Source organism: Myotis myotis, unplaced genomic scaffold (genome assembly GCF_014108235.1).
Source record: "Myotis myotis isolate mMyoMyo1 unplaced genomic scaffold, mMyoMyo1.p scaffold_m19_p_23, whole genome shotgun sequence".
NCBI classification, from domain to species: Eukaryota; Metazoa; Chordata; class Mammalia; order Chiroptera; family Vespertilionidae; genus Myotis; species Myotis myotis.
The window spans coordinates 7,500-77,658 of NW_023416328.1; the positions used below are offsets into that span (position 1 = coordinate 7,500).

At 45.5% G+C, this 70,159-nt stretch overlaps 3 protein-coding genes across 6 annotated transcripts in view; all 3 read left to right on the forward strand.

Annotated features, from left to right (window-relative positions):
- The first annotated feature begins 12,487 nt into the window (after window positions 1–12,487).
- Window positions 12,488–42,384, forward strand: SEC11A (SEC11 homolog A, signal peptidase complex subunit). 3 transcript variants are annotated; one of them, XR_004975180.1, is made up of 7 exons: window positions 12,500–12,855; window positions 23,640–23,749; window positions 28,852–29,001; window positions 34,273–34,392; window positions 35,417–35,454; window positions 41,328–41,385; window positions 41,864–42,384. XR_004975180.1 is itself a non-coding variant. In XM_036355704.1 (6 exons), the coding sequence occupies exons 1-6, from the start codon at window positions 12,805–12,807 to the stop codon at window positions 41,912–41,914; spliced, it is 540 nt and encodes a 179-aa protein (XP_036211597.1). In that variant the 5' UTR covers window positions 12,500–12,804; the 3' UTR covers window positions 41,915–42,384. The 3 variants fall into 3 exon arrangements, 2 of the variants coding, with proteins under 2 accessions (XP_036211598.1, XP_036211597.1); XM_036355704.1 differs by lacking the exon at window positions 35,417–35,454; XM_036355705.1 differs by lacking the exons at window positions 34,273–34,392; window positions 35,417–35,454 and having other exon boundaries at window positions 12,488–12,855.
- Window positions 42,385–56,238: 13,854 nt separating this feature from the next.
- NMB (neuromedin B) lies at window positions 56,239–59,880 on the forward strand. Of its 2 annotated transcripts, none has more exons than XM_036355865.1 (3): window positions 56,239–56,528; window positions 57,144–57,316; window positions 59,622–59,880. In XM_036355865.1, exons 1-3 carry the CDS (start codon window positions 56,372–56,374, stop codon window positions 59,781–59,783), a joined length of 492 nt encoding a protein of 163 aa, XP_036211758.1. In that variant the 5' UTR covers window positions 56,239–56,371; the 3' UTR covers window positions 59,784–59,880. The 2 variants fall into 2 exon arrangements, with proteins under 2 accessions (XP_036211758.1, XP_036211759.1); XM_036355866.1 differs by having other exon boundaries at window positions 56,240–56,528; window positions 59,617–59,800.
- An 849-nt stretch (window positions 59,881–60,729) lies between these two features.
- The window catches only part of WDR73 (WD repeat domain 73), a 16,886-nt gene continuing 7,456 nt past the window's right edge, over window positions 60,730–70,159 (forward strand). Inside the window, exons 1-5 of the mRNA XM_036355827.1 lie at window positions 60,730–60,843; window positions 61,846–61,913; window positions 62,155–62,243; window positions 64,848–64,936; window positions 65,552–65,616. Of these exons, the coding sequence (XP_036211720.1) occupies window positions 60,803–60,843; window positions 61,846–61,913; window positions 62,155–62,243; window positions 64,848–64,936; window positions 65,552–65,616 (352 nt within the window). The 5' untranslated portion in view covers window positions 60,730–60,802. The remainder of the gene's footprint in view (window positions 60,844–61,845; window positions 61,914–62,154; window positions 62,244–64,847; window positions 64,937–65,551; window positions 65,617–70,159) is intronic.

Sequence of the window (70,159 nt, forward strand, 5' to 3'; positions counted from 1 at the left end):
TGGCCTGTGCATGCCATGCCGGGAGCTCTCTGCAGGGCCCGAAGGCAGAAACCCGAGTGGAAAACAAAAGGAGGGAGCCGAGAGCTCATGATTTGGGGAACTGTCGCTGAAATGGAAGAGGAGAGCGAAGGCGGGGACGAGGGGAAGCGAGGGCAAGGAAGATGGTTTATTTGCTTTTTAAGATGGAAGGGATCCTAAATGCTGACAGGGAGGACGGGGTGGAGTGGGAGAGGCTGAAGACACATCGCTGATGGTCTGTCTTTTTTCCCTAAGGGTGCCCCGATGGCAGGAGGGAGGGTTATAGGGCACAGGTGGAGGGCCTGGCTTTAGCCAGGAAGCCACTTCCGCTTGAGAGCTGGAGGGGAGGAGGGGAACATGGTGTGGCTGCAGGTGCTGGCTTCTGAAGTAACCACAGGCAAAGGAGAAAGAATGTCACCCGACGGGGAGGGGCGGGGAGGAGAGAGACGTTGTGACATACCATTTTTAAAAATATATTTTTATTGATTTCCATCAGTCAATCAGGGAGAGGGAGAGAGAGCTAGAAACGTCAATGCGAGAGAGTCACTGATCAACTGCCTCCTGCACGGCCCACCCTGGGGATCCAGCCCACAACCCAGGCGTGTGGCCTGACCGGGAAGCGAACCATGACCTCCAGGTTCATAGGCTGATGCTCAACCACTGAGCCACACCAGCTGAGCAATGAGATACCATGTTAGAGAGGGGGCAGCCAGTGTCTGGAGGGAGGAGATGGGATTGCCAGGGATTCTCCAGCGCCAGTGCATTTATAGGAACGCTGATGTGTCTGCCTGGCTGCATAATTTCTGGTGGGATGGGAGCTACAGGAGGAGAGAAGCATGAAAGGGGCGGTGAGTGCTGAACGTTATGGGGGTGAAGTCAGGAAGAATGGAGACACAAAGGGGACTGTTAGGTTTGCCATCGGAGCTGGTCATTGCTGAAGTAGTGTCTCAAGGGTCACAGCAGTGTCAGAGCAGATGACACAGGGCAGAGAAGAAGAGAGAGAGAACGGTGAGGCTGTAAAGCACGTGCAATCCGAGAGCACTGCCTTCGAGAAGAAAAAGGAAAACACTAACCACAGAGAGCGACTGAGTCAAGTGAGGGTTTTGTTTGTACATTTGTTTCTAAAAGTCAGGAGATCTAGATCTGGAGGTGTTTCTAACCCACAGGCAGACAGAGAAGCCGGCACGATTGAGGAGGAGGAAGAAATACTTCTGTAGGCACCGAGTGAAGGAAGAAAGAATTGGAAGAGACATTTGTGCTTATGATCTGCATTTGCTTAGCCCTAGCCGGTTTGGCTCAGTGGATAGAGCGCTGGCCTGCTGACTGAAGGGTCCTGGGTTCGATTACGGTCAAGTGCACGTTCCTCAATTGCAGGCTGCTCCCCGGCCCTGGCCCTGGTCGGGCTCATGCCAGAGACAACCAATCAATGTGTCTCTCTCACATCCGTGTTTCTCTCTGTCTCTCCCTCCCTCTTCCACTCTCTCTAAAAATCAATGGGAAAATATCCTTGGGTGAGGATTAAATTTTTTAAAAATATGTGTTTGTTTAGAATTATTCTCCTTCTCCCCCCACACACCGCCCCCCTTATATTAGCATGTGAACTTTCAAAGTGGCATGATTGCCTTAGGCTTTTTGGCTCAGTAGATAGAGTGTCAGCCTGCGGACTGAAGGGTCCTGAGTTCCATTCTGATCAAGGGCATGTGCCCGGGTTATAGGCTCGATCCCCAGTAGGGGGTGTGCAGGAGGCAGCTGATCAATGATTCTTTCTCATCATTGATTTTTTTGTTTTTGTTTTTAAATATATTTTTTATTGATTTTTTTACAGAGAGGAAGGGAGAGGGATAGAGAGTTAGAAACATCAATGAGAGAGAAACATTGATTCGCTGCCTCCTGCACACCCCCGACTGAGGATGTGCCCGCAGCCAAGGTACATGCCCTTGACCGGAATCGAACCTGGGACCCTTCAATCCACAGGCCAATGCTCTATCTACTGAGTCAAAGTGGTTAGGGCAGTGGTTCTCAACCTTCCTAATGCCTCGACCCTTTAATACGGTTCCTCATGTGGTGGTGACCCCCAACCATAAAATTATTTTCGTTGCTACTTCATCACTGTCATGTTGCTACTGTTATGAATCGTCATGTAAATATCTGATATGCAGGATGTATTTTCATTGTTACAAATTGAACATAATGAAAGCATAGTGATTCATCACAAAAACAATATGTAATTATATATGTGTTTTCCGATGGTCTTAGGTGACCCCTGTGAAAGGGTCGTTCAACCCCCAAAGGGGTCGCGACCCACAGGTTGAGAACCGCTGGGTTAGGGCATTATTGATGTTTCTATCTCTCTCTCCCTCTCCCTTCCTCTCTGAAATAAAAAATATATTTTAAAAAAATATATTTAAAAAAATAAATAAAATAAAGTTGGCATGATTGGGAAAATGTCACTTTGCATAGAAGAGAACGCCAGCCACAGCACTGAGCTGGCCTTTCTGTGGTGAGAGAGTTGACTGGAGATGGTCAAGAAAGTTACAGCTGAAGATTCAGGACAGTTGTGTGGCCAACGGATTCACCCAACCCTCCACCCCAACAGTTGCTTCAGGGGAGAATCAGTCTTCCCCTAATTCAGGGGGATGGAGAAGACAGTTGGCACATATTGACAAGTTGTTTATTACAATTATCAACTGGAGGCATTTTGTGATGCATTCCTCGTCCATCAATATTTTCCCATAGGTGACTTCAAAATCTCTGTATAAAGAACAGACCTCAGCTCTTCTTGCCAAACTCCCATCTGCCGTGAACACAGAGAAAACCAAAACCAAGCCATAAGGCCAAAGGGAACTGGCAGTGTTATGGTCAGGTCCCGGGCTAGCGCCAGAGGCAGAAACCGAGAGCTGTGGAGAGTAACTGGGCAAACGGGACCCAAGATCAGGACACAGGGGTCAGACCCTATTGCCACACCAAAGTCCTGCCCCCAGAGATCACACCAAAGGCAGTGCAGAAAATGCCAGGGTTCAAGGGCACCTAGTTGACCAGGAAGAGACTGAACAAGCAGATCTGAGCAGAAAGGAGGCAGCCACCTGACCCAGCTCAGCTTGCACATTAACCTCCACACGCTCACAGAAAAACATTTTAAATGATCTAGTAGCCATAGTGAAAACAGAGAAAAGAGACAGGTGGAAGTAAATTTAATATATTTTGTTTCCTTTAACTCAGTGTATCAAAGTAGTATTTCAATATATAATCAACCAGTGACCCAGTGCACAAATTCGTGCACATTGAAAGGAAATTAATTAGAAGAAATATTTTAATATTGCTATTCGCCCTTTCTCTATAATAGAAGTGTCAACCAAATTCACGATCAACAATGACAGATAGAAGCACACGCGTGCGATTGGCACCAGTGAGAGCTTTATATGTACACATGCATGAGTCAACTTAGCCTTTTATAGATATAGAATAAACTTGCTTAATTAGACCTGCTTTCTGATTTAAACTTTTTCCAGTCCAGTGCAGCACCATAACTTCTCTTTCAGGTAATTGTCAGCAACACAGCAGTAAATACCAACACGAAGCAGATTATTGTTGTAGATCACGCATGAAGAACAAAGGGTAAAATATTTAGCTGCAGCAGTGTTTGACTATATTCTTTGCAGTGAGAAAACCTGAAGTCATTTTTCAAGGTCCACCATTTCTTACTTCTTTTCAGTTGGGTCAAGTTTCTCAGCTTTCTAAATCTCCATTTTCCAGCTAATGAAAAGAAAATTGGATTCTACTGAGTCTCCTATCTACCTACTCCCGGACTTCTGTGAGGATCAAATGAGATGAGGCACGGGAAAATGCTTCACAAATACTTGGTTAAATTGTGAAATGTTTCCACCTGGCTATAAAGCAAGTCATGTTCCGGGACTGAAAAAACTCCAAGGAGGCTAGTCGCTAGGGAAAGAAAGCCGGGCGTTGCTACATGACGTCATTACCTGGACTGTCAGACACTTAGCACATTAGCCTTTTATATATAGATAGGTAGGTAGGTAGATCAATAGGTAGGTAGGTAGGACCAATAGCTGTTTACATTCCCTTTTTCATACTAAATCTTCAAGATCTAGGGTGTATTTAAAAATATATATTTTTGTTGATTTCAGAGAGGAAGGGAAAGGGAGAGACTGAAACATCAATGATGAGAAAGAATCAGTGATCAGCTGCCTCCTGCGCGCCCCCTACTGGGGATCGAGCCCACAACTCAGGCCTGTGCCCTTGATGGGAATCACGCCTGGGACCCTTCAGTCCACAGGCTGATGCTCTATCCACTGAGCCAAACCCGCTGGGCCCTGTATTGCATAGCACATCTCAATTCAGACCAGCCCCATTGCATGAGCTCAGTGGCTTTTGTGTTGGACCACACAGGCTTAGAACGTAGTTGCTATTTTGACACTGAAGTGTTTTGTCTGTATTTTTTCTTTACTTTTCTCTTTCTTTCCAGACATGTTGAATTGGGTAAGGCTGGATTTTGAAGGGAACAGGAAAAACGCTCCCATTCTGAGAGTCCCTAGTTTGAAATTTTAAATATTTCAGGGCCATCTCTCCCAGGCAATTTTCTTTCTCTGGCCGAGAGGTGGCTTTTTTCTCCCCATGGCGAACCCCTTGAGAAGATAAAAAAGCAGGGGAATATAATGCAGGTGCTTGCTCCTAATCATGCTTCTATTTATTCATTTCATTGTTTCTTTTTCTTTTCTTTTTTTTAAATCCTCACCTGAGGATATTTTTCCATTGATTTTTAGAGAGAGTGGAAGAGAGAGAGAGGGAAAGACAGAAATAGCAATGTGAGAGAAACACATGGATGGGTTGCCTCCTGCACGCACGCGCCCTGACCAGGGCCCAGGCCGGGGAGGAGCCTGCAACCGAGGTATGTACCCTTGACCGAAATCAAACCCGGGATCCTTTGGTCCACAGGTCTGCAGGCCGACACTCTAGCCACTGAGCCAAACCGGCTAGGGCTCATTGCTTCTCTTAACAACAGTTATTAAACATCAACTAAGGGTCAGGGACTGTGCCTAGGGCTAGTTTTACAGGCATATTCCCTGGCTTGTGAACCCTACAATTTAGCAGAAAAGGAGACATATAATTACAATGAAATATAGTAAGTGTGATTGGGGCAGAAATGAGGGGCTAAGTGGCTACCTAGGAGAATAATACCACCATTTTGGGAGATGAGAAAAGGCTTGGGGGGGGTGGGAGGAGAAGAGAATGAAGATTGAATTAAAAATAGCTAAGAGCCAGAACTGGTTTGGCTCAGTGGATAGAGCGTCGGCCTGCGGACTCAAGGGTCCCGGGTTCGACTCCAGTCAAGGGCATGTACCTTGGTTGCGGGCACATCCCCAGTAGGGGGCATGCAGGAGGCAGCTGATCGATGTTTCTCTCTCATCGATGTTTCTGGCTCTCTATCCCTCTCCCTTCCTCTCTGTAAAAAAATCAATAAAATATATTTTTTTTTAAATGGCTAAGAAAGGAGGAATCATCATAGTGGAGTGAACAGTGTTGGCCACACTGATGGAAATGCAGATATGACTGCCAATTAAATCTGGAATTGTGGAGATCCCAGCACAGGAACCATGACCCCTGTGAGCACCACTGTCTGGGAGAAAGCAGGAACCCTGATCCCAAACAGTGCAGTTCCTCCCTGTATGTCCCTGGATTCTCCCAAAGCTGCTGCTGGGCACTGGAGTTCCGAGGAAGTAGTCCTGTATTTCTGAAATGGACCCCCAGCTGCTCTTCCTGTCTTCATGCTGGCCTCCCCAATCTGTTCCTGTTGTAGCCAGAGCGGTCTTCTAAAATGCAAATCCAGTTGCCAGACTGCTCCTCCTCAATCCTCCAGTGGCTTCTCTTTGTCCCCAGGATCATTTCAAAACTCATTGATGGCACCGAGGCCGGTTTGGCTCAGTGGATAGAGCGTTGGCCTGCAGACTGGGGGGGGGGGGGGGGGGGGGGGGGGGGTGAGGGGGGGTGTCCGGGTCCCAGGTTCGATTCCGGTGCAGGCACATCCCCAGTAGGGGGTGTGCAGGGGGCAGCTGATCGATGTTTCTAGCTCTCTGTCTCTCTCCCTTCCTCTCTGTAAAAAATCAATAAAATATATATATTTTTAAAAAAACTCATTGATGGCGGTGATGGTGGGTGGGTGGACACGGAAGAGGGCATCGAGAGGATAAATGGTGATGGGAATAAAATCCTATATAATAATAATTTTTTAAAAAATGGCTAAGAAAGGGAGAAGGGAGGACTGGAACAATGCTCTAGAGGCAGAAAGAGCAGCTTAGGGGAGGCCCAGACGCCTTTGGGGCCTCCAGGGTGAGAGGTAAGGCTGACCTGCGTTATTCTCTGGCAGCCTACTTAACAGGGGGAGCTGGAAGGCAGGATGTTGACAAATCTGGAATAGGCAGGCGCAGCACAGGAAGTACTCCACCCCCAAAAATAGTCCCTCGCCTGTTCAGTGCAAGTTTACCAGGTGACTAGTTACAGGCTCAAACCGGTTAGCGAGCTGCTCTTCATCCAAGCGAGCATCTCGCAGAGTGAGAATTCTCTTTTCGGATCATGTCAAGCCTTGATGTCTTAGTATTGGATTCCGAAAACGGGGCGTGATTGAAGTCCCATGTAATAAAGGACTTACAGGAGCAGAACAAATGGAAGGAGGATAACTCTGCCCAGGGGAGGTCTGGGTGGGCGTCACACAGAAGACGGCACCTAAGCAGGGTCTGAAAGAAGAAGTTAGAGTTGCCAAGGCCTCCAGGCGGAAGCGTTAGCCAGCGATGTGGGCTCTCCGATCTGGACTTCAGGCAGAAAAGATTTCAGAACACGAGTCCAGGTGACTTTGAGAGTACGTCTGTTAACGCTGGAGACACTGGGGACAGGGAGACCAAGGAAGGACTTCAGATAGAAGAGGCAAGATCACAGCCACAGGAGTGAGCCTAGGCATGGATGGCTGCCTTGGCCCTTTAGAAAGGAAGTCACAGAGGCAGAAGAAGTGAGCCATCTGGGCTGCGTGGGCTCAGGACGCAAGTTACAGAGGCAAAAGAAAGGCCCTTGGAGAAAGGAAGCAAAGATATGCAACTAAGGAAAGACGGAGGGGAAAGGGGCTGGCCTGCCCTAGAGCAGTGATGGCGAACCTATGACACGTGTGTCAGAGGTGACACGCGCACTCATTTTTTGGGTTGATTTTTCTTTGCTAAATGGCATTTAAATATATAAAATAAACATCAAAAATATAAGTCTTTGTTTTATTGTGGTTGCAGACGTCAAAAAATGTCTATATGTGACACGGCACCAGAGTTAAGTTAGGGTTTTTCAAAATGCTGACAGGCGGAGCTCAAAAGGTTCGCCATCACTGGGCTAGAGAGAGCACAGGGTGAGCGCACTGGGTCCTTCGCCTTAAGGATTTTTTATCTGTTTTCTAAAGGCAGGAATTTTAGGGGAGGTCTCAGAGGAGGTTCTCAATAGAATACTCGTCAGCTTTCCTGGTGTGTCCTTTCAGGGTTGTGGTCTCTACCGATTGTTCACGCTAGGGGAGGGAGTCATTGGTCGTTGCATCTGGTCCTGCTGTCAGCCCGCAGTGCACTCGCTTCATCTGGTTTTGTTGCTTTTCTGGGCCTGGAGCTGAAACACAACTGAGGCCTAGATTTTATCTCTAGTGTGACCAAAACTGTGTCTGTGTGGTCAATATACCCAAGGCTTTGCTCCTAAGATTATTTGATCCTGATCAAAACCTCATTGTCCCGTGGGCTTAGTGCTTAAGGGAGTGATTGTGCAAGGGAGGAGGAGGAGGAAGGTGAGTCAGGATGCTGGATGGGGCCAGTTTGAATCACTCTCTGTCTCAATTTCACCATTCCCTTGATTCAGAAGGACATCCTGATAATAATAACCATTATTTAGTACTAGAGGCTGATGCACAAAATTCGTGCAAGGTGGCTCAGCCCTTGTGGCCCCGGCTGCCTCCCGGGCCCACCCCCTGCCCACTTGTCATTCTGGAAGGTCCTTCCACCATCCAGTCTAATTAGCATATTAGCTCTTTATTTATATAGGAAGTGTCAGGCTTTATTCTATTGGTTTACAGTCTTACCTCAGTTGATCTCCATAAAAACCCCAAGATACCACAATCCCTGTGTTTACAGATAAAGAAACTGAGGTACAGAAAGGAGATGTAACTTGTCTAGTGTCACAGTCTGTAAGGGGTAGAGCATTTTGGCTTCAGAGCTCACTTCATTAACCCCTCTGTCTTATCTTGGGACTGTGTTTGCCCAGGATTGGAGGGTGAGGGGTTGGCTAAGAATTTCAGGGTCGCCCTAGCCGGCTTGGCTCAGTGGATAGAGCGTCAGCCTGTGGACTGAAGGGTCCCAGGTTCAATTCCGGCCAAGGGCACATGCCTGGGTTGCAGGCTCGATCCCCAGTTGGGGGTGTGCAGGAGGCAGCCGATCAACGATTCTCTCTCATCATTGATGTTTCTATCTCTCTCTCCTTCTCCCTTCCTCTCTGAAATCAATAAAGAAATATAAAGAAGAAAAACAAAAGAATTTCAGGATCAAACTCAGTGGCCAAATCATGCATGTCAACACAAGCGCCAGCATCCTGTAGGTAAATGTTTTTTATTCCTTGACTGCATATATAAATGATTGCTAATGATATCTTTGAATGTGGTTTCGTTAAGAGAACATTATATTCAAATCCAGATTTATACAAGCCACATTTCCTGCAGGGATTCACTTCCTCAACAAATTCCCATAGGATCCCTTAAGCCAGCAGTTCTCAACCTGTGGGCCGCGACCCCTTTGGCGGTCGACCGACCCTTTCACAGGGTTCGCCTAAGACCATCCTGCATATCAGATATTTACATGACGATTCATCACAGTAGCAACATTACAGTTATGAAGTAGCAACGAAAATAATTTTATGGTTGGGTCACAACATGAGCAACTGTATTTAAAGGGCCAGAAGGTTGAGAACCACTGCCTTAAGCTATCAAGAAGAGCCAATCCCCTGTCATTAAACTCTAAGATGCAAAATCCCAAAAGGCAAGTAACCAGTGACAGGAGGTGGAAGCCCAGGTTACAGGGAGAGGCTAAGTTGCCTCCACTCTTGGCCCTTCACCCACAGGACCCCCAGATTCACAGCGCAGCCCTCTCCTCTGTAAGAGCTTATACAACAAACAGCAAGGCCCCTGTTAGCCAAGTCAGAATGGCCAAGCAGGAAACTGGCAGCTCCGACCCCCCACCACAGTATACACACATACCAACCCAGAAGGCTGGTGCTTCCTTCCCCAGCTGTCTCTGCAGCTGTCCAGGCCTTTTTAAAGAGAGCGCTCCAAAAATCTTCCAGAGAGGCTTGAGTGACTCTAATAATCTCTGTGCACAGAAGGCACTTTTGATTTGGGGAATGAGATTTTTTTTCCTGACACCTCATGTTATACAGAGCTGCTGCATAAAAAAACTAAAAAACAAACAAACAAAAAGGTCTCTGATGGGTTGGCAGGCAGACAGAAAGCCCCATTTCTTTAGTCCCTGGCCTGTCGATGGGGAGGCTGGGTAGATGGGTCCTCCCTTTGGGGAGATGGTGCCAGGAGGAGCTAAGTTCCCGATGTGGCTTGCCCTAATATACCCGGGCCACTTCCTTTCCCAGAAGGGTCATAGCGGACCTTCTCCTTCCATCCACTACTTCCTTCATGCAGAAGGACAAGGAGAAACTGGTGAGGTCATGGTTATTTTGAGTAACCTTTTAAAAAAATAGAGTCTAGCCCTGACCGGTTTGGCTCAGTGGATAGAGGGTCAGCCTGCGGACTGAAGGGTCCCGGGTTCGATTCCAGTCAAGGGCATGTACCTTGGTTGCGGGCACATCCCCAGTAGGGAGTGTGCAGGAGGCAGCTAATTGATGTTTCTCTCATCAATATTTCTAAGTCTCTATCTCTCTCCCTTCCTCTCTGTAAAAAAATCAATAAAATATATTTTTAAAATAAATAAAAATAAAAAATAAAAAATGGAGTCTACTTTGCTTCTGCTGGTAGACACCCTTAATTCGTACAGAAATGATTAGCCCGGGCTCAACTCTAATGACAGACTTTCTTAGCCCTGAGCATTTGGACATCAGGTGGAAGCCACTTCTTGTTTTAATAATAACTACTAACATTTATCGTACACTCACCATTTGTCATCCATTGTGTCAACAGCTGTATTCATGTGTACTATCTTGTTTAATCTTCAAACGATATAAATGATTTTTTTATTCCCACTTTACACACCAGAAAAGTGAGGATAAAAAAAGAGTTAACTGATAGGCCCAAGATCACACAGCTAGTGAGTGGTTGATCTGTGATTCAAAGTCGAGTGCGTCTGACTTAATCTCTATAATAAGGTGCCTCCTTTAGGCAGACCAGCAGTCTATATATGAAGGAAAATACCAGACATGCCATTGTGATTGATGGACTTATGTGTTGGGAAAATTGGCAGCACAGTGGGCAGAGAAAATAGCATGTCAGAGTCCCACATTTGGAAAATTTAATTCCTTTGGCTTATGACTTTATCTAGTCTGGGATCACCTGTCCTAAATATCTGAATTATTTTCATAAGAGACAGTGTTTCCTCCCCAGCACTACAGGGAAACCTCATTAAGCCTCACCAGATCTACCCAGTTTATATTAATCCAGCCCAGTCCTATTCCTTCCTAATGCATTCTTTTTAAAAAAAAAAAAAATATATATATATATATATATATATATATATTATTGATTTTTTACAGAGAGGAAGGGAGAGGGACAGCGTTAGAAACATCGATGAGAGAGAAGCATGGATCAGCTGCCTCCTGCATACCACCCACTGGGGATGTGCCTGCAACCAAGGTACATGCCCTTGACCGGAATCGAACCTGGGACCCTTCAGTCCGCAGGCCGACGCTCTATCCACTGAGCCAAACCGGCTAGGGCCCTAATGCACTCTTTTCACTCCAATTATTTCTCACTCAGTCTGTCCTTGAGACTATAAGCGCCCAGAAAGGAAGCCTGAGTGTTAGCCACCTCCCCACACCTAACCCCACTTCTAATCTGTGCTTGACACTATGCTTCCTCTTTTATAATGCAAAGCTGGCCCAACTGTGGCCCAGCTTCCCTCAGAAGTCTGCTTTGACCAAGGCCATGCCTGGAATATTCCTTTTCTTCTCTGTGTTTCTAGAGAATGTAGAGGCTAGCAGTTATACCTTAACTTGTTTCTTTTCATGACACTTTTTTTTTCCCTTGCTGCAAATGATACTGAAAACTCTCTGGGGACTAGGGCTATGACTTCCGATTTTTAATTTGATAAATCCTCTTTTAGCCCAGAGCAAGCACTGCCAGGCCACCCTCCTCATTGAGTTGAGTGAGGATAATCCCATCCTTAGAGTCTTGCTGGATGCATCTGTCGGGGAGGGTTGGGCCTGCTGGGTTTTAAGGCCTCCCGTTCATTCATTTGAAAATACAATTTTTTGAGTGTTTATTTCATGTAAGATGCTGGGGGGGAAAAGGTAAGAAGGGCCGTGTCCCCCAAGGTGAGACAAACAGTATCTTCTTTCTTTTTTCTTTCCTTTTCTTTTCTTTTTTCTATAAACAGTATTTCAAAAAGATAGAAATAATAGCAAGAGACCAGCTCTGGTCCTTCTTGCCCTAGATCAGCGGTTCTCAACCTGTGGATCCCGACCCCTTTGGGGGTTGAACGACCCTTTCACAGGGGGTCACCTAAGACCATCGGAAAACACATATATAATTACATATTGTTTTTGTGATGAATCACAATGCTTTAATTATGTTCAATTTGTAACAATGAAATTGGGGGTCACCACAGCATGAGGAACTGTATTAAAGGGTCGCGGCATTAGGAAGGTTGAGAACCACTGCCCTAGATGCATATTAGGAGCTTCAGCTACTCAAAGCAAAGGCTGTTTATAGTGCAGCGTGACAGAAGGCAGCGAGGGAAGGGTTACATCAAGGTGCAGGAGGTAGAGGTCAAGGAGGTAGTCAGATTCCATTATCGAAGTCAAGTTCAGGGAGAAAGAGGCTCCCTGATTACCCGCACCCCTCGTTTTCTCATCACGCTCTTACACGGTTTGGTTACTTTCTAATCGACAGGGTTGTTTTCTCGCCAACGAAGGGTTTCTTAAATTTGAGAGATCCAGGTGTGCTTTCAAAGTCTCTCGCATCCTCCACCTTTACGGGAAAAGCACTTATTGAAACCATCTCTGCTGTCAGTTCCCCGGAGCACCTCCCCCCTCGCCCCGCCCCTACTTGAGACCGCTCGGCGGGGCCACACGTCTAGTGCCACACCCGGACCCGGGGCGGGCTTAACCGCGCCAGCCACTCAGGGGCCGCTTCTGGCCTCAGACGCCGGAGACGCGGCTTCCCATTGGCCAGACATGCACGAGCGCCCGCCCCCCGGAAGTTGCAAGGCGGCTTCCCTTCAACCCCGGGTGGGGGGGGTCCTCCGCGACGGGCCGCGGGGCCGAGCGCGGAAGTGGGCCCCGGTCGGTTCTCAGCCGGCGACGTCCGGAGGGGGAGAGCCCTCCTACAGCGAGGCCAGGCCGGAAGGCCGGATCAGGCAGGTCGCGAGCCCCTTTGCCCACTCCGGGCAGCGAAGGGGCGGGCCGCGCCGGTTGCCGCCCCGGAAGCGGAAGTGAGGGCGCCGCGGGTCCTGTCCAGTGCGAGCTCAGCCCGGCGTCGGTCGTTCCGCCCGCCGGTCAGATCGCGCCCTCTCTTCTGCCGGTGTCCTCCTCACCGGCCCCACCATGCTGTCTCTAGATTTTTTGGACGATGTGCGGCGGATGAACAAGCGGCAGGTGAGGTTGGCCGCCCGCTGTTTCCCCGGGCTCCTCTTGTCCCTTGGGCGCTGCCACTGCGGGTCCTGCGGGTCCTGCGGGCCTCTGGGCCCCTGAGCCCCTGAACCCCTGAGCCGGGCTGACGCCTAGACCATCTCTTTGTGGAGTCTGAGGCCAGAGGTCGCTAGGTCCGCCCCCCTACTATTATTATTAATTATTATTATTATTAGCCCCTAGTTAATCTGGGGCCTGCTGGGGGTGGCGCGGGAAGCCGGTCTTCACCTTCCCTTCCTCCCAATGAGGCTGAGGCGCGCATGGAAACCCGAGGACGCTTTGTGAGTGGGAGTTGGGGTTGCTCATTGTGTTAGACTTCGCCAGGCGGCAAACTCGGGGTTCCTCCCATCGCAGCGACTCCCATGCAACCCGGAGGCTAGATTGAGCAGCTCCCTGCACCCGGGGTGCTCGGGGAGGCGGTGGTAGGCCCCACAAACGCCGCTTTGCTGCTTTCAGCAGGTCACCAGCCCTCCTCGGACTGTTGGCCCCAGTGGCCTGCACTGCCTTTTCCTTGGACCACGTCTGACTTGGAGTCGGAACAGTTACTATACTTGCCCTCGAGAGTCCGTTTAGCATGAAGGTGGCAGCCCTCCGAATCCTCGGGTATACCATAACGCCCAGTGTTAGTGGCACAGGGATCTTGGATATTTAGATCTCATTTTATCCTTAAATCTTACTCCGTCTTGAGCGTCTAGAATTTATCTAGATCGGATGTCAAATGGTATTGGGAATGCTGTTGGGATTGTGCAGTCGTTAGGAAAAGTTGCTCCTTTTCATCTTCTGCATCGAGTGCCTGTCTCTAGAGCCTCGTTTGCTTGCCTTTTTTGCAGTATTTGACTATTAAGACTTATCCTGGTGTCACTATTAAAGATTTTTCCTCGTGGACTTGCATTTTGCAGTGTTTACAAATACCGGTTAGGGAAGTAGATGTGCAGCCTCCCCTTAGTCCCCTTCAGATTTTAGCGACCTCAGTGTCACCTCCTCTTAGAGATGCTTCTTAATTCCTTCAGTCATCACTGATCATTCTTTTCAAATTGCACAGAACATTTATGTCTTGAAGGTAACCCTTCAGATTCTCCCTGATGTTGCGTGGTGGTGTCTTTTCCATCCATATCTGAATTTCTGGGTACTACAGACATTTCTCTGAAGAAGTACTTATTTGGGGGGCTACTGTTTATTGTACCTTCTGCTAAATACAGTGAGAGAAATGCAGAGATACATAAGACAGACTCTGCTTTCCATGAGCATAAATGTGTAGAAAATAGTTAAGGCTAATTTGCTATGTGTCAAGTGTTATATGTGCATTTGAGGTAGGTAACGTTCTTCCCATTACTGAGATGAAGAAAATGAACACCCTCCCAGTGGTGGTGAGGAGGAAATGGGAGGAGTTGGATAGTGTGGGAATGGGGTGAGGGAAAATAAAGAAATGAGGTTTGGCCTGTACATAACTTCTGGGGGAAGGAATTGATAGTGTTTATAGATACTGAGCTCATCACATGAAAAGAGGAAACTATGAGTTTGGTTTTTGCTTCTCTAAAATTGCTGTCATTGCATAACTTCTTCATTCACACCTAAATACATATCAAATGTCTGGTTAATATATTTAAGCTGTAACTGTGTTTTTCCCCTTAGGTTCATAGAGGAATGCTCGAGTACAATGAACCCCATCCATTTAAGTGTTTTATTTGATCAGTTCCTACAGCTACATACACCCATCACAATCAAGATAAGAGAGCATTTCTATCACATACAAGACCCCTGTGCCCCTTTGTAGTTCGTCTCTCCCCTAGCACTTGGCAACCACGGATTTGCTTTTGGTCGGTATAGATGGGTTTGCATTTTATATAAATGGAATCACAGACTATGTATTCTTTGGAGCTTTGAGTTATAATGGATTTTTAATGCCTTACTCAAGACTTGTTTATTATATGTAATATAATTTTTTAGGGTCTGCTTCACAGTTTTCAAAAATAAAGTGTTTCATTACCTTCCCTGCATCCTGTACACCAGGGGTCCTCAAACTACGGCCCACGGGCCACTTGCAAATACAAATGTTGTATTTGTTCCCGTTTTGTTTTTTTACTTCAAAATAAGATATGTGCAGTGTGCATAGGAATTTGTTCATAGTTTTTTTTTTAAACTATAGTCCGGCCCTCCAACGGTCTGAGGGACAGTGAACTGGCCCCCTGTTTAAAAAGTTTGAGGACCCCTGCTATACACTATTGCCTCACACCTTCAGTATCTCCCCATTGTCTTAGAAAGGCCTTTGCTGTAAGTCCCAGTCATTTTACAGCCTGCCGTTTCTCACTGTTTCAGTCTTGTTCCAGTCTACCTTTCCTACCTGTTTCGTATCAATGTCTCTATGAACATTGTTCTATTCAAACCTTGTGTATTTAACTATCTTTAGAACCCCCCTGGCATTCTTTCTGATCACCATTTTCCTGAAACGTTCCTTAATCTATGAAATCCAGATTTGTAGAGTTTGCCTATTTCTGTGGTGTAAATACTGTTAATGGCTAATTTCAAGCTACTAACGTGACATCATTGAATGTAGAATTAGGAAGAAATGTGGTAGCATGCACCTATGGATACAATAGAGAAAAAAATATGACCTCAAGAACATAGGTTAATAATAAAATGCAGTGAAATAATTAGGAACTTGTGACTTTAGAGTATTTATTACCTTTATTTTTAATGTAATTTAATATATATATGTGTGTGTGTATATATATCTATATATCTATATATCTATCTATATATCTATCTATCTATCTATATATATCTATCTATATATATATATATATATAAATTTTGAGTTTAGAGAGGGAGGAAGAGAGAGAACCATTGATCAGTTGCCTCCTGTGTATGCCTGACCGAGAATTGAACCTGCCACCTTTGTGGTGTATGGAACAGCACTCCAACCAACTGAGCTACCCGGCCAGGGCCAACATGTCATTTTTTAGTTAGTATTTTTTTTTCGTCATCATATCCTCTCCATGGTCATAGAGACAAGCATGATCACTCATTTCCATGGCTAGATGGCACAGACCTACAACAACAAAAATGAGCTGCTCATAAGCAGAAATTGTGATTATAACTTCTCTCCCAAAAGTTCTCTTTTCTGACTTGAAGGAAGGAGGTGAGCTATAGTATCCAAACAGAAGATGTCCACAGGGGCAGAAAGTGTTGTCTGGAAAACATGGTTTATTGGTCAGGGTTTAGTCTGGGAAACAGAACCACTATAAATATTATTGGGGAATTAAGGGATTTATTATAGGACTAAGATCTTAACACAATTGTGGGAGAAGCTGGATGAGTAAGAGTCTAAAACTGAGAGGTGGAGAATCAGAAAAATATCACCAGCTACCTCTTCCGAAGCACTGTTAGGGGTAGACATATCCATGCTTGCCGTGGAGTTGGTCAGAATTTCAAATCTTCCTGATGGAGTGGGACCACACCAAAGGGGAGTAGATGAAGCATAAGGCTGTTGTCTCTACACTGGTCTCTATTAGTCGGATGCTCTGGACATGGGGCAGGGGAGAGAGAGGACAAGCCAGGCCCTTAATGATGTCTCTTACCATCTCTAACCACAGTTAACTTCAACAAAATAGCAATTGGTTCCCTTTTCACTTTCCAGATCTTTGGCAGAGTTCTCCTTTTGGCCAAGCAACGCAGACCAGGGAAGGGGTTAGGGGAAACCTAGTTCAAGCTTTGTTAGCCAAGTTGGCAAAGTACAAAACCACTATAGTCAATCCTTTATCTACTCAACATCTATGCACCTCTTTTTTTAAAAAATATAATTTTATTGATTCCAGAGAGGAAGGGAGAGGGAGAGAAAGATAAAATTATCAGTGATAGAGAGTCATTGATCAGCTGCCTCCTGCAGGCCCCACACTGGGGGTCAAGCCCACAACCTGGGCATGTGCCCTGACCGGGAATCGAACCATGACCTCCTGGTTCATCGGGCGATGCTCAACCACTGAGCCACGCCGGCCAGGCTATGCACACCTCTTAATCATGTTTCACTTTTTAAATAAAGAGAAAAGCAAAATTATGCTTCTGTCTAATATGCAGCCATTCCTTGTTTTTATATTTGGCCACATGGTCATAGCTGTATTTTTTTTCTTCCGTTAATCATTCCATATTCCTTAGCCCTCAGCAAGAACCTAAGTTGGTCATAATATCTTGCCCAGTGGAGTGACCCCAACCCCTATGACCCCATTACTAAAGGGTTAATGTCATACGTAGTCCTGCTTGAATGGGATTGTTGTTTTCTCAGGATTCTCTGTATTCCAGTTATACGTCCCTCATTACTTGTCTGATGGTCAGGACCAATTACCTGGCCAGTAAATAACCCCCTGGCCTCTGCATTTTGGTGCACTGGCATGAGGAGCCCAATGTGGTCAGGTGGCAATCTCAACATCCAGTCTAATGGAATCAGCGTGTCCCCTGGCGGAAGGGCATCTCCTTTGGGAATGAAAACCTGTAAACCCATACAACCCAGAGTTGTAAAGATGGGTGACAGCAGCCACTCTTATTCTCACCCTTTAATTCCAGACGAGTGAGTCCTGCTGTAGAAGAAATGACCCATAGATTGGTTGCTGATTCGGAGCATTTACCACATACTGGAGGGCGTTAGACAGCCCAGCCCCACCAAGTGCTGTTGGTGCCTCGCTGGTGCCATACTGTCCTCAAAAGACCACTTGTGTCACTCAGAAGAAAGAAAGCATAGAATGAATTGGGAAGTATTTCTTCTGCATTTTTCTGGAAGAGTTGGTGTAGAATTGTTAGGATTTTTTTTTTCTTTTTTCATTAAATGCTTGATAGAATACACCAGTGAATGCCATCTGAGCCTGGTGTTTTTCCTTGTGGGGAGGCTTTTAAACTATAGATCCCATTTCTTTAATAGATATAGGTCTATTCAGTTTATCTATTTTTTCTTCAGTGAGCTGTGTTAGCTTGTCTCAAGGAATTGGTAATATATCGGTATAATATTCATAATACTTATCCTTTTAATAATTGTATTTCAATACAAATTAATATGTAGTTACTCTAGTGATGTCACCACTCTCATTCCTTCCTGAGATTAGTACTTTCTTTAAACAGTTACATTCTTTTTTTAAATTTATTTTAGAGAGGAAGAGAGAGAAACGTTGATTTGTTCCACTTATTTATGCACTCATTGGTTGGTTCTTGTATGTGCCCTGACAAGGAGTGGAACCTGCAACCTTGGTGTATTGGAATGACGCTCTAAACAACTGAGCTAGCTGACCAGGGCCTGATATTAGTAATTTATATCTTCTCTCTTTTTTTCCTGATTAGCCTGGCTAATTGAACTCAGAGTGCTCATTTTTTATTCGATTGTTTTTCTTTTTGTTTTCTGTCTTTTTAAAATATATTTTATTGATTTTTTACAGAGAGGAAGGGAGAGGGATAGAAAGTTAGAAACATCGATGAGAGAGAAACATCGATCAGCTGCCTCCTGCACACCCCCCATCTGGGATGTGCCGGCAACCAAGGCACATGCCCTTGACCGGAATCGAACCTGGGACCCCTCAGTCCGCAGGCTGGTGCTCCATCCACTGAGCCAAACCGGTTATGGCTGTTTTCTGTCTTTTGATTCATTATTTTTCCTCGTTTTTCCCCCTCACTCAAGGATATTTTTTCCATTGATTTTTAGAGAGAATGGAAGGAAGAGGGAAAGACAGAGAAGCACCGATGTGAGAGAGAGAGATCGATTGGTTGCCTCCCACACGCCCTTGGTCAGGGCTGGGTGCCTGTAACCGAGGTGTGTGCCCTTGACTGGAATCGAACCCAGGACCCTTTGGTCCACAGGCCTATGCTCTATCCACTGAGCCAAACTGGGTAGGGCTCTCCTCTTTCTTTAATAGTATTTCCTTTCTGTGAGTTACTTTGGGTTTCATTTGCTTTTCCTAGTGTTTTAAGGTAGAAGTTTACTTTGGGAAAGCTACAAATATTTGTAAATTAAACAGTGTATTTCTAAATAACCCATAGGTCAAAGGAGAATCACAAGAGAAATTACAAAATATTTGAACTGAGTGTAAACAAAAGCACAATGTATGATTTGAGGCCTTTATTGCTATAAAATTCCCTCTGTGTACTACTTTAGGTATCTCCCACACTTTTTTTTTTTACCCCCACAAATTTTAAATAAGAAAAAAATATGTTTACCATCATATACTATATCTAGTGTGCTTCATTTCTGTGTGTAAATCCAGATTTCATTTGGTATGTTCTTTTTGCTTAGAGGACTTTTAAAAACTTCTTTTTCGTAATGTAGGTCTGCTTGTGGTGAATTATATTTGAGTTTTTGTGCCTTTGAAAAGGTTTAATTTTGTCTCCATTCTTTTTTTTAAGAAATATACTTTTATTGATTTCAGAGAGGGAGAGAGAGTAACATCAATGATGAGAGAGAATCATTGATTGGCTGCCTCCTGCACACCCCCCACTGGAGATCGACCCCACAACTCAGTCATGTGCCCTGACCTGGAATCAAACCGTGACCTCCTGGTTCATAGGTCAATGCTCAACCACTGAGCCATGCTGGCTAGGCATGTCTCCATTCTTTAAAAAGGTATTTTTTATTGATTTTTAGAGAGAGAGGAAGGGGGGGAGAGGGAAGGAGGGAAGGAGAGAGAGAGAGAAAGAGAGAGAAACATTGATGTGAGAGGGAACCGTCGATCCGCTGCCTCCTCCATGCCTTGTACCTGCGATCAAGCCTGAAACCTGGGTTTGTGCCCTGACTGGGAATCGAACCCACGACCTTTCCATGCATAGGACAACGCCCAACTAACTGAGCCATACAGGCGAGGGCTTGCCTTCGTGTGTTTTTTTTTAACCTTTATTGTTGAAAATATTACAGATGCCTTCCCCTCCCATTGACCCCTTCTCTCCCACACTCGTCCCCCCCTTGCCTTTCTTTTTGTTTGTTAATCCTCACCTGAGGATATTTTTCCATTGATTTTTAGAGAGAGTGGAAGGATCGGGGGAGAGAGAAACATCGATCTGAGAGAGAGAGAGACAGCGGTTGGTTGCCTTCCACATGCACCTGAGCAGGGCTGGGAATTGATCAAGCCTGCCACCAAGGTACGTGCCCTTGACCAGAATTGAACCTGGAACCCTTCAGTCCACAGGCCAGTGCTCTATCCACTGAGAAAACTGGCCAGGGCATTGCCTTCATTTTTGGAAGAAATTTCTCCAGGTATGGAATTTTAGGTTGATAGGTTTTTGTTTGTTTGTTTTGGGTTTTTTGGGGGGTTTTTGTATTTTTTTATATAGCTTACTGATTTTTTACAGGGAGGAAGGGAGAGGGATAGAGAGTTAGAAACATCAGTGAGAGAACCATCGATCAGCTACCTCTTGCACACCCCCCACTGGGGATGTGCCCGCAATCAAGGAACATGCCCCTGACCGGATTCGAACCTGGGACCCTTCAGTCCGCAGGCCGACACTCTATCCACTGAGCCAAACCGGTTAGGGCAGGTTGATAGTTTTTTTCTGAGTACTTTCAGGAAGTCTGCTGTTATTTCAAGAGTTCAAGCTATTCCTGCCCCATTTAGATGGTTCTTTTGCATCCTTGTTAATTCCTTCAGAGGCATTTGCTGATCATCGCTGGTGGTCTTTCTGCTGAGGACTTGAGCAGAGACCCTCTGCAGACCTTTGTGTCGCTCTCATTTCCATCCTGCCCCGGGTCTCTAGCTACCTTTGCCTCCTCAAGCTCCCGGTTCTTTCTCCTCAAGTCAAGGAGCCTTCCAGGCTCTGTCTGCATTCCCCTTCGCCCTTGTTCTAGAAACTCCAGTCTGTCCGTTGGGGCAAGTTTCTCCTTTCTAAGCAATCACAGTCCTGTGCTACGTGGATGCAGTCACGTGTTCAATGTCTGAAACCCGTTGTTTCATATGTTTTGTCCAGCGTTACTTAGTTATTTCAGGCAGGGAGGTAACTTGTCCCTGTTACTCCAACTTGGCTTAAACGTATTTTTGAGATTCTGTGTTGTATCAGTAGTTCATTCTTTTTTTTATTTTTTAAATATATTTTATTGATTTTTTATAGAGAGGAAGGGAGAGAGATAGAGAGTTAGAAACATCGATCAGGTGCCTCCTGCATATCTCCTACTGGGGATGTGCCCACAACCCAGGTACATGCCCTTGACCGGAATCGAACCTGGGACCTTTCAGTCCGCAGGCCGACGCTCTATCCACGGAGCCAAACCGGTTTCGGCAGTAGTTCATTCTTTCTCTTTCTGAACAGTATCCTAGTGTGTGGAAATATTGCAGTGTATTCATCTATTGATGGACTTTTTTTTTACCAATTTGAGGCCATTATGAATGAAGCTACTGTACCTGTGTATTGAATAGATATGTTTTCATTTGTCAGATTGTAAAACAGTAACAAATTTTTTAAAATGAGACTTGTGTTACTGTTATTGATATTATGCCTGTTTTGACTATTCAGGATTTTTGTTGTCATTATCATTAAAGATTCTCGCTGGGACAAGCAGTGACTTTACTGGGCCATGGTAACCGTGTCTGATCTGAACATGCTTCAGTTTTGCCAGTGCCATCGGTTTTACATTTTGCTGCTGTCAGTGTGCCTGCCTCCAATACCCTAGCTTCTGATCACTTCTGTGAGTTAGAAAGCAGGGAAATTGTGGTTATGGGTTATGAGTCTGTTAGTTTGAGGTCCTAAGATAAGACTTCAGGCCAACTGCTATTTTATTTTTTTTATCCTCACCGTAGGAGTGAGGATATTTTTTTCCAATGGTTTTTAGATTGGAAGGGAGGTGGGGAGCCAGGGAGGGGAGAGAAACATATATCTATGTGACAGAGACACTTCAATTGATTTGCCTCCCGCACGCACCCCAGCACGGGCCAGGGTTCAGACCTGCAACTCAGGTAGTACATGCCCTTGAGTGCCCTTGAGTGGAATTGAACCCACAGCCCTTGGGTGCACAGGCCGGTGCTCTAACCACTGAGCAATGCCACCCAGGGCAGGTCAGCTATTTTGTAGCTCTGACACATTTTGCTCCCATGGTCACTTCTGTCTTTGCTTAAAACTGCAGGAAGTCTGACTCCTATGAAAATACCCTATATGTTGAACTTCAGATATCTCTTACAAGAATAGAAATATAATTGGTATGTTTGATAACTATAATAGATAAATGAACAGTACATAACTATCAGGTTATGGCCTGTTAAATGATAGTATTTAAAGTTACCATCACTTTTATTTTGCTGAGTTTTCTGTCCTCGGTTATATCTCTTTAGTTATTTTAAATCTAGAACAGTCTCCCATGTTTATTTCCACGGTACTGAATTTTCGGACTAGAACAGTTGTCTTATGGATTGTTCACATGCCATATATATTTTTAAAATAACAAAAGCAAGCTTACATTGTGCATATTTTTGAAATTTTTGTTTTTTTTCACTTTAAAGCATCTTATGAATGTCTTTTCAGGTTCACATTTTCAGTGGTACATTCAAGGTTGTGTATAATCTGAGCTTAATAATATGCTTTTTCACATTCTCCCAGGACTCTTCAACACCATCTTTTCTTTCTTTTTTAAAAATATTTTCTTGATTTTTGCAGAGAGGAAGGGAGAGGAATAGAGAGTTAGAAACATCGATGAGAGAGAAACATCGATCAGCTGCTTCCTGCACACCTCCTACTGGGGATGTGCCCGCAACCGGTACATGCCCTTGACTGGAATCGAACCTGGGACCCTTGAGTTCTCAAGCCGACACTCTATCCACTGAGCCAAACCGGTTAGGGCAACACCATCTTTTCATTTCTTGAACCATCTACCATGGTGTCCAGTCATCCTCTCTACTTTTACCCGTTATGCAGCCTTACACCCACACAATTAGCGCCGATTATTTCCCTCATTTACACTGCCTCTCTAGTATTGCGTTTGCTTATTCAAGTCATAGAATTTTACAATTTGTCAAGTAATTATGCAGATGTGTTAAGAAAGAAAGAAGGCTGGCCTTCAAGTCCAAACTATATGACTGACAAGTTGTCTGATTTTGGCGAAGTCACTTCCTCTCTCTCAGACTAAATTTCCTCAGCTGTAAGATGAGGGGTGGGATTAAATGTCATGGAACAGCCATGATTATCAAGGGGTAAATATTGTAGACAAGTGAGTACGAGAGGAATTCAAAAGCACAGGTTTGGCCGAAACCGGTTTGGCTCAGTGGATAGAGCGTCGGCCTGTGGACTGAGGGGTCCTGGGTTCGATTCCGGTCGGGGGCATGTACCTGGGTTGCGGGCACATCCCCAATAGGAGATGTGCAGGAGGCAGCTGATCGATGTTTCTCTCTCATCGATGTTTCTGGCTCTCTGTCTCTCTCCCTTCCTCTCTGTAGAAAATCAATAAAATATATATTAAAAAATAAAAATAAAAAAGCACAGGTTTGTCACTGTTGGCTGGTATGTATCATGATCGTGATTGGATTGAAGCTGAATGGTTGTGAACGTACAAATGAAATAACAAGTGAAAGGTTCTGAAAATAATAAGTTATATAAATGTAACGTATTTTAGTAAACAAAATGGAGCAGGGCACCTGGGGCGAGAGAGAGAAGGCTGATTGTGTCATTATTAGAGTTTTAAAGACTGTTTTCGAACTTCAGCTGCTGTACTAGTGCTACTTGACACCTTTAAATTGATTCTACCCTCAGTTCTTGCCTGGGTGGGGATAATCGTAGGTCTAATCTCTTCTCCTTTGTTCTTACAGCTGTATTATCAAGTCCTAAATTTTGGAATGATTGTCTCCTCAGCACTAATGATCTGGAAGGGGCTAATGGTCGTAACTGGAAGTGAAAGTCCAATTGTAGTGGTGCTCAGGTAATTTTTTTTTCAAGGCATGGCGTTGCATGGCATTGCTTGGGAGAAGCGCTGAGACATTGAATCACTGTTGTATCATTCCTCTAGAAACCCCTCTCCTTCCCAGAAGAGGGCCTGGAAGAAAATGAGTTACTGTTTCTCAATTGTGAGAAATTCTCAACATGTTAGACTCTGCACATTCAGACCCCAAAGGGCTTCTGACCTCTCTCCAAAACATTTACTACGTGAGCTTTGTTTTCAGCACATCCCTTAAGAAGGTGTTTCAATGTACTTCATTTTCCTGAAGTTCTTCTCTGTCTTCTTGCTCTTCCCTTTGATACATTACGCTGGTATTTAGTTGTTTGTTTGCTAGATTATATCATCTGCAAAGAAATTGTTTTTCTGCAGCATGTTCTCAGTGCTGGTGCAGGCATCACTAATTATTTCCCTATTTCCTGCTGACCTTTAAATATCACTTCTAAATAGACTTCAGGAATCTTGAATATACTAATGCCATCTCTTTTTTTAAAAAAAGTATATTTTAATTGATTTCAGAGAGGAAGGGAGAGGGAGAGAGAGAGAGAAACAGCAATGATGAGAGAGAATCATTGATCGGCTGCCTCCTGCATGCCCCACACTGGGGATTGAGCCCGCAGCCTAGGCATGTGCCCTGACCGGGAATCAAACCCTCCTGATTCATAGGTCAGTGTTCAACCACTGAGCCACGCTGGCCAGGCTACTAATGCCTCTCTTAAAGTGACAAGTAGTACTGAATTTTTTTCTCCACTGTACTTCTTCCCCCTCCTTATATTCCTAATGTTAGTGCTTTAAAAACTTAATTTACTCATTTTTGGGAAATTACCACTTGGTTACTTAATTGAGTCATTATGGTTCTGTCCTATTTTGGGCTTAATTATAAAAGCTCTCCCAAGTCTTTTCTGGAGATAATGGAGTATAAACATAAAATAAACTGAATCATTAACATTATCTAGAGTCTAATTAATAGTACATTACTCTCAACAAGATGAATTTGACTCCTTCATTATTGTATAGGACAGTGGTCGCCAACCTTTCTGACCTCACGGACCACCATTGGTCCGAGGACCATCAGTTGGCGACCACTGGTATAGGATATACTTCCAGCAACAAGTGGTTGGACGCACTGGGTCTCCAGTGTCTTACTTTACCTTAATTCTGTTTTTATTAATAATCAAATGCAACTATAACTTTAGAGATCCCCAGAAATGTATGGGTTTTATTAGCTGGGAAAGTATAGAGAATTGGATCTCTGTTGCTTTCATTGTCTGACTACACCATTGGGCAAGTCACTTATTCACTGAACCAAAGTTTCATCAATGAACTGAAGGCCGGATCTAGATGATGTCAGAAGACCTTTCCAATTCTAAAATCATGTGGCCTGAAGTTCCCAGACAGTCCTGGATTCAGGGAGAGCTTCGGTTGGTGAAGTGTCCAAACACCGACAGAAGGGGAAGCCACACGAATTGGCTCTGTGGGGAACAGGTGTGGAGAGAGGGTCCAGGGAGGCACGTGTGGGTACTCTTCTGGGATAACTTCAGATTGAGTTTCCTTCAGTGGAGATGTTTAAAGACAATCAAATGACTCAGAACTTGCTCATTGATGGTTCTGAAAATAGCCCAGTTTTGTTATAGCTGGAAAATTTGTAATTAGTAGGGACTTGTGGTTAGATAAGTTATTTGGTAGCTAGGTTATGTATATACTAAACTTTTCTGATTGCTAATGTAGAATTAAGAAATTAGCCTGGCCAGTGTGGCTCACAGGTTGAGTGTCGACCCATGAACCTAGAGGTTACGGTTTGATTCCCGGTCGGCACATGCCCAGGTTGCAGGCTCAATACCCAGTAGGCGCACCCAGGAGGCAGCTGATCACTGATTCTCTTTCACTGATGTTTCTATCTCTCTCCCTCTCCCTTTCTCTCTCTCTCAAATAAAAAAAAACCCATATTTTAAAGAAAGAAATTAGCCCTAACCGGTTTGGCTCAGTGGATAGAGCGTTGGCCTGTGGACTCAAGGGTCCCAGGTTCGATTCCGGTCAAGGGCATGTACCTTGGTTGCGGGCACATCCCCAGTGGGAGGTGTGCAGGAGGCAGCTGATCAATGTTTCTCTCTCATCGATGTTTCTAACTCTCTATCCCTCTCCCTTCCTCTCTGTAAAAAAATCAATAAAATACATTTTTTTTAAAAAGGAAAGAAAAAAGAGACCAAGTCATTTTAGAAGAGACTCTAGTCAGGGCTGGAAGGAGCAGTCATTAGAGAAAGACAATCCATGTGATTGGGTGGCCTGGCCAGGGTTTCATGTTACTGTAAGGAATATAATTTTTATCTGAATCAAATATGCCTCAGAAGGCTCAGGCCAACTGAGAATCCACTTTTAGGACCTTTGTGAAGCCATTAGAGATAAAGACAAATACTTCTTATTTATTTTATTAACTAAAGTTTCAGGGAACATTGAAAACTTTTCACAGAGCTGAAGCCAATTTTAAAATATTTCAATAATTTATACATAACATCTTATAAAATTGTTCATGATTGATGTTTAAATTTAAAAGTATAGTTTAATCAAAAAATATAAGAAGGTTACTAATAATTTATTTAATGTTTAAAAAGTTTTCCCTGGTCCTGGCCGGGTAGCTCAGTTGGTTAGAGCATCATCCCAATATGTCAGGGTTGTGAGTTCTATTCCTGATCAGGGCACATATGAGAATCATCCAATGGATAAATGAATAAATGGAACTACAAATCAATTTTCCTTTCTCTCTCTCTCTCTCTCTGTCTCTCTCTCCCCTCTCTATCTCTAAAATTAATAAAAAATAATAAAAATAAATAACTTTCTCCTGGTTTCTTTCTTTTTTAAATCCTCACCTGAGAATATATTTTTACTGATTTTAGACACAAGGAAGAGAGAGAGAGAATCATTGATGTGAGAAACATTGATCAGTTGCCTCTGACACACACACACACCCCCGAATGGGGATCAGACCAGCAACCTAGACATGTACCCTGACTGGGAACTGAACGCACACCTTACGGTGTACAGGTTGATGCTCCAACCAACTGAGCCACCCAGCCAGGGCTCCCCTGATTTATTCATTTAATGGTCCTCTCACTGCACACTTTTATCTGTGTTGTGTTTTTTTTTAATATATTGATTTCAGAGAGGAAGGAAGAGAGAGATAGAAACATCAAGATGAGAGAATCATTGACTGGCTGCCTCCTGCACGCCCCCTACTGGGGATCGAGCCCACAAACCAGGTATGTGCCCTTGACCAGAATCGGCGGACTGACGCTCTATCCACTGAGCCAAAACCAGCTAGGGCTTATCTGTTTAATTGTCATCTATAGCTGAACTTTTAAATCTGTTCATCTCTCATCTACCTTTCTTCCCTGGTATCTAAACTGTTTTCACCCCACACTGGACACTTGCACCTGCACGTCAACCAGGCACCTGGAACCCCATGTAATGAAAAGTGAAGTTCATCTTTTCTCACAGCCCTGTTCTTTTTCCTCATTTTTCTGTGGCTATCACTGTCATCTACTCAGTTGCCAGTGTTAAAACGTAGGAGTCGTTCTGTCATATCTAGTTGGCCATCAGGTTTGTTCTTTTCCTGATCTCTGTTCTACCCTTTATAAGTCGTCCCCCTGCTGTTGTTCTATTTCAGGCCCTCATCATTTCCTCCTCAGCAGCCTGGGCTGTTGCAGTGACCTTTAAAAAACTGCTTTTACAATCAGGAAAAAAGTTAGTATGTTTTCATTATATGAAATGTTGAAAAAACACACACAATAATCTAGATGAAACTAAGTCACCCATAGCTCTGGGATATAATTGTTAACACTCTGGTCTCTTTTTTCACATAGTATTTCTTATATAATTGAGGTAATTCTGTATATACATCCTTTTCTCTGTATTTTTGCCCTTATTCTCCTGTGTCTATTTTTTAAATAAAACTTTTAATATTTGCAAAATGTGAATTCTAAGTAATAGCCTGCACAACTGGTCTCCAAATCTACCTTCTCATCCATTCTACTTATTAATTCAATAAATATTTGAATGACTTCTGTATATCTAAAGCTTCTGAAGTGATGGTTCTTAAATGCAAATATTATTGTAATACTTTGTACTTAAATTTCTAGAGTGACTCGAAGGCAGTTTGGCACAGTGAGAGTGGATTTCACTGGACTCCCTTGGTTCAGATCTCTCCTTTATCATTGCCTGGATGTTTAACTTCAGGCCTCCCTAAGCCTCAGCCAGTCTCCTTATGTAGAGAGTCCAGAGTCTTCAAACAGAGAACACTGTCTTGATTTTTATCCCTTGTCTATCCATTTTCTTCTTACTAAATCTATTATTATTGCAAACTGGAGCTTGAGTTTCTGAAAATATTACTGATTGCCTTCTTCCTCATGGAAAGAAAAGGTTCCTTATGAATGCACATATCTTAGGACCTTTGAAGCACTTGGTGAGAGATGAGTTTTTCCTCTATGGAAATTAATGCTTTGCTTATTTCTGAAATTCTGAGGCAAAAATCTCTTCTCTCGTCCTTGGTTTTCTCTCTTGTTTTTCTTTTTAAAATAAATAAATTGATAACACAAGCATTATCTCTGGAGCTGACTGTTCTTTGACTTGAGCTCTTACTTCTTCGTGGTTTGAAATCATAAGGTCATCTTGGTCTGTAACTTTATAAATGGCAGGAGACGTTCTCATTTGAATATTTGAATGTGTTTATTGTTTTCAGAAGCAGTGAGGATAAGAGCAGTGATTATAAAGTTCATTCTGTTTGTCACTTGAAATTTTAAAAGGTTAAAGAATCAGTAGCATTGCCCTTTTCAAAGATTTAAGCTCCGCTGAATAGTACTGCTTGAAATGGAAGTAGTTAATAAATGCTAACAACTAAAGAGACCTTTAGTATAACTCCTTAGTCTGAGGAAACCATATTTTCAGAACAATATACATTTATGTCGTCAATATATTTGTTAAGGTATTGGGTATATTTCAAAGGTGATACTTGAGGTTATTTTGTTGAATATCTAATTTTGAAAGTAAATTTAATCTCTGACTTTCTCTTTGCTGTATTCTTCTGTCTCTCCCAGTGGCAGCATGGAACCTGCATTTCATAGAGGAGATCTTCTCTTCCTAACAAATCGAGTGGAAGATCCCATACGAGTGGGAGAAATTGTTGTTTTTAGAATAGAAGGAAGAGAGATTCCTATAGTCCATCGAGTCTTGAAGATTCATGAAAAGTATGTGCAAACTATATATTTTTTGTTTTAAAATATTTTTATCTTTTGGTGTTTACAGTATTTAATTTTGATAGCCTTAAGGTTAAAACAGGGTGGAAACTCCTAGGTCCTTCTTTCAATTCATTTTTATGAATGTCTGCAGGCTTGGTGAATATTTGAAAACGAAATTATTTATTAATTCATTTCTTTCCCTGGAGGTTTTTCTTGGTTCCCAACCAGATCAGTAGCCCTGTATATTTCAGAGCAGTAAACAGCTTAATGGGCCTATTTGTCTACATAAGAACATTCCTTTCAAATGATACAGGCCTGGCTGTCACTATGAGCTACTCGCTTAAAATGGCATCAGTCTCATCAAGCACCAGAAATCGTTTTGCCTAACACTCCACCCCGCATGATCAGCTCTTATAATCTCACATGCCCCTGTCTTCCGGAACGGTCCCTAAGCCTCGGAGGGGATAGAGGAACACAGCTGTCACTTTTTGTGACATCAGTTGTCCACATGGTAGACAAAGGCCACAAGAACAGTGTACTGTTATTCTGTGTGTGTGTGTGTGTGTGTGTGTGTGTGTGTGTGTGTGATGTACATAACCCCCGTGTGTGTGTGTGTCTGTGTTTGTGTGTGTGTGTGTGATGTACATAACCCCTTCCCCCATATGACATAAAGGTTAACCCCAAATAGAATCTTCTGATATAATCAATGAGGAAGCCCCAATCTTTTAAAAAAATTTTTTAAGGCAGTCTAACAGACATTTCAAATAAGAGTGAATATACCAACTTTTCCAAATTCCATAGAAAATTTCTAAAATCTAAATTGCTCTTTTAAATGTAGATACTTGCATTTTTGAATTAAAAAGGACATATGTTAAACTTTTAGAGTCACGTGGGGCTGAGGGGGAGCATAGGAATGAGTAAATATTTCACCTCTGGGTCTCAGTTCCCTGATCTGTAATATAGAGAGTTTTAGGAAAGTGCTTTATGAGATCTCTGAGTTCTAAGCCTTCAAATCTGTGGTATTTCTAGTTAAGGAAAACTTTTTGAGAAGGGTAGGAAAGAAAGAAATGAAGGAAAAAGCAGGTGTCCTGGAGGATGCACAGAGGGGACGTGAAATGGTGGGGTTCATGTAGGTTCTTGAGTATGAGGGAGCCCTAAATAAATATTCCTGTTCGACCACCTCCAGCGTAGTTTATCTCCTCCACCTAAAGACGAGGCAACTGTCAGTTGTTGATTTTTGCAAATCCCCATAAACATTCCAGTTTAGAAGAGTTATCTTCACTGTAGAATAAAGATCTGACTGCTCTTTTTTCAGAATCGAGTATATATTTTGAAAGAGATCATTTTTAAATGGCATTCTACTGTTAACAAGGAAAGGCTAACTACATTTTTTTGGAATTTATTTTGGAATTGCAAAGGTTTATTCAGTATGGGTAGCATTTTCCAGATTCTTCAATTGAGTTTGGGGTGTTTGTTCTCAGCACTGCCTGTTGTGGACAAAGCTGAACCAACTTTCCCCAGAGTTTGTCAGAGAAAACCAATTTAAACCATGGCCCTGCTTTGGGTAGAGCAAATACTGTCCATTTTTATTTGTGATCCTTTGAAATCCAGTGAGTTTTTTGTTTGTTTTTGTTTTTCATTCTTTGTTGTTGAAAGTATTACATATAGTATTACATATGTCTCCTTTTTCCAGTGAGTTATTAAATTTTAAAACAGTTCATCTTGTTTCAGGGCAAGTTCATTGGCAGATGTTATATCAACTACAGATTCCTTAAATTTTAAAAGTAATTAAAAAAACACTATTTTTTTATTGATTTCAGAAAGGAAGGGAGAGGGAGAGAGAAACATCAATGATGAGAGAGAATCATGGATCAGCTGCTTCCTGCACGCCCCCTAGTGGGGATGGAGCCCACAATCCAGGCATGTGTCCTAACTGGGAATCCAACTGTGACCTCCTAGTTCATAGGTTGACACTGAACCGCTGAGCCACACTTGCCGGCCTTAAAAGTAATTTTTTATCAGGTTTTTTAATATTTTATGATGTGTTGTACTGTGTAATCTGGGCGGTTTGGTGGTTTCTTTCCGACTTGAGATGCCTTCAACTTGCAGATGCTATTAATAGTCTCAAGTTTCCCATTTCCGTCTTAGTTTCACAGAGACTAAAATACCTGGTTGTAATAATCATCTTGATTTAATGGTATTGGCATTGTTCTTAAATATAGGACCCAATGACAAACACAGTGGATTAAGTCTTGTGTAGTCAGTCTGTCCTGGGTGTTTTCAGGCTGGTTTTTGCACTGTTGTTCATTTCTTTCAGAAGCAATAACATCCTGAGCTTTCAGAAGACTAGAGGTAGGAATTGTTCAACTGACCTCTCCTGTTTATTCCTCCCTTCCTCCCCCACCTGCTTCTTCTGTAAGGTGCCTTTGCAAATCTGTAAATAGCATATAAAGCTCTTTTTTCATGTATCTCCATCTTATGAACATTCTTATTACATGTGTATTGTTATACATGATGCTGTGTAAATTGAAAAAAAATACAGAAAACAAAATCACATGTAATCCTAGCACCCAGAGATAATGTTAAATTCGGGGTAAACCTCTTTTTGTTTTATAAACACGCTGCATAGTTTTTTGTTTTGTTTTTTAATATATTTTTATTGATTTCAGAGAGGAAGGGAGAGGGAGAGACAGATAGAAACATCAGTGATGAGAGATCAGCTGCCTCCTGCACGCCCCGCACTGCGGATTGAGCCTACAGCTTGGGCATGTGCCCTTGACCAGAATCGAACCTGAGACCCCTCAGTCCACAGGCCGACGCTCTATCCCAGGGGCCCTCAAACTATGGCCCGCGGGCCACATGCAAATACAAATATTGTATTTGTTCCCATTTTGTTTTTTTACTTCAAAATAAGATATGTGCAGTGTGCACATAAGAATTTGTTCATAGTTTTTTTTTAAACTATAGTCCGGCCCTCCAACAGTCTGAGGGACAGTGAACTGGCCCCCTGTTTAAAAAGTTTGAGGACCCCTGCTCTATCCACTGAGCCAAACCAGCTAGGGCCACACTGCATAGTTTAACTTTCTATGATGCAATTATTTCCTCCTTCCTACCATCGCAGTATTATGATGGTTAAATTGTAAGTGTGTTGCACTCCTTAGAGGTGGATAATGTTAAATATTTGGTCCCTGTTTTAGCAAGGGGAAAGTTTGATATTAATGTATCAAACTTTGATATTACTATATCGGCCAGTATTTTGGGCCTGTGAGTTGTGAGGTACTGGAGTCGGTCTAATAGGAGCTGGTTGCCACCAGAGAACATTTGTTACACCGTTAAGTAGATGAAGGAGACCTTCCTTTCGCGAGCAGCTATAGTGGCCTCTCCTGACTGTGTCGGGGCAGGGGGCAGAGGCAGAGGAGATTGGATGTGCTTGGTGGGTTGCTTGGCAAATCAACTATTTGGAAATAACCCACCTCTCCCATAGCATCCCTTTCCTTTGCTGGGAAGTCTCCCGTGTCCCAATCATCCTCTCCTATTTGGTTTTACTTTTCTGCCTTGGTGGTGTTGCTATCTTCATGGTTGAACTGACTCGCTTCCTGCGGCTCCTGGCGTCCATGCTTGCAGCTCGCCCCTCTTGGCACCTGTCCTTTTACCCGCCAGCATTTTTCAGACGTTCTTTCCTTTACGGAGTTGTCAGCTGCACGTTGTTTTTCTCTGCATACATTTGCATTTTTTCTTGTTGGAACCTCATTGTTCATGTGACTGTTTGCACCTCGCTGTTTTTGGTGTTTGCAACGCCTCCCAATTTAGTTCCATCTGCAGATTTAGTGTCTAGTGAGCCAGTTTCTGGCTTAGCATCTCAGTGAATACTAGTCAGTTAAGAGTCTGGAGCTAATTTTCTTCTTTCTAGTATGATGACTAACCCAGACTCACTTGAACTAATTTTAAGATGGTTTTTATCAACTATAAAATGTACTTTGCTTTTAGTTAAAATGTAAAGTTACTAGAAACCTCATGGTTTATTTTATTTTAATATATTTATTGATTTCGGAGAGGGAGAGAGAGATAGAAGCATAAATGATGAGAGAGAATCATTGATTGGCTACCTCTTACAGGTCCCCTACTGGGGATCGAACCATGACCTCCTGGTTCATAGGTCAATGCTCAACAATTGAGCCACACCAGCCAGGCCCGCATGGTTCTTTAGAAGAATTAAACTAGTAAATTTCTGATTAAGTAAGATACTGTTATTTTTGCTCTTTTTTTTTTTTTAATATGGATAATTTCTAACATGCATAAAAGTAGACAAAGCAGTACAGTGAACTCCCAAAAGCCTGTTACCCAGTCCCAATAATTATTTTTTTTAAATACAGTTTTATTGATTTCAGAGAGGAAGAGGGAGAGATAGAAACATCGATGATGAGAATCATTGATTGGCTGCCTCCTGCACGCCACCTAGTGGGGATCGAGCAACCTGGGCATGTGCCCTTAACTGGAATCGAACCCAGAACTCTATCCACTGAGCAAAACCAGCTAGGGCCCAATAATTATTAATCTATGGCTAATTCTGTCCCACGCACACTAACACTTTTCCCCCTATCCTGCATGTATTATTTTGAATCAAATCATAGATATCACGTCATGTCATAGGTAAATATTTTAGTAAACACTTATGAAATATAATCAGTGAGCTTTTTTAACAGTTTGAATCCAGATTCAGATAAAGGTCCTCCGTTGAAATTGGTTGATATGGCTTTATAGTGTCTTTTATTTAATATGTAAATTCCTTTTCCAACATTTTGTTCTTTGCAAGTTATTGATTAAAGAAACTGGGTCATTCTGTTTCATATAACCTTCATTTTGCCTGTAGGGTAGTTTAATGTGTTCCTTTGCTCTGTGTATTTCAAAAATATTAGTGGTTTGTCTTTGTTTTAATATAAAAATGAGATTATTCTGCATATACTATTTTATAATCTTTTCTTCACTTAATACAGTTTGTATGATCTTCAGTGCATTAGTCTTCTGTAACATTGTCCTTAATGCTTGTTTAGTATTTCAACTCCTGAATGTTAAACTTTTAGCTTGTTTCCAGTTTTTCCCTATTATAAACTACACGGCTATAAACATCCTTTTAGCTAAATAAATAATTCTTTTTGATCTTGGGAATGGTGATTAAAACACCACAGTTCCACAGGAATTTTTGGTTAACAAGAGCAAATTTTATGCTTTGAAATGACATCGAGGTATTTGATGAGTTGGGTTTTCTCTTATTCTTTTAAGGCAAAATGGACATATCAAGTTTTTGACCAAAGGAGACAATAACGCGGTTGATGACCGAGGCCTCTATAAACAAGGACAACATTGGCTAGAGAAAAAAGATGTTGTGGGGAGAGCGAGGGGGTAAGTATAGAGGGGAGCACTTGCTAAGTTTTTCATGTTGCTTGAAACCTGGCCCCCTCAATCTTATCGCTGATCCTATACAATTGACATAATGGTCGGTCCTGGTTCTGTCAAATCACCTTGTATCCTCTGAAAAGGTGGGCTAATTAAATGCCTCTAAAGCTTCAGGTAGCCCTGGCCAGTTTTGCTCAGTGGATAGAGCGTCGGCCTGCAGACTGAAGGGTCTCAGGTTCGATTCTGGCCAAGGGCACATGCCTGGGTTGCAGGCTCGATCCCCAGTAGGGGGCGTGCAGGAGGCAGCCGATCCATGATTCTCTCATCATTGATGTTTCTATCTCTCTCTCCCTCTTCCTTCCTCTCTGAAATCAATAAAGAAATATATTTTTTAAAAATAAATAAAATAAAAAATAAAGCTTCTGGTATACTGCACCGGAAGGGCGGAAAGGGAGACAATAAAAGAATAGAATATTAGTGATGAGATGACGAATTGGAGTGTCGGCGTTAAAAATTCATTTGTTTAATCCAGTGACGAAATGTTACTGGGCACCACCCATGGACTCTGATGTTTGTACTCTGCTGGGCTCTGGGGATCCCCAGCAGTTTTAATCCCGCTTCATGAAACTTACATTTCTTTTTTTTTTTTAATTTTTTTTTTAAATATATTTTATTGATTTTTTACAGAGAGGAAGGGAGAGAGATAGAGTTAGAAACATCGATGAGAGAGAAACATCGATCAGCCGCCTCCTGCACATCCCCCACTGGGGAAGTGCCCGCAACCCAGGTACATGCCCTCGACCGGAATCGAACCCGGGACCCTTCAGTCCGCAGGCCGACGCTCTATCCACTGAGCCAAACCGGTTTCGGCGAAACTTACATTTCTTAAGTATTTACTCAATCAGCATCTTAAAGCGTTCATCTAAATTAACTTGTTCATATTAATTTACACCATACTGTTTTATTTCTGGTCTTGAAATTATTGCGGTCACATGAAATTTACAAGTCATATTAAGCCTGTTTATTTCAGATTTTAACAGGAGAACAAATCAGTGGAAGACAGGAATTGTAAGTGATTGGTATAAGGAAGTATGGGATTGTAACTACCTTCATGTTTTTAATAATATTAACAATAACTGACATTTATTAGGGCTTCCTATATGCCAGCGATTCATTCTAAGTGCTTTGCAAGTATTACCTTTTTTTAACCTCAGAACAACCCTAACATTTCCATTCTGTAGATGAGGAAACACAGACGAGTTGGTTGCTTGTCTGAGGTCACACTGGTGGTAAGTGGCCGATGACCTCAGAGCCCGCTTTAACCATCGCACCCGAATCACAGGCGTCACAGCTCTGAAACGGGTAGCTGCTGGCTTGCAGTGTCCAGAGGCCACGTGACACTCTGACCGCTGTGAGAGCACCTGCTCCCCTCACCTGGGATGGACAGTGTGAACTCAGAGTGGTTCCTCTAGTGCAGCGATTTTCAACCTTTTCCACCTCACAGCACACACAAACTAATCAATAGAATTCTGCGGCACACCCAAAAATACATCATATTTCTTGCCAATCTGACAAAAAATAGGTTTAATTTTGACTCGTTCGCAAGGAATGGATTGTTGCCTGTCGTCATTTTTTTATTTGACAATCTAAGGGCAAAGAGATCAATGCCTCTGACTAAATAATCAGGTATTGCATGTTTTTAAAATTCTTGCAGCACACCAGTTGAAAGTCGCTGCTCTATCGAACAGGCCACCACGCTGAGGAGCTGGGGTCCCCTAGAGAATTGAGTGCAAGTTATTAAGTGAGAGCTGCCACAGTTGCAGCATGAGGTTGCTCAGTTTGGGGAAGAGAGATCTGATCAGAATAAGCACCATGTGCTTTGTGCCCTGCAGTGCTGGGGGCTTTCTGCGCATGCCGCCAGTTCCCGGGAGCTTCATTCCCATGGAGAGCCAGACGTACCTTTACCATCCACATAGGATCATCTGTGTTCCTGAGAAATCATTGTCCCCGTCTCTCTCTGTTCCCAAGACGCTGCTATTATGGTTCTTCACACTCATCAACCTCTTTGAGTCTTTTTGTTTATAGATTCATGTAGAAACATAAGGAAAAAATAGTCATCAGAAAGCAAAGTCACTTTTCTTCTGCTCCCCCTCCATAAATATTTAACTTTTTGATATATATATTTTTAGCCTTTATGTATAAAGAGGTGGATCTGAGTGTGTGTGTGTGTGTGTGTGTGTGTGTGTGTGCGCGCATGCACGCATACTGAAAACAGTTTGTGTACAGGCAAAGAATGGCCACAGTTTATAACCTTTTTTCATCCCCCAGAGTTATCAGTATCTTTACAAATAAAAATGTATGTCCATATCATCATTTTCAAAGCTGTACGCTTCTCCTCTGTGTGGATAGACCACATTTTTAGTTAGACAGTCTCCTGCTGTTAGAAGCTTTGATTTTTTTCCCATTTTTAAAGATTATGAACAATGTTAGGATGAGCATCCTTGTTACATATGTTTCAGTGCTTCTGCCCAGTCATTTCTTCACAGTCAGTTCTCAGAGGTGACGCCTAAAGCTTTTGATAAATTTTGCCACAGCGTTTTATTTGTACTCCTCCGAGTATGACCGTGTTCCTTTATCTGGTCTTCATCATTAGGTGCTTAATGCAGTTCTGTCTGCTCACTTGGGCCCCTGTTTGCGTAAAAGATGCATCACCCTTCCTGAACTATACACTGTGTTATTTCTTAAAATTCCAACATTGAAGATATAGACCTCTCTGTGGCTTTAATAAAAAAAAATGAAATAGTCCGGTACTCTCTGAAGTAAGTAACTTTCCGGGAGGCGTGAACAGCAGGGCACCGGATCTTAACTGCACAAATTCACTTTCCACTGATTATGCCACCACTTACCTTGACACTTACAGGGGCATATCACCTCCTTTTGTGGAAATTGTGTTTATAAAACCCTAAACTGATATTTCGGAGTCACACTGTACCCAGACCTTGAGGCTAGAGCTTTCTCGCAGATCATTCTGTAACTGGTACAAATGTCTTTATGCATTAAAAACAATACCTTTTTCAAACAGCTGCCTGCACACTAAAAAAATTTTACACTTTCAAGCCCAGGGCCCAAAATAAAACAAGTTTAAAAAACGTTGTTGAGATATAATCCATATATTGGGGTATAAAATTCATCATTTTAAAGTGTACAATTCATTGGGTTTCATTATATTCACAAGGTGTGCACAGCCATCACCACTGTCTAATTCCAGAACGTTTCCACACCCAGAAGGAAAGCTCTGTACTCATTTGCAGTCACTCCCCATCCCCTTTTCCCTGCAGCCCCTGGCAACCACTAATCTTTCTGTCTCTATGGTTTGCCTTTTCTGGACATTTTATATAAACAGAACCTTAATCTTACACTAGGCAGTCTTTTACATCTGGCTTCTTTCACATAGCATAATATTTTCAAGGTTCATTCATGTCGTAACATGTAGTAAAAACAATTTTAGAAAATGAAACCAGCCCTAGCCAGTTTTGCCCAGGGGTTAGAATGTCGGCCCGCCGACTGAAGGGTCCTGGGTTCAATTCCAATCAAGGGCCTCGGTTGCAGGCTGGATCCCTGTGCAGGAGACAATCAATCAATGTGTCTTTCACATTGATGTTTCTCTCTCTTTGTCTCTCCCGCTTCCTTCCACTCTGTCTAAAAATCAGTGGAAAAAATAGGGTTGGGTGAGGATTAACAAAAAAGAAAATGAAATTAATACTGAACCAACGAGGTATTTAATAGGGGTGATTCTTCCTAAATTCAGGGAGGGAGTTGAAAACCACGAGAGAACCTGTTACTCAAAGAAGAGTTGACAACAACAGGAGAAAGAGGGAAGGCTGGTGGGCCAGGGAATAGAGAGATCTTGACATTGAAAAGAGGAATAGCCGTAGCAGGTTTGGCTCAGTGGATAGAGCGTCGGCCTGTGGACTGAAAGGTCCTGGGTTCGATTCTGGTCAAGGGCATATGCCCAGGTTGTGGTCTCAATCCCCAGTAGGGGGCGTGCAGGAGGCAGCTGATCCATGATTCTTTCTCATCATTGATGTTTCTATCTCTCTTTCCCTCTCCCTTCCTCTCTGAAATCAGTAAAAATATAAAAGAAAAGAGGAATAAAAATATATGGAAGGAACAGAGTAATTGAGCTCTCTATTGGCTGAACTCAGTTTCATGGATGAGGCTTTTGAAACATACTCTATACTTAACTTGAAACAGATTATTTTGGGGTAGCAACAGTGAACCTTTTTAAGTCAGCTATGGTAGTCCAGACTTCCCAGATATAGATCCCTTGTAACATCTGACAAAAGTATCTTCTGCCACAACCTCAGCAGGTACTTCTTCCTTCTGAGGCTACTTCCTGGGATCAGCACCCAGGACTTCCATATCTTCACACTCTGCCTTCTAGATGGTGACTCGGCACAGGCTGGTGTTGGAGGTGGCCTCGTGGGTGGCATCTGGTTTACTTATGTTAAACCTTCTGCTTTTTACCAACTCGCTTTAGCAGACTTTTTCTGTGCAGGGAGGGAAAAAGCGCATCTGATTTGAATTGAAGGTGACTACTGATAGCATTGTGCACTCTGTGCTGTCTCTGTCCACGGAGGGAAACGGTGATATGGATCATTAAGTCCTTTGTTTGACTTCGGACTGCCTGTCATAGGCTATCTTACATTTGGTTATGTGACTCCCAAAGATCAGGGTACTTCCATTTCACTCAGGCTGGCAAAGAGAAACCAACCTTAGGGGAAAGAATGTGTCCATGGAAAACTCCCAGGCAAGACTATGTGATTACTGGGAGCCACAGGTTGTGATGGTTTGAGCATCAGTGTTGTAAGGAGATAACAGCGGAAGTCTCTACCCATGAGAATGGTTGCTGACTGATCATCGGATCAGACTTAGCAGCCTGATACTGTCTTCATAGAAATCACAGATGCTTTTATTGCTTTTAATCTGCATTTTACCGTCAGGCATTTGCCTTTACATTCTTAAATTAGGTGATTTACCTTTACGGAGAGCTGTTGCTTTCATGAAGGTGTTGTAAATGAGACACAAGAGATTACATTAAAGAGTTGTTACATTAAAAAGAAAATAATGTACATTAAAAAATACAGAGAACTGCCCTAGCCGGTTTGGCTCAGTGGATAGAGCGTTGGCCTGTGAACTGAAAGGTCCCAGGTTCAGTTCCAGTCAGGGGCACATGCCCGGGTTGTGGGCTTGATCCCCAGTGGGAGACTTGCAGGAGGCAGCCGATCCATGATTCTCTCTCATCATGGATGTTTCTATCTCTCTCCCTCTTCCTACCTCTCTGAAATCAATAAAAAAGTATATTAAAAAATAAAATACAGAGACCCTCTCTCTGCCCTCGTAGCTTAGCTGTGCCATTCTGTACTGACTGTTATTTTCAGCTCTTAGAGGTTGTCCCAGGCTGGAAACTAAAGTGTGAACCCTCCAAGGGGATAATATTTGCCACCACATGTCTGTTCCACGCATGTCATGTGCCAGAACATGCTTCTTGAACTTCGGTGTGCAGAGGCATCATTAGGGCCCACCTTCCAGAGATGCTCCGACTCAGTAAATCTGGAAAAGATACAAAGATCTGCCTTTTTTAATGTTTTCATTGATTTCAGAGAGAGAAAGTGAGAGAGTTAGAAATGTCAATGATTGACTGCCTCCTGCGCACCCCCTACTGGCATCGAGCCTGCCACCCAGGCATGTGCCCTGACCCGGAATCGAACCATGACCTCCTGGTTCATAGGTTGACGCTCAACCACTGGGCCACACTGACTGGGCATGATCTGCATTTTTAACAAGCTATTCCAGTGATTCCGACAGAGGAAGTCTAGATTTTAAGAAACATCAACTTGTCCTAGCTGGTTTGACTCAATGGATAGAGCGTCGGCCTGTGGACTGAAGGGTCCCAGGTTTGATTCCAGCCAAGGGTACATGCCTGGGTTACAGGCTTGATCCCCAGTAGGGGGAGTGCAGGAGGCAGCCAATCAATGATTCTCTCTCATCATTGATGTTTCTCCCTCTCCCTTTCTCTCTAAAATCAATAAAATATATATATATATTTTTAAATATATTTTATTGATTTTTTAGAGAGGAAGGGAGAGGGATAGAGAGTTAGAAACATCGATGAGAGAGAAACATCGATCAGCTGCCTCCTGCACACCTGCTGGGGATGTGCCCACAACCAAGGTACATGCCCCTGACCGGAATCGAACCTGGGACCTTTCAGTCTGCAGGCCAACGCTCTATCCACTGAGCCAAACCAGTTAGGGCAAAAATCAATAAAATATATTTTAAAAAAAGAAAAGAAACATCAGTTTGTGGGCATCAAAGTCAAATGCTGCAGAATAAAGGAAGGTTGGAGCTGAGACTGGTCTGCTGCATACAGTGATTTCAACTGTTCTAGAAAGTTCCAGGATTAAGAGAGCCAAAGCCAGATTACAGGTGGTTAATAAAGGGGAGGTGAGGAAATCTTAAGTACTGGACTAGGGCTCTTACACTCACTTTTCGGACACTTAGCATGAAGTACCTTGTAATGTTCTGGCTGTGTTTACCTTGTCTCCCCAACTAGTTTGACAATTCCTAAAGGTAATGAGGACAACCCAGCCCCCAGCACTGAGTCAGCAAATAGATGTCTAAGACTCGGATCCGGTACTGGTTCTGCGCAGGAGCCACGTGCCGTGGGCCTGAGCATCTGTTTCCTCATCTATAGAATGGCGATGTTCCTAACTTCCCTATCACTGGGCTGTTGAAAGGATCTATAGGACGACGGTATATACAAATGGACTCTGTGAACTGAAAATTAATTTTCTGTGGAAGATACTGAGAATGCTCAGTAAATGATAACTACATAGGAAGTTCTTAACAATCAATTTTTTGTTTGTTTCTTTGTTTAGATTTGTTCCTTATATTGGGATTGTGACAATCCTCATGAATGACTATCCTAAGTTTAAGGTAAGATCCTGTACTTTATGTCTCTGGATCTATTTTTGGTTTTGGGGGGTTTTTGTTGTTGTTCATTAGAGACATAGAAGCATCGAACAGACTGTCAAACCTCAGAGGGGAGGGAGGGCAGATGGGAAGAGATCAACCAATGAACTTGTGTGCCTATATGCATAACCCGTGGACACAGACAATTTGGGGGTGAAGGCCTGGGGTGGGGGCCAGGGGCAGGCTGGGAGAGGCCAATGGGGGAGAGGGGTCTGTAATACTTTCAGCAATAAAGACTTAAAAAAAAAAAAGATCATGTACTTTATGTTTCATTAAAACTGTGATCTTTTGCTCAATTTAGGGAACTAATTAAATGGACCCCTAAAAGAGAAGACTAATTGGGTAGTTGAATGTTGTACTCTGGTCACAAAGGCCAGTTTATTTGTTAGGCCTGAGGACTCGAGAGCCTGTAGGCTCCCCTGACTGGCTGTTTCTCTTCCAGTATGCAGTACTCTTTCTGCTGGGCCTCTTCGTGCTGGTTCATCGTGAGTAAGAAGCTGCCTTGCTGTTCCTGGGAGGTGCCGTACTTTGTGTTACTGATGTTTGCAGTAGACGTTGGTCTGTGGCTGGCGGGGTGGCGCACACACACGCTGGCCCCTCCTGGTAGCACTGGTTTGCATTCGTTTATGTTCCCCCCCAGAGTCTGTATGGGCAGATGTGCGTGCCCCACCGGGCACTCTCCAGGGGACTCTCAGTCACAGGATTTCATATGTTGTCATTGTCCCACTTTCGCATTTTTGTACATCAGTGGATTTTTTATATTAAAAGGTTGAGCCAAAGCCCCCAGTGTTTGTATTTTGAAGCCAAGCTTCACTTCTAAAGTGCCTACAGAGTCTGTAAGGAACACGCAGCTCTGCCCGAGTTTGAAGCCACCGTTCCTCCTTCTAATGGGAATGGCGCATACGGAGGTGGTCGGAAGTTTTAACGTTTTAAAATGTTAAATAAAAGACTTTGCATATTGAACCCTTTATCCCTGACTTGTGTTTGTCGGGAAAGCTTTCTGCAGTTTGCCTTTCAGTTCTGGTTCCCAGCGCCCCCTGAGGAGATAAAGGCTGCCATGTGACCAGTCCTTGCGCTGTGAAGATTGTCCTCACACTACCAACTGTTTCTTTGTTTGTTGTGTTTCTTTTTGTTTTGTGATGTCAGAGTGGCCACTGACGTTCATAGGAAGTCTCTTAGTCACAAAATTCTTCACCGTGTGACTCAGTCGGGTGTAAACCCAGGTAGTGCTGCTTAAAGGTCCAGAAAGTCTCACTCTGCTGTAGACTCCTAACCTTTCCCACACCTGACACATTTGCAGCCCTGTCTGCCTGGAGGCGGGAGGAGGGAGTAGGGAGGTGCTGGAGGGCAAGCACGTCTCCTTTAAACCAGGATTTGCCTGGACCCTAAGTTCCTGGCTTTGCTCTGCAAACCTTAGGAGGCAGGGTTTCCAGTATTGAAAGCAAAGCCAGATGTTTCTTCTTTTACTATCGAGGCAGTTAGGGAGAGTACGGTAAGCCATTGTGTTTGAATCACAAAATACTCTTAATTCCTTGTTCTCTTCTTTTTTATAATATTCTTTTTTAAATATATATATACAAGAGGTTGGCCAGCCAGGGAGGGACCACAAGAGGGCTCCAGGGTGTGTCCGGCCTGTCTCGCTCAGTCCCCGATTGGCCGGACCCCAGCAGCAAGCTAACCTACCAGTCAGAGCATCTACTCCCTGTTGGTCAGTGCATGTCATAGCAAGCAATTGAGTGGCCTTAGCATATCATTAGCATATTACTCTTTGATTGGTTGAACAGCCAACCAGATGACAGGCCACTTAGCATATTAGGCTTTTATTATATAGGATATTTACTGATTTCAGAAAGGAAGGTAGAGAGATAGAGAGAGAGAAACAACAATGATGAGAATCATTGAGTGGCTGCCTCCTGCACGCCCCCTACTGAGTGGGAATTGAGCCCGCAACACAGGCATGTGCCCTTGGCTGGAATCGAACCTGGGACCTTTTAGTCCGCAGGCCGAAGCTCTGTCCACTGAGCCAAATCAGCTAAGGGCTCCTTGTTTTCTTCTTATATTAATGTGAAATCTCAAAGTAAGCAAGTTTTCTCTGTTGGGCTAAATGCACTCTTTCTCTATTTGTTCCACTAAAGAGGGAATCAGTTCATACTTGAATGCTAATGGAATGGGAATAGGGACAATTGATCTTCTGAAGGCCTCCCCTGTGGAGAACAGTGCCATCCTGAAGCCATTAACAAGGCTTTAGCCTTCAAGCTTTGGATATGGGCTCTTAATGAGCCCAACAGAGGGAGAAACTTGGCAAGTAGCAGCTAACAAGTGCTTCCTTGGACCTGTCTGGGAGGCTTCTGTTTTCTCAGGAGCCAAGCAGAGCAGAGGCCATAAAATAGCCCCGTGTGGATGGCTACTTCCCTCACTTTCCCCTCCTCATGGCCTGCAGAGGCTGGGGAGCTGCTCCCAGCATTCATTCCCTGGCTGTTTACAAACCAGCCCTCTGAGGACTCCTCTGGGATTCCAGCTGCCCGAGGGTAAACTATCTTGTCCTCTCGCCCTCACCCACCCAGCTTTCTCCTCCTCATATACTCATGGGGAAGAAAACGTTAATATTTTTTCTCACTTGCATACTTTCACACCAGTTTTGTGAAATTACTGTTTTTCCTCCTTTGCTGGATGCTGTAATTGGAAGCCACAACTACATTTCTCTGAAAAGTAATCAAATCATGTATTAATATTGAATTGCTCTACTAGCCAATAATAAAAAATATATGGCAATAGGTATTCTTTCCCAGTTTTTATATTCTCTAGTTTAGTGCTGAAGCATAGGACTTAAAACTGGGAGGTTGTATTTGTAAGTATAATGAAAAGCCCTTTGAAAATGTAAGAACTACCAGAGATGTTTAATTTAGTGTTTTAATGGAATTATAAGCTCTCTGAAATCTGGGAAGGCTTTCTAGGATCCATTACGAGTGAACGGAATCAAAAAGAATAAGAATCAATAAAACTTCAAATGAGAATTTGACAATGGGATCATCTCTTGGCTGTTACTAATCCACTTCATTACCCCAACTATTGGGTCTAGATGGTATTTTATTTTTTAAATATATTTTTATTGATTTCAAAGAGGAAGGGAGAGGGAGATGGAAACATGAAGATGAGAGAGAATCATTGATCGGCTGCCTCCTGCACACCCCCTACTGGGGATCGAGCTCACAACCCCGGGCATGTGCCCTTGACCAGAATCGAACCCGGGACCTTTCAGTCCTCAGGCTGGCGCTCTATCCACTGTGCCAAACCAGCCAGGGCTCAAAACGGTATTTTCAATGCCTGTACTCAGTTCTGGTCCCAGATCTCTGTCCCACTGGACACTTGTACTTGACTGGCCCATCTTTCAACTTACACTTATAGCAGTTCCTACAAGCTTCCCTCTCAACCCCCGCCTCCTCCCAATTTCACCTTTTCTTTGAAGGCACATTCACATAGAGTTTTCATTTTCCCACTGCATTTGGTTACTTATTAGTTCTGCATTTGCCACCATCCTTCTATTGCCACTGCCATCACCTAATCCAGAAGCTCATCCAGTGGCTCCCTGTCGCTAGGGTGACTGTTGCCCTGCAGCACGCCAGTCTGTGCCTCCTTTAGGCCTTTGCCACCTATTACTTTATTTCAGCGCCCCCATCACTCTGAGAGTATCTGTTTTGGACTATACTTTTTTATTGTTAATCCTCGTTCAATATTTTTCCATACATTTTTAGGGAGAGTGGAAGAGCGAGGAAAAGACAGAGAGAAACATCAATGTGAAAGAAACACATCAATTGGTTGCCTTCTGCACGAGCCCCGACCAGGGCCCGAGCCTGGGAGGAGCCTGCATCGTAGGTACATGCCCTTGACTGGAATCAAACCCAGGACCGCAGGCCGATACTCTATCCACTGAGCCAAACTTGGACTATACATTTTGTTTACCCTACACATTACCTATGTGTGAAGTTCAAACTTGGAATTTAGCTAACATGAAGCACCCTTGGGCTGTACCGCTGTTTTCCCACTTACCTCATACTCACATTTCTGCTTGTCTGAGTCTCGCTTTCTTCACAGTTGTTCTTCCTCTCTCACTCAGCATTGGCAGCCTTGTGTTACTGGTGTAAGTTTATGGATATGGCCTCAAGTTCCACCCTCACATCGTGAGCTCCTCCAGTGCATGTTATAGATCAGTGATGGCGAACCTATGACACACGTGTCAGAGGTGACACACGAACTCATTTTTTTGGTTGATTTTTCTTGTTAAATGGCATTTAAATATATAAAATAAATATCAAAATTATAAATCTTTGTTTTACTATGGTTGCAAATATCAAAACATTTCTATATGTGACACGGCACCAGAGTTAAGTTAGGGTTTTTCAAAATGCTGACACGCCAAGCTCAAAAGGTTCGCCATCACTGTTATAGATACTGCTCTCACCCGGCTGGCTCAGGGGTTGAGCGTCAACCTATGAACCAGGAGGTCACAGGTTTGATTCCCAGTCAGGGCACATGCCCAGGTTGCGGGCTCGATCCCCAGTGTGGGGCGTGCAGGAGGCAGCCAGTCAATGACTGTCTCTCACAATTGATGTTTCTCCTTCCCTCCCTCTCCCTTCCTCTCTGAAATCAATAAAAGATATATATATATATTAAGATACTGCTCTCTTTTTCCCTGTAGCATCTAGCAGCATAGACCGACTGTTCAGCATAACAATGAGTTGGAACCAGAGGCAGTAACTTAGGGTAGCATTATTACTGAGCTGTTATTCAGGGGCAGAGCATATGAATCATTAAAGCAATTTGTACTTCCCTGTTATTTACTAAGTACATTATCTTGGTCTTGTCAGATTTGAATCTGAAAATTTTCCCTGTCTATGGTTCCGTTTAAACAGCGTGTTCCCTCCTCATAATTGTTCATGTTAATCCTGTTTTCTTCCGTGTGGTGCCCTTGGACTCTTCTGTGTGCTCTTTCTCCATGGGAGAAGTACTGGTTTGATTTCTTAGGGAATCTCAGGCTTCTGAGAGAACCTAGTCTTGGAATAAAGGCTCTGTTATCCTTGAGTGCATTTGTTGGTCATTTGCACAAGTTGTTTCCAAGTCCAAGTGACCCCTTAGAACTTGGGGTATCTCAGCATCTGAGGCAGCCTTCTTATGACACCTGTCACTCTGTTGAGCTTCAGAAATGATCCAGCTGATTCCAGCAGCTGAATGGATTGTCCACATCCCTCAAGGCGCTCCTCCAGTCGGGCCAGCCTGTGTAGGCTGTGTTTTTTCCGGCTGAGTTTATCTTTGTCACTATCCTCTCTAGTTTACTAGGACTGTAAAGGAGTACCAGACCAAGAAGTGTGAGAAACTAGAATATGCAGGTGCTATCAAAAATAGTGAAGCCCTAGCTGGTTTGGCTCAGTGGATACAGCGTCAGCCTATGGACTGAAGGGTCCTAGGTTCGATTCCAGTCAGGGGCACATGCCTGGGTTGCAGGCTCGATCCCCCGTGAGGGGGCATGCAGGAGGCAGCCAATCAATGATTCTCTCTCATCATTGATGTTTCTATCTCTCTCTCCCATTCCCTTCCTCTCTGAAATCAGTAAAAATATATTTTTAAAATATAGTGAAGAGCCCTAACCGGTTTGGCTCAGTGGATAGAGCATCAGCCTGCGGACACAAGGGTCCCAGGTTCGATTCCAGTCAGGGGCATGTACCTTGGTTGCGGGCACATCCCCAGTAGGGAGTGTGCAGGAGGCAGCTGATTGATGTTTCTCTCTGATCGATGTTTCTAACTCTCTATCCCTCTCCCTTCCTCTCTGTAAAAAATCAATAAAATATATATTTAAAAAAATATATAGTGAAGACATTGCCTTAAAGTGTTCAAAGTGTCATTCTTTTTTTTTTTTTTTTTTTAAATATATTTTATTGATTTTTCACAGAGAGGAAGGGAAAGAGATAGAAAGTTAGAAACATCGATGAGAGAGAAACATCGATCAGCTGCCTCCTGCACATCTCCCACTGGGGATGTGCCCGCAACCCAGGTACATGCCCCTGACCGGAATCGAACCCGGGACCTTTCAGTCCGCAGGCCGACGCTCTATCCACTGAGCCAAACCGGTTTCGGCCAAAGTGTCATTCTTAAGCCCTCAGCTCTCAGCATATTCCACATTCTTGTACCCTTGACATTGGTCTCACTGTACAGACCCTCCAGTCTTTGCTTCTGCCGATTGCTTTCCCTGGAGTATCAGCTCACTGCTCTACATGCTAAAAGCTTTCTCATCCAGCAGACATTTATTGAGCATCTACTCTGTGCCAGATTTTGGGCTAGGCCCTGGGGATGCAAAATGAGTAAGACCAGGTCCCTCCTCTGCCAGGAACCCAGTCCCTTAACAGAGGCAACTTGAAACAGATTTTTTCCACATAGGATCCTAGGTGCAGTGGTAGAGAGGTGCACAGGGAGCTCAAAAGAGGAGTGCTTTTCTTCTCAACTGAGCTCTCAAGTGCACAGTGCTTCCTGCTCGGTGCTGCCAGACTTTGTTCATGCTCCTCTGTGATACCGTGTGATGTGTGTCCCCCTCCCAGCCAGCTCCCTGCAGGCATCAAGGCAAGGCCAGCCTCTGACTTATCCTGGTGTGTCCCCTGGTCCTTGTCATAATGCTTTGCACAGTTTAGATTTATTTATACCCTGCGTTGTTCCAAAAGGGATTTGGACTGGCTCCCAAAGATGCTATATATATATAAGGCATATGATGAGATATATAAAATTGAAGAATTTGGGATTGAAATAGTGTGGGCAGAGAAAAGGATGAGAACATAGATGATAAGACACGTTGAAAGATTCTGTTATCTGGTTGGTTCTCAGCTCCTTCGGGGTTGATGTAAAGAGGGAAATAATCATGTCTGTTCTTTATGGAATAGGCATAATGGAATAAACATCAACAACTTAGAGTGATATCGGGGACCAAGAAATTTCTCTTCTGGGACCTCCTTGCAAGGGCACTGTGCTGTTGTTCTGTAATCCCTGGATTCATTAGCCTGATGTTTGTTTGTTTTTGTTTTGTTGTGGGTTTTTTAAAATTATTTTTTACTGATTTCAGAGAGGAAGGGAAAGGGAGAGAGAGATAGAAACATCAATGATGATAGAGTCATTAATTGGCTGCCTCCTGCATGTTCCCTACTGGGGATTGAACCCGCAACCCGGACATATGCCCTTGACCAGAATCGAACCTGGGATTCTTCAGTCCTCAGGCCGATGCTCTAGCCACTGAGCCAAATGTTTGTATGAGCCTAATGTTTGTATGAGCCTAATGTTTGTATGAGCTGTTTCAGAGGATGCTCCTTCAGTGTAGGTACAGTTTGCAGCCTCTGCCAAGAGCCACCTGACAGAAGACCAGCTCCACGCTTAGTCAGGAGCCTTCTAGCTTTCCAGTGAAGCAGTGCTCCTAATCTTCTCAAACTCATAGCCTCTTTTAAGAAACATAAAAATTTCATACCTCTTCTCCATTCTGATAAAATTCCCCTCAGGTCTATTATAGCCAACCTTTTTTATTTTTAATATATTTTATTGATATTTTTACAGAGAGGAAGGTAGAAGGATAGAGAATTAGAAACATCGATCAGCTGCCTGCTGCACACCCCCCGTTGCAGATGTGCCTGCAACCAAGGTACATGGCCTTGACCGGAATCGAACCTGGGACCCTTGAGTCCACAGGCTGACGCTCTATCCACTGAGCCAAACCCGTTAGGGCTATAGCCAGCCTCTTATCCTCACCAGCTGAGAATATTTTATTCTGCTTTTTCTTTTTTCTTTTTTTTTTTCTTGTTATTTTATCCTTTATGTGTTTAATGTCTCCCCCCATCCTACATCTAAAATGCAGATGAAAAAACAGCAGTTTCCTGATCTTTCTGAATTTTTCTTGTATCTTGACATATAAAACAGTGCCTGAACCCTCGCTGGTATGGCTCATTTGGGCATCCTTCCCTGCCCCAAAGGGTTGCTGGTTCGATTCCTGCTCAGGGTATCTGCCAGGGTTTCAGGCTAAATTCCTGCTGGGAGACGTGCAGGAGGCAGCGGATCTATGTTTCCCCTCCCCATCAATGTTTCTCCTCTTCTCTCCCTCTCTCTCTAAAAATCAATTAAAAATCTTTAAAAACAAAAAACAGAAAGAAGAAAAAAGAAAACAGTGCCTGGTACATAGCAGGCCCTCAACAAATATTTGTTGAGGGGAGGGTGAAGGTGGGTGAGGATGAAGCCGGTGGGTAGGGTCCGGACCCACCTTGAAGCCCTTGCCCCAGGGATCAAGGGCCACTCACTCGAAAGAAGTCACGAAACAGGTCTGGGAAGGAGCCCCCGGCACCAGGGTCAGGTTCTTTTCTACGGCCCAGCCATTCCCGCCGTGCTCCACCTCCCAGCCTCGGAAGCCCTCTGTGGGATGCAACAGGGTTGAAGAGGAGGGGTTAGCCGGCCAGCTCGCTTCTCTCCGGGCGCCCGCTGGGCTCCTTCACCACGGCCCACCCGCTCCCACCGCTCATTTACTGGCCTCCTGGCTCCTCCTGCCTGGCCCGCCCACGCGCGGACGTCCTCTTTCCAAGAGGCCTCCCGTTCCCGGCAAGCCCGCCCCCACCAACACCCGCCGGCTTCTCCCAGCCCTCCCCCGACTCCTCTTCAGCGCCGGCGGAGTCTACAGTCCCTGCACCGCCGGGTTCCTTCTGCCTTTCTCACCCTCCAGTTTCGTCTCCCTCCATTGCCCACAGCCTGTCTCCTCTCCTTCAGTCCGTCCCTTTCTCCCTATCCTGCTTTTTCTTAAGTTCATGTTATAAAACAACAGTTATTCCTCTTCCATACAGTTAGGTTACTGTATTGAATATGACTTAAACTGTAGATTGTTGTTCTACGAACCTTGGAAGTTTCTGGAACGCCTCGATGAAGAATCATTTCTCTTGAGCCCTTCCTGCAGTTGGTCAGTTTGTTTACATTGGTTAGCTGGGTTCCAAGTTTAATTCCAGGAGTCTAGTTAAAGGATTTGTTCTCAGGACTTACGTCAGGCAAGTAATTAAATCAACTAGCATGAAGTTTGATCAAAGCTGTCAGCCTGGCAATTTAGTTAAGTGAAAAAGAGAGAACTTTGTATAGAACTTGTTTCTTGGAATTGGTCAAAAGAGAGGTAGATATGCTAGCATTTTAGTTTATCAAGAAGCTCATGGTGAATAGGCATTTGCCAAGCATTTTGTTGACTTTGTGTCAACACCAGGGCCTTCGCTGCTGTCCAGGGAACCTTGCCCTGTAATGGGCTTCAGGCTTACAGCAGGTTTTGCTTTCCCCGGGGTCCAGCTAATAATACTGAGGACGTAGAATTCGCCCTGTGCTCTGCTAAGTGCTTTTGAGCTTATAATAGATTTTTATTTTCTTTCACTTAGTCCTCAAAATAAACTCCATTTTACAAAAGAGAAACCGGAAGTTGAGCTTTGCCCAGCATCTTCTGGTTCGTGGAAGATGGAGCCAGAGCTTGAAGTCGGTCTCTTTATCATGTCACAGTGTTGGGTGTTGTAACCCATTTTCTACTGTTACAGCGTCTATTGAGACTCTTATTTGGAATAAACCCCACTATTGCAAAGCCCCTGGGAGTTGTTCTGTAGAGGCTCTGCGTTTTTTTCTGGATTTGCTCACAATAGTCAATCTAGATATAGTGAGATTCTCAGGCAGATTTCCAAGCCTTTAAACCTCTTTGAGGTTTAAAGAGTATTTACTTCAGCTACTGAAATGCCTCCTGGAAGACGTGACGATTATACCCAAACCCAAATAATTACAAAGGCCGGACCTAGGCATCTCGCTTCCTTAGATATCCATACCTTCCCTAACCATTTCCCTGAGAGCAGCTGCTTAGCTTTCTTAGCCACTATGAGGATTGTCATCACTTTCTCATTAGAGAGAGAGAGAGGGAGGGAGAGAGAGAGAAACAGGCTCCCTACTGAGGATTGAGCCTGGCACGTGCCCTGACTGGGAATTGAACGGGCGACCTCTCAGAGCATTGGGCGACACGCAGGCATCTAAGCCACATCGACCATATTTTCTCCTTTTGTGAATATTGCCTTTTTTAAAAAAAATAAGTATTTTGGCCCTGGCTGGTTTGGCTCAGTGGCTAGAGCATCAGCCTGCAGACTGAAGGGTCCTGGGTTCGATTCCCAGTCAGGGGCACATGCCCGGGTTGCGGGCTTGATCCCTAGTAGGAGTGTGCAGGAGGCAGCCAATCAATGATTCTCTCTTATCATTATTGATGTTTCTATCTCTTTCTCCCTTTCCCTTCCTCTCTGAAATCAATAAAAACATGTAAAAAAATAAAATAAAATAATTTTAAAAAGTATTTTGACAGTTCCAGTTTCTGAAATATTGCCTTATTAATAACTAATGTTCTGATTTTCTAGCTGATCTCTCTGACTCTGGGAAACTATGAACTATTCCTGATTCTCCCTTTAGCCTTCCTTAAAGATTCTGCTGTTTTCCTGACTCTACAGCGGCTTTCTTATTCTGACACTAAAGAGAAGGAGCTGAGATATCTCAGGATGTCTCTCGCCAGCTCCCCAGCCCACACAGGTGGAGATCTGTGGAGAAATTTGCCAGGAGAGTTATTTTACACTGCCCTACTCTGAGCACCTCTGTGCTTGTCATCATTTCTTTTATTAGAAATGTCTAATTTAACCCTTTGCGGTCATTTGTCTACTCTCAGCCACCAAAGCTTTTTTACCGTTCCGGTCGTATGTCTGCTCTCAGCCACCACAGCAAGGAACCGTACGAATCTTAACTCTATTCATTCCTGTATCAGTTCATAATTTCTCTGAAAGCTCTTAAGTGTCTAAGCGAACTTGTCACGAACCAAAACATTGCCCCGACAAATCGGAGATATCGAAACTCAATATAAACAAACACGGTCGTTCCACACTCGCCATGCAAAACACTGTGGCGAGTCAGTCGCCTTTTGAGAGTGAAGAAATCGACAAGCTTCGGAGATACTTCGCAGGATTTCAAATTAAGCTTTAGAAGTTACGTTTAACTGTAATTAGGCATTCTCGCTTGTTAAGATATTTCAAAATAATACTCCAAAATGGCAAAAAGAAAGTTACCGAAAGAAGTGTACTGCGAATCTGAAAGTAACGATGAAGAGTTTTATTTTGGCACCTTGAATACTGACTCTAACGTAGAAAGTGATAACGTTTGTAGTGATTCTACTAGTAGTGACGTAGTTCCAAAAAAGAATTAATAAATCTTGTTTATCCTTCATAATCTTGAATGTTATGTATCACTGCCCTTTCAATGGAAATTAATTCCGACCAGTACGACACCCATGTCCAAATTTAATACGACAGCAAAGGGTTAAAATTTCTGCTTTCACTTTCTCTGTACCTTTCATGTGTTTGAAAACCACCACACTTTGGTTTTCTCCATATGTTTAGTTTCTCTGCAATTAATGCCTTGTGCATGAGTTAACTCATCTGTAAAATGGGCATAATAGTAGTCTTTTCTTTATAAAGTTATTACATATGTGTCCTTAACCCCCCAATGCCCCCCCACCCCAATAGTAGTCTTTACTACATCAAAATCATGTTGGTGACCAAGGAGCATGCGTGTAAGTGCGTTTAGAAAGCAACAAAGACTCAGTTATGAAAGGTGCTACTTGTAATGGATTCCAATGTAATGAAAATACAGCAAAAAATGTCCTTTATTTCAAGCAGTCTTTGATTAAAACCCATGGTGCAACCCTGGCCGGGCGGCTCATTTGGTGGAGCCTCATGCCGGACACTGAAATGTTTGGGGCTTAATTCCCAGTCAGAGCACATACTAGGTCGTGGGTTCAGTCCCTGGTCGGGGCACTTACAAGAGGCAACCAATCGATGCTCCCCCCACCCCCCCCCCCCCCACCCCCACCCCCACCCCCGACTCAAAAATCAGTAAGAACCTACCCTCAGGTGAGGATTAAACAAAACAAAACAAAAAATAGCCATGGTGCAGTTGAAACGTTTTATCGGTTATAACAGGATTTGCCATGTGTCTTTTCCTCCTTTTTTGAAGCTTGGATTATCCTGTGAATCTTCTTTGCATTGTCCATGGATGTCCTTGAATGTTGTGGAAACCTGGGAAGGGTCCAGAGTGCTCAGAGCTTCCCCCTGCACCTCCATGTGACTCACTGTCAGTCTTCCCCCGTAGGATGGATGGAGGCCTTTGGACTTCCCTTGTCATCATTGTAGACTTGGGGAACAGGCTGTGGGCAGCTGACATCCTTGTTCTAGCCCAGCCGTGGGCAAACTACGGCCCGCGGGCCGGATCCAGCCCGTTTGAAATGAATAAAACTAAAAAAAAAAAGACCGTACCCTTTTATGTAATAATGTTTACTTTGAATTTATATTAGTTCACACAAACACTCCATCCATGCTTTTGTTCCGGCCCTCCGGTCCAGTTTAAGAACCCATTGTGGCCCTCGAGTCAAAAAGTTTGCCCACCCCTGTATCTAGACCCAGAGCCTCGCCCTAGCTGGTTTGGCTCAGTGGATAGAGCCTCAGCCTGGGGACTGAAGGGTCCTGGGTTCGATTCCGATCAAGGGCACACCCCTGGGTTGTGGGCTCGATCCCCAGTGGGGGACATGCAGGATGCAGCCGATCAATGATTCCCTCTCATTGGTGTCTATCTCTCTCTCCCTCTCCCTTCCTCTCTGTAATCAATAAAAATATTTTTTTAAAAAAAGTTTTTAAAAAATGAAAATAAATAAAAAAATAAACCCAGAGCCTGGTACTCCCAGGAAATTCCACTTAGAAGTGCTATCTTGGCCAAGCCACCCTCTGCTGTGCCTGATGCTTCTCATTCCTGTGTTTGTAGCTGGCTGTGCAGCTGCCGCCCTGCTTTCTCCAGGGTCCTCAGAGCCCTTCTTTCCTGTTCTAGGGAGACAGATAAAAGGATCCCAAGGGCATCGGCGGTCAGTCTCAGGGCTGTGGTTGGAGCCGTGAACCGGCTGTGTCAGAAGAGGCTTGGCTTAAGTGTACATGAACCTGTCAGAGCAGAATCCCAGGGTCACCTGCAGAAGATAGGTGACACTGGAAATTCAGTGCCTGCTCCCTCTCCCCTTGGGAAGTCTAAAGGAACGTGATGTTTAAACTTGGGATGGTAAAACAGAGTGGGTGTGGTTTAGGCAAGGCTACATCTGCCCTGGGTGAGAGGTCCAGACAGACCCGAAGTCTGATTCCAGGGTGATGTCTGGGCGAGTGGCTCAACCCCTGAGCTGTTGCCAGCTATACAGTGAGAAATATACCCACCAAATAAGATTCCCTCAAGCGCTCTGCCAGCTCCTGTGTGTGCCCACCAATTACCGAGGACCAGAGAAGATAGGGTGGGCGTGTGGCTGGTGAGAGGAGAGGGTGGGGGCCGCAAGGGGATGACTATTACGGGAGGTGATAAGAGCGGTATCTACGCCATGGCTAAGCAGTGACAATGCCGAGAGGTGTAAATGCCAGGGTGGGCGATGAGAAGCAAGGAGATTGGGGGGAGAGCCAGGGTTAGAAGTGGAGTGTCCCTGCCCTGTGTGTCCTGCTCCTGGGGGCTCAGCGTGACAAGCAGGTCCTCACATACGCTTCCCCTTTGGGGCGCAGGGCGTTCACAGAGCCAGCAGGCAGCAGTGCCATCTTTGAGCAGGTTCTGTCACTGCCACAGTGCGCAGTGTTTCAGGGAAGCACCCAGGGTCCAGGGGTTGGTCTGCACCCCCCTCCTCCTGTGTACTCGTCTCTCCCATGAGATGGTTGACTCCCTTTGGAGAAGGGAATTATCTTTTTTAAAATTATTATTGATTTCAGAGGGAGAGAGAGAGAGAAACATCAATGATGAGAGAGAATCATGGATCGGCTGCCTCCTGCGCCCCACACTGGGATCGAGCCCACAACCTGGGCATGTGCCCTGACTGGGAATAGAACCGTGACTTCCTGGTTCATAGGTCGATGCTCAACCACTGAGCCACCGTGGCTGGGCCAGGTAATTATCTTTTGTTTCCCCCCCCTAGTGCCCAGCATAGTGCTCTGAACATTATTGTGTAGTAAACATTTAAGCCTAAGCAAGTGTCTTTTCCTGGAGCGCAGCTTCTTTGCCTGCTCATAAAGCGATGCCACGGACCCAGAAGTTCCTTCCTAGAACGACTGGCCCTCTGGTTGGGAGGGGGCAGGGCTGAGTGGGAGTGGGCGGTGCTATAGGACTGCTGCTTTCGGCCACAGGAAAACCGCTAAAAACTGTAAAAAGGATTAAACAGGGCAGTGTAGTTATTCCCACCTTGTAGTTGAAGACAGTGAAGTTCCAGGACGTCACCCGGCTGGTATATGGACTCCTAGTCCAGTGCTCACTCCCCTGACCCGGGGATCTGCCGCCTCCTGCCCAGCTGATGGCCAGGCTCTCCGCAGCAGGGGGGCGGGGGGTCATGTGGGGGGGGGGGGGGGGCGTCCCCTTATCCCACCGCCGTTCTACTTCCCCATCCCAGGCGCCTGCCGTGGTTTCTGGCGATGAGCGGACAGAGCTGGCCAGAGCCCCGGGGGAGGGAGCTCCTCTAGTACCTGGCACTTGGCGGGGCGCTAACGCCTTTGCGACAAGGGAGGCGGCATCCTCGCCCCCAGTTTTGCCCTCATGAAGGGAGGCTTAGAGGTGAAATTATCACTCGTTGGGCGAAAGCGGGTGGGAGTGGAGAGGGAGGGCCAGGTCCTTCGCATGAGGAAGCGGAGGCCACTGGGGCGGGAGTGCGGGTGTGCAGGTTGTGGCGGCCCCTGACCTGGACCTGGGAGCAGGGCTGATGGGGCGGGGCGGGCACTGGGGGGCGGGCTCGGGCAGGCCCCGCCCCCAGGGGCGCGGGTTTAAAAGCTGGGAAGGCGCCGGGAGACTGGAGCCGCGGTGGAAGCTTGCAGCTCCGCGGTGCGGCCAGGCCACGATGGCCCTGCGGGCGGGGGGCGCTCGGTGGCTCGGCGGCGTCCTGCTCTTCGCTCTGCTCGCTGCCAGCGCCGCCTCACTCAGCTGGGACCTCCGGGAGCCCCGCAGCCGGGCCGGCAAAATCCGCGTGCACCCGCGGGGCAACCTCTGGGCCACCGGTAAGTCCCTGGGACCCGGGCAAGCGCCCCTCACCAGCATGCTCTCATCCCCTTTTCCTTCTCTGGCCGCCCCTCAGCCACAGACATCAGTGCCTGGGCTGGTGGGGACCCTGGAACTCCTCTAATTAAATGGGGAACTTGAGACCCAGGCAGGTGAGAGAGTGGCTGAGATCACTCAGCTAGTGTCCAACAAGGCTGAGCTGGGTGCTCCATCTGCCTCAGAGCTCTGCCCCTTCTTCTGTTTAAACAAGACCTACCGACTCCGCTAACCTCTGTCTTCTCCCTGCACCTCTTCCGTCCAGAAACCTCCTCATTGTCCACTTCCAAGCAGGCAGCACAACTGGCAGGGTTGGCCCTGGCCCTGGCCCATCCCGCCTTCCAGCTGCACCATCCTCTCCACCCCCTCCACCTGTTCAGGGAAAGTTGAGACACAGGCTTTGCCACCACTAGGGTCTTTACGGCTCTTTGGTGAGGAGTGTATTCCTTCCATGAGAACTAAAAGGTGGGAGAGATGGGAGCTTCCCCACTGTGATAGGATCCTTGCTCCCTCACTTCCTTGTGTCGAGGCACCACTTTTTTTTTTTTTTTTTTTTTTTATCGGAACCTCTTTTCTAGGTCACTTCATGGGCAAGAAGAGCCTGGCGCCCCCCGGCTCATCCCTACTGGAGACAGGTCCCCACGCCTCCCTGGGGGACCAGAGACTGCAGCTGAGTCATGATCTGCTCAGGATCCTCCTGCTGAAGAAAGCTCTGGGCATGAGCCCCGGTGGCCCAGCACCTCACACCCAGGTGAGCCAGGCCCCCACCACTGGCCCAGGAGAGGCTTAGCCGGGGCTGCCCCTGCTCCTGCCTTGGGATTAGGGTGTGCCTGCCTAACCAGGTGTGATGGGCCCCAGAAATCCAGGGATTCCAGGCTCTCTTTGTGATCCAGAGCTCAAAGGGAGAGGACTCCAAAGAAAGGAAGGTGACGCCCTAGCTGGTTTGGCTCAGTGGATAGTGTGTCAGCCTGCGGACTGAAGGGTCCCGGGTTCGATTCCAGTCAAGAGAACATGCCTGGGTTGTGGGCTCCATCCCCAGTAGGGGGCGTGCAGGAGGCAGCCTATCAATGATTCTCTCTCATCATTGATGTTTCTATCTCTCTCTTTCTCCCTTCCTCTCTGAAGTCAATAAAAATGTTTTTTAGAAGAAAAATACAAGAAGGTGAAGAAATCAAAAGAAAGGAAAAAAATTTTAAAATAAGAAAGCAAGCTTGATAATTAAGAAAGAAGTAGGGGGAGAAGTTTCCCCTCCGATTGCCCAGTCTGAGGTCACAGCCTAGGATTATCCAGCCTCTTGCAGCTGGACCTTCCACCCACAGTCCAAACAGACTTATCCCCACCCCACCTGTCCACCCTTGCTGTGCCCTGAATATGCTTGTGGTTAGAGTTGGGACACTGAGGCCCACAGAGGGGGAGATAAGATTCAGTTAGCAGCCGAGACAGAGTCCCACCTTGTTCACCTTGACCAGTGCTCTTCCCAGACTGTCTCCTGCCTCAGTGGCCTATGGCAGGGTTTCTCAGCCTTAGCACACTTTTTTAAAAAAAAATATATTTTATTGAATTTTTATAGAGAGGAAGGGAGAGGGATAGAGAGTTAGAAACATCTATCAGCTGCCTCCTGCACACTCCCTACTGGGGATATGCCCACAACCAACGTACATGCCCTTGACCGTAATCGAACCTGGGACCCTTGAGTTCACAGGCTGACGCTCTATCCACTGAGCCAAACCGGTTAGGGCGCCTCAACATACTCTTGACAGAATGTCTGGACTGTGGGGGCTGTCCTTTGCATCACAGGAAGTTTAGCAGCATCCCTGGTCTCTGTCCACCAGAGCATCCCCCACCTCCCTAACTGTGATAACCAAAAATGCCTTCAGATATTGCCACAGGTGCTCTAGCAAAGGGAAATGAGTGGGGGTTAAAATCACCCTTGGTTGACCAAGCCAGCCTTAGTCTGTAGCCACTCCCTGCCCCTGGGGTGGTCCCTGTCCCACACCACCTTCCCGGGTACGGTGTGCTGTGTGTGGAAGGCAGAGTGAGTGGTAGGGGTGGGTTCTGGTGACAGTGTGCTAGATTCAAAACCTAGCTCTTAGTAGCTGTGTGACCTTAGAAATGTCACTTAACCTCTCTAAGCCTCATCTTTCTCACCCATAATATGGGAATAACAGTGCCATTTCCCGTTAAATGAGACCGTATCATTTGCTCAGCATGACTCCAGGCACATAGAAAGTGCTTAGTAAATGGGAGCTAGATGGTCTGAGAACCCTGGCAGCACCTGTTGCTGACCCACCTTTGTTTTTAATATATTTCTATTGATTTCAGAGAGGAAGGGAGAGGGAGAGGTAGAAACATCAATGATGAGAGAGAATCATTGATCGGCTGCCTCCTACACAACCCACACTGGGGATTGAGTCTGCAACCTGGCATGTGCCCTGACAAGGAATCGAACTGTGACCTCCTGGTTCATAGGTTGACACTCAACCACTGAGCCACACTGGCTGGGCCTGGCTCACCTTTGAATCCCCCACTGCCGAGCGTATAAAGTGTACATTTTGAAAGAAGGGAGGGGCATGCCCTAGAGAAGGTGCAGCTGTGATTCTGCTGATGCACAGACCCACCTGCCCCTGGGGGCCTTGGGCTGGCTACTCTGAAGGGAGACGATGTTACCTCTGGGGCCATTGGTCTAGGCGGCCTGAAACGAGCAGACCAACTAGAGAATCTCAGAGGAAGCAGTACCTAGCCCTGGGGACGGGCTTCAGAAGTGAGGTGTCAGGGAGTGAAAACGCTAACACTGGCAGACGGCCAGCCACCCTACTTGGAATTTACTTCCATGGTCTCCCTTGAATGTCATGACCACTCTGAGGTTTGGGCTGTTAATGTGAGAAAATCACCCTTCTTCAGGTGCTGGGGGGAGAGAGGGGGTGGGGGCTGCCTGCCTCAGACGAGAGTCTATCCCTGTCTGATTCTGTGGATGCCTAGCACTTAGGAATGGCAGAATGCCCTATTATTGGCTCCCCGTGCCCAGGTCAGCTCTTCTGTGTTCCCCTTCAGTATAGGAGGCTGCTGGTGCAAACGCTGCAGAAGTGATGCCATTAATGAGGAAGACACAGCGTGGCTTAGACTGTGCCCACCCCGGGAAGGTGCTGAAGGGGACCCTGGTAGTGGCCCCATCTGGATGTAAATTCTGGGCTCAAATCTCTGTTACTCCATTACTGTGATTTCTGGTCGGGTCACCAGGAATATCACCAGTGCAGACACAACTTACGTTCCTGCTGTATTTCTTGCTTCCCTGTTGAAGTTGTGAATAAAACCCTGCTCTTTACATAGAATGTCTGGTCCTCTCCTTCCAGTGTGTTTGAGGGGATAGGGTGGGGGGAAGGGGGCTGGAGATGGGGTTGGTTCCAAAATGCCCAGAACACTCCATGGTACCAGCCTGGCACTGACTCAGGACACCTCACTAGCTCATTCAGCAAACAGGTGCTCCACACCTGCTGTACACCAGGTCCTGTGCCAGGCAATTGGTTCTACTGTCCTCTCTGCCACCTACTGGCACAAGCAAGTCTCTCGAGTTTCCTCACCCATAAAAGGCAGCTGCCTACACTACACCTACCTTACCCGGGGCTTTGCTTACCCCGTTCATTTCATGCTCACGCCAAGCTTTGAGGGGAGCCCCCAGCGCCCACAAGGGTGCGGGCCAGCTGGGATCCAGACCCTTCTGTCCTCTCTCACTCTTCTCAGGCGTTCCGTAGGATTGCCAAAGTTAGCAAAACATAAAGGACACCCAGTTAAATTCGAATTTCAGATAAGCAATCCTTTTTTTCGTATAAGATGGCCTAATATTGCATGGACATACTTACAAGAAAAAGTGTTCCGTTATTTAACCTAAAATTCGAATTTAACCGGCCGTCCTGTGTCTTATCTGGCCTTGGCCCTCTGATCTGCAAATACCCGGTCGTAAAACGAACCGTATTTGGTCCCTCAGGCCCGGGCCGGAGCTGTTATCCCGGGAATTCCTGATTCTACATACTTTCGCCGGGAGAAGTCCTCACCTAGCAGAGCACGGGTACAGCTGGCCATTGGCGACGCTCGGGCAACTCTAGCCCCGCCCCTGGCGTGAGGCCACGCCCCCTGCGTCGGAGCAGGACGCGCCCTCTCCTCGCGAGAAGGCCCCTCCCGCCCGGAAGGTTCTGAAGCGGAAGTGGGGTGGCGGAAGTGAGCTACCTGAGCGACAGTTGCCATGGAGTCCGCGGAAGACTGGCTGGTGGAATCCTTGCGCTTGTATGTCGTGTGGACCTGGGACCGGGCTTTCGGGTCTGAGCTGGCGGGGCGGGCGGGCGGGCGCGAGGCGCAGCGCGTGGGGAATCCAGGTCTGGGCCGGGCGGGTGATGCCCGCGGGCGGGGCGGGCCGGACCGCACGAGGACTCCGCCTGGGCCTCGGATCCCGCTTCTGGGAGATGGCACATCCCTGCGGGCGCAAGTTGTGTGAGGCACTAGTCAGAGCAGAGTTGTGCAGGGTAATAAGTGTCCAGTTATTTTGCACCAGCCTCTGAATTGAACCCCAGATTAATTGTCTCATGGATTCTTTTTTAATATTTTTTTATTGATTTCAGAGAGGAAGGCAGAGGGAGAGGGAGAGATGGAAACACCAATGATGCGAGAGAATCATTGATCGGCTGCCTTCTGCACGCCCCCTACTGGGGATCGAGCCCACAACCTGGGCATGTGCCCTTGACCAGAATGGAACCCAGGACCCTTCAGTCCGCAGGCCTCCGTTCTGTCCACAGAGCTAAACCGGGTCCAGTGGTCGGCAAACTCAATAGTCAACAGAGCCAAATATCAACAGTACTTCAAAATAGACTCGCCCAGGCTGAAAACTGACTTCTGCACACGGGCCACCAAGTTTCAATCGCACTGTACGTGGGCGCCCACATGTGGTATTTTGTGGAAGAGCCACAGTCAAGGGGCCAAAAAGCCGCATGTGGCTCGCGAGGCGCAGTTTGCCGACCACGGGCTAGGGGCTGTCTCATGGATTCTTCACATCAACAGGCGAAGGCTGGGTTCTCTGGGAGGTCCATGTTACAGATGAGGACCGAGGCTCAGGGTTATTGTGACTGGCCTGGTTCCAGTCACACAGAGAGCAGAATGTGTAACAAGACTTGATTCCAGGTTTGCCTGACTCCAGAGCCTGGGCCTCCAGCCACCAAACCGTGATGCCTCTCAGAGTTCTTGAACAGCTGCCAAGTGCCAGGCACCGTGTGACATTGTGTCTCTCTCCTGCAGGTACCAGGATTTCCATGCATTCGACCTCCCAGGAGCCACTCGAGTCCTTGAATGGATTGGTGACAAAGGTGAGGAGATGGAATCCCACTCAGGCTGGGACTCCAGAGCTCAGCCCAGAGGGATCCAGCCCACTTATCTGAGGGCCCCTTGAGCAATTTTGTGCTCCAAAAGCACTTACTAAGTTCTAGATCTCTTACATCCCCCAGTACAAGTCTGAGTATCAATGGGTTTGGCGGAGTTTCTAGAGCCAGCCATGGTCCACAGTCTTTCTAGCAGTTTGTCACAGCTACTTCTGCTTCTTTTTTCCAGGAGTTTTTGTTGCTGGCTATGAAAAGTTGAAAAAAAATGAAATTCTTCACCTGACGTTACCCCCCCGGCTTTCTGTAAAAGAAAACCAGGTAATTTGAAATATAAATGCTGAGTATATGTGTCTGCTTTTAGTCATTTATTAAACCTTTATGGAGTTCCTGTTGTCTACCAGCTATTGTCCTGGATACTAGAAAGAGAGCGAGAGAGAGAAACCCTGGGCCTGCCCTTCTAGTCTACTAGAGGGAGGGAAATATTCACATGGATAAGTACTAAGGAACCTCCTGTGATTACAGAGGGTTACTAGAGGAAGAAGTCCGTTTTAGTTTATCAAAATTAGATACCTGGGGCCATTAGGATATAGAGGGTGGATGAAACCCTTAGAATGGTTAAGAATGAATGTGTGTAATGTATCCTATACAATCAAAGGCTAATATGCAAATTGACCAAACAGCTGAACAGCTGGTCGCTATGACACACACTGACCACCAGGGGGCAGACGCTCATGCAGGAGCTGCCCCAGGGAGCACACTGCTCAGCCAGAAGCTGGGCTCATGGTTGGTGAGCGCAGTTGTGGTGGGAGCCTCTCCACCTCCAGCAGCTCTAAGGATGTGAGACATCCCTCGAGGGATCTCTCATCCCGAGTGCTAAGGGACCCCCACCCTGAGTGCACGAATTTTATGCACCAGGCCTTTAGTAAGAAATAAGAGGGGAAGGTGGCTAAAGACAGAACTTCAGAGGATACATTTAAGGAATGGGCAGAGGAAAATGAACTCACAAGGAATACAGTGGGGCCTTGACTTACGAGTGTTCCGACTAACGAGTTTTTTGAGATACCAGCTGTCTCTTGGCCGATTTTTTGCATTGAGTTGATAGAGTAATTTGAGTTAATAAGCTCCTTAATGAGCTCGGTCTCGGGATGAATTAAACTCGTAAGTCAAGGCCCCACTGTACTAGGAAGGAATAATCTGTAAAGTAGGAGGAGTCTCAGAAAAGGTCAGTGTTTCAAGCCAAGAGAAGAGAATATGACAAAAGAAAAGAGTTGGTAGCCACCTGGTGTTGCCCTGGGGAGATTTCCGACATAGCGCTCTTGATCACCCCACCCCACCACTCAGGTTTGAGCCAGGAGCCCCCCAGACTGGGCCTTTATGAGAGACCTGATTTACCTCCCACCTCACCCCTGGGTTTTCCTCTTGTGCCACTTCCTTTTTCCCTGCCTCCAGCTCCTCACATGGAGACAGTAGTCCAGTGGCTAAGAGCATGGACTGGTAGACAGACTTAGGTTCAAATTCACAACATAATCCCCTCTGTGATCTTCAAAAATTGTTTAAATTCCCCAGGCCTTACTTTTGACATTTTATTTTTTTTAAAGGATGGTGTTTGTTGTTGTTTTATTTTATTTATTTTTTATTGATTTCAGAGAGAGGAAGGGAGAGGGGGAGAGAGGTAGAATCCTCAATGATGAGAGAGAATCGTTGATTGGCTACCTGGGAATTGAACCCAGAACCCAGGCATGCGCCCTGAACCAGAATTGAATCCAGGACCCTTCAGCCCTCAGGCCGATGCTCTAGCCACTGAGCCACACCGGCTAGGGCTGTTTTTGACATTTTAGAGTAGGGTTAATTATAGTACCTACTTCTAGAATCCAATGTGATAAAGTATGTAAAGCACTAAACACAGTGCCTGGTAAATGCTGGATAATTGGTAGTTGTTATATTTTTATTACTAGAAGAACCCACTTGATTTCCAGTGGAAGGTGGCATGAGAAATGGAGATATGTTAGTTGGCTGATACCTTCCACCTTTATTAAAAAATTAGCCCAGCTAGCATACGGTCAGGGCATATGCCCAGTTGCAGACTCGATCCCCAGTGTGGGGTGTGTATGAGGCAGCTAATCAATGATTCTCTCTCATCATTGATGTTTCTATCTTTCTCTCCCTCTCCCTTCTTCTCTGAAATCAATAAAAATATATTTTTAAAAAAATTAATTTTAGAGAGGAAGGGAGAGAGAGAAACATCAATTTGTTGTTTCACTTATTGATACACTCATTGGTTGACTTTTTTTTAATGTATTTTTATTGATTTCAGAGAGGAAGGGAAAGGGAGAGAGAGAGAAACATCAATGATGAGAGAGAATCATGGATCGGCTGCCTCCTGCCCCACACTGGGGACCAAGCCCATAACCCAGGCATGTGCCCTTGACCGGAATTGAACCCAGGACCCTCCCATCCACAGGCCAACGCTCTATCCACTGAGCCAAACCAGCTAGGGCTGATTGATTCTTATATGTGCTCTGACCAGGGATTGAACTCACAACCTCAGCATATTGGGATGATGCTCTAACCAACTGAGCTACCCAGCCAGGGTTCTAGCTTTTTTTGATGAAGCTGTTAAACCTTGTGACTCCCCTCAGAAGGCCGGAAATGTAACACTTGTGTTAGAACGAAAGGGGCTGGGGAAAGGGTAGCAGAAGGGTTTTGGACGTGCAGGAAAGAAAGGAAGCTGTCCATGTAGGCAGCTGAGACCAACGGACAAATAGCAGCACACAAGGTCCTGCAGGGAGGAGCATCTGTTGCCAGCAGAGCTGCCTCCGTGGCCTCCTGCCAGGCTGGTATCGGGCTTCTCACCTAGAGCGAGTCTGAAAGGTCCCTTTGGAGAGCAGGCTCTATCTGATTGGCCACCCTTCCGTATTTCAGGGCTTATTCCCAGAAAGAGATTTCAAGGTCTGCCACGGAGGATTTTCAGACAGGTCTATCTTTGATCTGAAGCACGTGCCAGACACCAGGTATGGTCAGCTCGCTTACTCAGACCCTCCATTCAGGATGAAGTGGCTGGAAATGTCAAAGGTATTCTGCCTCTTTATCACCGCGCCGCCCCTGACCCCTGAGCACCTGGATACATGTGAGCGCGCGCGCACATACACAGAAATCTGTGATACAAGGAACCTTTTGTTTGGCAGCTTCGTGGTCCCTCTGCAGACCTTCAATGACTATAACCCACAGATCTCCAGAGCTGCTCCAAATAGATAGAGAATAGGAAGATGCTCTTGGTTTCTCAGAGAGCTGATGGTGGGTGGCGAGGGCGAATGGCTCCATTGGCAGATGCTGAAAGTCTGGGTCGGCTGTGTGTTCAGGCTCCATGCTGGTGTCCTGTCTGGGACACTTCGTGCCACATGGAAGCCTGGGCTCAGTCCCGTGGCTCTCATGACCGTGGGCCTGTCCCTGAAGTGGAGTGAGCCTGCTCTTCCTCTGTTAAATGAGGGTAACGGGACAGTCCTTCCTCCAGTGAGCTTTCCTGAGGTGGGCGTGTAGGAATCTCAAGCTGAGTGGGCTGGAGAGCGGAAAGGCTGGGGGGGGATGTGGGCTCACTGTCTGAACGGAGATCTATCCCTCCTAAATAGGTTGCTGGTGACCAGTGGCCTTCCAGGTTGTTACCTGCAGGTGTGGCAGATCGCAGAGGACAGTGGTGAGTGAATTTGACATGGTACGGGTTGACACCTCCATCCCCTAATCCGAGTCAATTAAGCAATAGACTCAGGCCTGGCCAGCGTGGCTCAGTGATTGAGCATCAACCTATGAGCCAGGAGATCACAGTTCAATTCCTGATGAGGGCACATGCCCGGGTTGTGGGCTCAAATCCCCATAGGGGGCATGCAGGAGGCAGCCGATCAATGATTCTCTCTCATCATTGATGTTTCTCTCTCTCTCTCCCTCTCTCTTCCTCTCTGAAATCAATAAAAAAAAATTTTTTTAAAAAAAAGTAGACTCTGAGCCAGGTGGGAATTAAAATTCAGTGTCGCCATAACCAGTTTGGCTCAGTGGATAGAGCATCTGCCTGCGGACTGAAGGGTCCCAGGTTCGATGCTGGTCAAGGGCATGTACCTTGGTTGCGGGCACATCCCCAGTAGGGCGTGTGCAGGAGGCAGCTGATCGATGTTTCTCTCTCATCGATGTTTCTAACTCTCTATCCCTCTCCCTTCCTCTCTGTAAAAAATCAATAAAATATATTTAAATAAATTAATTAATTAAATAAATAAAATTCAGTGTCTACTTTAATGCAGGTGTAGACAAGTTAGCAACTACAGCACGGCACACAGCCCCAAATGGAGCTTCCTGTAACTTGCTTCAGGAACTGAGGTTACCAACCCAGTCATAGGCGGAGCATGGAGTGAGCTTCCCCTCCCCCAGGCAGGTGCAGTGGCAGAGGCTAGGACAGAGCGATGGCCACTCAGGTGAGCTCACCTCTTGGAGGAGGAGGAGGAGGCAGCAGGAGGTCACCTCTCTCTGCCCAGCCTGGTAGAGTGGGCCAGAAGCTGGGCTGACCCATCTCCCTCAGAGGAGTCATTCTACCCCTGCTCCTTCGGGGAGTGGAGGGCAGTTCTGTGCATTCCGGTCAGGCAGGTGTCAGAGCCTGCAGCCCTGATGCAGCCCTTCCTTCCCCCTTCAGTTAGAGCATCCTTGGCCAGCATGCAAGTGTGCCTCCGACGCACAGGCTGTCGCTCTTGGAACTGCCCATTTGCCTGTGTGATTCTGTGCCTGCCAGCGGGTCCCCACACTCACATGGATGCTTGCCGGAAACTGGCCGCAGGGGTTGTAGAGAGGCGGTGGTTGTGCTCCTTTGCTTTGAGGTCACTGACCCTATGCACCTTCCTTTATTGTTTCTTTTTTGTCATTTCTTGTTGCTTCCAGGTGTTTGTGTCACTTACTTATAGTTATGATTGCTGTTGTTTTTTGTTTTGTTTTGTTTATATTTGTATTGATTTCAGAGAGGAAGGGAGAGGGAGAGAAAGATAGAAACATCAATGATGAGAGAGAATCATTGATTGGTTGCCTCCTGCATGCCCCCTACTGGGGATCGAGCCCGAAACCCAGGCATGTGCCCTTGGCTGGAATCGAACCTGGGACCCTTCAGTCTGTGGGCCAACACTCTAATCACTAAGCCAGAATGGCTAGGGCTACTGTTGTTGTTTTTTTAATAAATATTTTTATTAATGTCAGAGAGAAAGGGAGAGGGAGAGAGAGGTAGAAACATCAATGAGAGAGAATCGTTGGTCAGCTGCCTCTGCTGGGAATAGAGCCTGCAACCCGGGCATTGGCCCTGGACCAGAATTGAACCTGGGACCCTTCCATCTGCAGGCCGACTCTATCCACTGAGCCAAATCGGTTAGGGCCATATTTGTTTTCTTAATAGTGTCCTTTGAAACATAAAAGTGTTAGATTTTGATGAGGTCTAATTTATCACTGTTTTTTGTTAGGGACTATGCTTTTCATGTCATATCTAAGAAATCTTTATTTAACTCATAAATTTTCCCATGTTTTATTTTTCCCAAAAGGAAGTTCTGTTTTTTTTTCTCTTCAATATTTAAATCTATGATCTCTTTCAAGTTAACTTTTGTGTATGGTGTGAGGTAAGGATCTCAGTTGATCTTTTTGCATGTGGATATCCCGTTGTTCCATCACCATTTGTCAAAATGCCTAACCTTTCTCCATTGATTTGCCTTAGTGCCTTTGTTGAAAATCAATTGACCATAATCTAAGCATTTACTTCTGGACTCTCACTTCTGTTCCATTGATCTTTATATCTGCCCTTATGCCAGTAACTTGTAGTTTGCCCAAAAGTAGACTGTGAGGGGCTGCAGTGGTTTAAAGATGAGAGATACCGGAGTATTACCAACCATTAGGAGGCACCTTTTGTCCTGCCAGTGCCTGGGGTACCAGGTACCTTGTAGAACCTGTAGCCCAGGCCCAGGGGAGCTGATGAGCCCAGGCTTCTCTGATACTCGTGTGGGATTAGGAAATCAGATAAGAGTTATCTTCCCTAGATATTAGTGCAGAATATTCTGGAGCCTGGGGAAGGCTGGCCAGCTTTTACCTGGAAACTTAAAAGTATAGTGTTATTTGGGTGAATTTTCCAGGATCCAGTCTTGACCCACAGCTTTGGTGTCTCAAACCTGATTTTGTCAGCACGTCTAAAACAATTCCAATCTGTTTATAGGAGCTGAAGCACTCATCAGACTCACATGACTGCCATATAAACCAGAATGCAATTTTATTAGTTTACTAGAGGCCCGATGCACAAAATTTGTGCAAGAATAGGCCTTTCTGCCCTGACTGGTTTGGCTCAGTGGATAGAGCGTCGGCCTGCGGACTGAAAGGTCCCAGGTTCGATTCCAGTCAAGGGCATGTACCTTGGTTGCGGGCACATCCCCAGTAGGAGGTGTGCAGGAGGCAGCTGATCAATGTTTCTCTCTCATTGATGTTTCTATCTCTCTATCCTTCTCCCTTCCTCTCTGTAAAAAAATCAATAAAATATATTTAAGAAAAAAAAAAACAATAGGCCTTCCTTCTCCCGGCTGCAGGCACCAGCTTCCCTCTGGCACCCGGGACTCAGGCTTCCTTCCAACCGCCAGCAGGCACCCGAGACCCAGGCTTCCCTCTGGCTGCTGACAGGCACCTGGGACCCGGGCTTCCCTTGTAGCCCCGGCTTCCTCCTGAAGGACATCGGTCTAATTAGCATATTATGCTTTTATTATTATTATTATTATAGATAATGAAAAAATAAGTATCCCTTAAATATGGAATATTTCAGGCCCTTCTTCTTGCTTGTGGAAGACCTAACCCGGTCAGAGGTGTCATGATAAAGGTAACCGTCACCAGAGGAGTCAGCTCAGAGGCTTCCTGAGTGTGTGTTCGTGGCTCTCAGGCAGAAAGTATGAAACTTGTGAAGGCAGCTGCCCAGGCTCCTGCTGTCCATGCTCCTGGACAGTGCCCGAGGCCCCCTCTCAGTTCTGGGGCTGGGGGAACCACTGAGCTGCATAAATAAATATCCAAAGGTCTCAGCTGAGTGTCACCTGCTGCTTCCCCTTTGAAGTTAGATATTCAGTCTGGTGTGGCGCCCTCTGCCCCGGACAGGCCTCAGCATTTTCTTTGACCCCTTGGCTGGGCAGCCCTTCCCGTGGATCGCACTTCAGAGCTGTTCATGCATGTGCTCAGTCATGCGGTCTGGGCACCATTCTGACTCCTGAAGGATGTGTCTGCCTCTGCTCTGACCTGCTCTGTGTTGGTTTAATCTTCAGACACAACTGTCTTTCGTCGCCAAGCTCTTGGAGATGCCTGCCTGTGTCTTTTGCTTTGATTTGTAGCAGTTTCTCTTTGCAGTTCGGGGCTGGTTTGGTCCGTGTGGTGTGGATTCCGTAGAGGAGGGCATTTTACTAGAGAGAGAGGAAGAGGAAGCCTGCATATTCACTGTGATTGTAGAGCAGCTCTCTCATCAGGAGCCTCCAAAGCCTTTGTTTTCCACTGCCTCTTTGAAATACGTCTTTGAAGGCTTCCCCTCGGCCTCCTCCTTCCCCGCCCACCGTCAGGAGACAAATCACATGTGAGAGCCATCCCCTGGCGCAGAGCAGCAGGTCCTGGGAGCCTGGTACCTGTGGAGAGGGAAGAGGGAGCTGCTCAGGGTGGCCTGGGAGAGGCGGGAGGCTCTGCTGGGCCGGTTTGGATCACAGCCTCATTGGCTCTGCCCCGGCACAGACTCTGGTCCTGAGGCTCTGGTGTTGTCTGCGTGAACCTCCGCCGCTCCTGTACCTGTACCGGGAGCAGGTGAGGTGAGCAAGTCTGGATTCAGGGCTCTGAGAGCCCCGGGCTTGGGGAGCAGTAGGCATTCAGATCCTCGCATTCTCGTCAGCCCACCCCGGTCCTTCTGTGCGCTCCTGGCTTGTGAACCGTCCGGAGGGGCCTTGCTCACGTGCTTGCTGCTGCATAAGTCATATTAGTTCGTGTTCCTCATCCATTCTGTTCATAGGCTGACTTTTACCTCCTTCAGAATTTAAACAATACATACGTCTCCCTTTTCTTCAGGGATTGTGGGAACCAAATAACGAGTCCCCTTTTGGAGCAGGAAAGTAATTGGTGCAGTAGACAGCTTGTTCTGAAAGACGTACGTCATAAATGGCTCCTATTAAGAGAAGCCTCAGTTGTAGATGCAGAAACGAGAGCCTGCCTGTCCACTA

What these genes read in the sequence shown, in the direction of transcription:
- SEC11A (XM_036355704.1), top strand. Translation starts at nt 12,805, where the DNA reads ATGCTGTCTCTAGATTTTTTGGACGATGTGCGGCGGATGAACAAGCGG. An exon ending in CCAATTGTAGTGGTGCTCAG is followed by an intron (nt 23,750 to 28,851) that starts GTAATTTTTTTT and finishes TGTCTCTCCCAG; the next exon opens with TGGCAGCATGGAACCTGCAT. An exon ending in GTTGTGGGGAGAGCGAGGGG is followed by an intron (nt 34,393 to 41,327) that starts GTAAGTATAGAG and finishes TTCTTTGTTTAG; the next exon opens with ATTTGTTCCTTATATTGGGA.
- NMB (XM_036355865.1), top strand. Translation starts at nt 56,372, where the DNA reads ATGGCCCTGCGGGCGGGGGGCGCTCGGTGGCTCGGCGGCGTCCTGCTC. An exon ending in GGGCAACCTCTGGGCCACCG is followed by an intron (nt 56,529 to 57,143) that starts GTAAGTCCCTGG and finishes CCTCTTTTCTAG; the next exon opens with GTCACTTCATGGGCAAGAAG. An exon ending in GCCCAGCACCTCACACCCAG is followed by an intron (nt 57,317 to 59,621) that starts GTGAGCCAGGCC and finishes CCTTCAGTATAG; the next exon opens with GAGGCTGCTGGTGCAAACGC.